General features: G+C 51.6%; 29 non-coding genes and 15 pseudogenes across 29 annotated transcripts; all 44 read left to right on the top strand.

Annotated features, from left to right (window-relative positions):
* Positions 1–462: 462 nt before the first annotated feature.
* Positions 463–581, top strand: LOC149246204 (5S ribosomal RNA). The gene has a single exon (XR_016267339.1). It is a non-coding gene; the product is annotated as a 5S ribosomal RNA (ribosomal RNA).
* Positions 582–1,190: 609 nt separating this feature from the next.
* On the top strand, positions 1,191–1,309 carry LOC149246203 (5S ribosomal RNA). Its single transcript, XR_016267338.1, has one exon. It is a non-coding gene; the product is annotated as a 5S ribosomal RNA (ribosomal RNA).
* A 609-nt stretch (positions 1,310–1,918) lies between these two features.
* On the top strand, positions 1,919–2,037 carry LOC149246202 (5S ribosomal RNA). The gene has a single exon (XR_016267337.1). It is a non-coding gene; the product is annotated as a 5S ribosomal RNA (ribosomal RNA).
* A 609-nt stretch (positions 2,038–2,646) lies between these two features.
* On the top strand, positions 2,647–2,765 carry LOC149246201 (5S ribosomal RNA). Its single transcript, XR_016267336.1, has one exon. It is a non-coding gene; the product is annotated as a 5S ribosomal RNA (ribosomal RNA).
* A 609-nt stretch (positions 2,766–3,374) lies between these two features.
* LOC149246200 (5S ribosomal RNA) lies at positions 3,375–3,493 on the top strand. Its single transcript, XR_016267335.1, has one exon. It is a non-coding gene; the product is annotated as a 5S ribosomal RNA (ribosomal RNA).
* A 609-nt stretch (positions 3,494–4,102) lies between these two features.
* Positions 4,103–4,221, top strand: LOC149246199 (5S ribosomal RNA). The gene has a single exon (XR_016267334.1). It is a non-coding gene; the product is annotated as a 5S ribosomal RNA (ribosomal RNA).
* A 604-nt stretch (positions 4,222–4,825) lies between these two features.
* LOC149246198 (5S ribosomal RNA) lies at positions 4,826–4,944 on the top strand. The gene has a single exon (XR_016267333.1). It is a non-coding gene; the product is annotated as a 5S ribosomal RNA (ribosomal RNA).
* Positions 4,945–5,553: 609 nt separating this feature from the next.
* LOC149246197 (5S ribosomal RNA) lies at positions 5,554–5,672 on the top strand. The gene has a single exon (XR_016267331.1). It is a non-coding gene; the product is annotated as a 5S ribosomal RNA (ribosomal RNA).
* A 609-nt stretch (positions 5,673–6,281) lies between these two features.
* LOC149246196 (5S ribosomal RNA) lies at positions 6,282–6,400 on the top strand. Its single transcript, XR_016267330.1, has one exon. It is a non-coding gene; the product is annotated as a 5S ribosomal RNA (ribosomal RNA).
* A 609-nt stretch (positions 6,401–7,009) lies between these two features.
* On the top strand, positions 7,010–7,128 carry LOC149246195 (5S ribosomal RNA). The gene has a single exon (XR_016267329.1). It is a non-coding gene; the product is annotated as a 5S ribosomal RNA (ribosomal RNA).
* Positions 7,129–7,737: 609 nt separating this feature from the next.
* LOC149246194 (5S ribosomal RNA) lies at positions 7,738–7,856 on the top strand. Its single transcript, XR_016267328.1, has one exon. It is a non-coding gene; the product is annotated as a 5S ribosomal RNA (ribosomal RNA).
* A 609-nt stretch (positions 7,857–8,465) lies between these two features.
* Positions 8,466–8,584, top strand: LOC149246193 (5S ribosomal RNA). Its single transcript, XR_016267327.1, has one exon. It is a non-coding gene; the product is annotated as a 5S ribosomal RNA (ribosomal RNA).
* Positions 8,585–9,188: 604 nt separating this feature from the next.
* On the top strand, positions 9,189–9,307 carry LOC149246192 (5S ribosomal RNA). Its single transcript, XR_016267326.1, has one exon. It is a non-coding gene; the product is annotated as a 5S ribosomal RNA (ribosomal RNA).
* A 609-nt stretch (positions 9,308–9,916) lies between these two features.
* LOC149246191 (5S ribosomal RNA) lies at positions 9,917–10,035 on the top strand. The gene has a single exon (XR_016267325.1). It is a non-coding gene; the product is annotated as a 5S ribosomal RNA (ribosomal RNA).
* A 609-nt stretch (positions 10,036–10,644) lies between these two features.
* LOC149246190 (5S ribosomal RNA) lies at positions 10,645–10,763 on the top strand. The gene has a single exon (XR_016267324.1). It is a non-coding gene; the product is annotated as a 5S ribosomal RNA (ribosomal RNA).
* Positions 10,764–11,372: 609 nt separating this feature from the next.
* On the top strand, positions 11,373–11,491 carry LOC149246189 (5S ribosomal RNA). The gene has a single exon (XR_016267323.1). It is a non-coding gene; the product is annotated as a 5S ribosomal RNA (ribosomal RNA).
* A 602-nt stretch (positions 11,492–12,093) lies between these two features.
* LOC149246188 (5S ribosomal RNA) lies at positions 12,094–12,212 on the top strand. Its single transcript, XR_016267322.1, has one exon. It is a non-coding gene; the product is annotated as a 5S ribosomal RNA (ribosomal RNA).
* Positions 12,213–12,816: 604 nt separating this feature from the next.
* On the top strand, positions 12,817–12,935 carry LOC149246187 (5S ribosomal RNA). The gene has a single exon (XR_016267320.1). It is a non-coding gene; the product is annotated as a 5S ribosomal RNA (ribosomal RNA).
* A 601-nt stretch (positions 12,936–13,536) lies between these two features.
* Positions 13,537–13,655, top strand: LOC149246186 (5S ribosomal RNA). Its single transcript, XR_016267319.1, has one exon. It is a non-coding gene; the product is annotated as a 5S ribosomal RNA (ribosomal RNA).
* A 602-nt stretch (positions 13,656–14,257) lies between these two features.
* LOC149246185 (5S ribosomal RNA) lies at positions 14,258–14,376 on the top strand. The gene has a single exon (XR_016267318.1). It is a non-coding gene; the product is annotated as a 5S ribosomal RNA (ribosomal RNA).
* A 602-nt stretch (positions 14,377–14,978) lies between these two features.
* Positions 14,979–15,097, top strand: LOC149246184 (5S ribosomal RNA). Its single transcript, XR_016267317.1, has one exon. It is a non-coding gene; the product is annotated as a 5S ribosomal RNA (ribosomal RNA).
* Positions 15,098–15,699: 602 nt separating this feature from the next.
* LOC149246183 (5S ribosomal RNA) lies at positions 15,700–15,818 on the top strand. Its single transcript, XR_016267316.1, has one exon. It is a non-coding gene; the product is annotated as a 5S ribosomal RNA (ribosomal RNA).
* Positions 15,819–16,420: 602 nt separating this feature from the next.
* Positions 16,421–16,539, top strand: LOC149246182 (5S ribosomal RNA). Its single transcript, XR_016267452.1, has one exon. It is a non-coding gene; the product is annotated as a 5S ribosomal RNA (ribosomal RNA).
* A 602-nt stretch (positions 16,540–17,141) lies between these two features.
* Positions 17,142–17,260, top strand: LOC149246181 (5S ribosomal RNA; annotated as a pseudogene).
* A 602-nt stretch (positions 17,261–17,862) lies between these two features.
* On the top strand, positions 17,863–17,981 carry LOC149246180 (5S ribosomal RNA). The gene has a single exon (XR_016267525.1). It is a non-coding gene; the product is annotated as a 5S ribosomal RNA (ribosomal RNA).
* A 601-nt stretch (positions 17,982–18,582) lies between these two features.
* On the top strand, positions 18,583–18,701 carry LOC149246179 (5S ribosomal RNA; annotated as a pseudogene).
* A 612-nt stretch (positions 18,702–19,313) lies between these two features.
* LOC149246178 (5S ribosomal RNA) lies at positions 19,314–19,431 on the top strand (annotated as a pseudogene).
* Positions 19,432–20,164: 733 nt separating this feature from the next.
* Positions 20,165–20,283, top strand: LOC149246177 (5S ribosomal RNA; annotated as a pseudogene).
* Positions 20,284–20,888: 605 nt separating this feature from the next.
* Positions 20,889–21,007, top strand: LOC149246176 (5S ribosomal RNA; annotated as a pseudogene).
* Positions 21,008–49,983: 28,976 nt separating this feature from the next.
* On the top strand, positions 49,984–50,102 carry LOC149246175 (5S ribosomal RNA). The gene has a single exon (XR_016267547.1). It is a non-coding gene; the product is annotated as a 5S ribosomal RNA (ribosomal RNA).
* Positions 50,103–50,706: 604 nt separating this feature from the next.
* LOC149246174 (5S ribosomal RNA) lies at positions 50,707–50,825 on the top strand (annotated as a pseudogene).
* Positions 50,826–51,430: 605 nt separating this feature from the next.
* On the top strand, positions 51,431–51,549 carry LOC149246173 (5S ribosomal RNA; annotated as a pseudogene).
* A 603-nt stretch (positions 51,550–52,152) lies between these two features.
* Positions 52,153–52,271, top strand: LOC149246172 (5S ribosomal RNA; annotated as a pseudogene).
* A 605-nt stretch (positions 52,272–52,876) lies between these two features.
* LOC149246171 (5S ribosomal RNA) lies at positions 52,877–52,995 on the top strand (annotated as a pseudogene).
* Positions 52,996–53,597: 602 nt separating this feature from the next.
* On the top strand, positions 53,598–53,716 carry LOC149246170 (5S ribosomal RNA; annotated as a pseudogene).
* A 604-nt stretch (positions 53,717–54,320) lies between these two features.
* Positions 54,321–54,439, top strand: LOC149246169 (5S ribosomal RNA; annotated as a pseudogene).
* A 605-nt stretch (positions 54,440–55,044) lies between these two features.
* On the top strand, positions 55,045–55,163 carry LOC149246168 (5S ribosomal RNA; annotated as a pseudogene).
* Positions 55,164–55,767: 604 nt separating this feature from the next.
* Positions 55,768–55,886, top strand: LOC149246167 (5S ribosomal RNA; annotated as a pseudogene).
* Positions 55,887–56,491: 605 nt separating this feature from the next.
* On the top strand, positions 56,492–56,610 carry LOC149246166 (5S ribosomal RNA; annotated as a pseudogene).
* Positions 56,611–57,906: 1,296 nt separating this feature from the next.
* Positions 57,907–58,025, top strand: LOC149246165 (5S ribosomal RNA). Its single transcript, XR_016267505.1, has one exon. It is a non-coding gene; the product is annotated as a 5S ribosomal RNA (ribosomal RNA).
* Positions 58,026–58,693: 668 nt separating this feature from the next.
* On the top strand, positions 58,694–58,812 carry LOC149246164 (5S ribosomal RNA). The gene has a single exon (XR_016267457.1). It is a non-coding gene; the product is annotated as a 5S ribosomal RNA (ribosomal RNA).
* A 603-nt stretch (positions 58,813–59,415) lies between these two features.
* Positions 59,416–59,534, top strand: LOC149246163 (5S ribosomal RNA). The gene has a single exon (XR_016267527.1). It is a non-coding gene; the product is annotated as a 5S ribosomal RNA (ribosomal RNA).
* Positions 59,535–60,139: 605 nt separating this feature from the next.
* On the top strand, positions 60,140–60,258 carry LOC149246162 (5S ribosomal RNA; annotated as a pseudogene).
* Positions 60,259–60,862: 604 nt separating this feature from the next.
* On the top strand, positions 60,863–60,981 carry LOC149246161 (5S ribosomal RNA). Its single transcript, XR_016267519.1, has one exon. It is a non-coding gene; the product is annotated as a 5S ribosomal RNA (ribosomal RNA).
* Positions 60,982–64,847: the final 3,866 nt, after the last annotated feature.

Below are 64,847 nucleotides of genomic sequence, written 5' to 3'. Positions count from 1 at the left end.
CGCCGAGGGAAATTCGAGAACAGGTTCTTTTCCCTGGTCGGAAGTCACGGGCGGGATCACAGTGCAACGGAGGCGACGTATTGCGGCAGTGGGCGATGAATCTAGGAGTCACCGTTCGCATCACCGCTGCGAATATGGCACGAGGAGAGTGGGTAAGAGGTGTAGATCGTATGTGCTTTTGTAGGAATTCGAATTCCGGAAGAACCGTGGAGGGTTCACGGAAAGGCCGCGCGAGCTCCACGCAGCGTCGTCGGTGGTCGCGGAACTTACGCCTTTTCCTTCTCTCTCTTCTTTTCATTTTCGCTCGTCCGTTCTTCCGCTGGCTCCCCGCGGGGCGGGAGGCGCCGCCAAGTCGGGGGAGAGGGCGAGCCCCTGCGCCGAACCGTTTCGGATCGAGGGCCGTGGATGGGGCCCGTGGCTCGGCGGTGTCCCTTGAAGAGGGGGAGGGGGCGAGATCTTTGCGGGTGCGATCATACCAGCGTTAATGCACCGGATCCCATCAGAACTCCGCAGTTAAGCGCGCTTGGGCTAGAGTAGTACTGGGATGGGTGACCTCCCGGGAAGTCCTAGTGTTGCACCCTCCCCCCTCTTTTTTGTGCGGCGTTTTGCGACGTGGGGCTACTTATATAGTGATTTTATAATGGAATCCCGCGAACGAAGAGATCGCTGGAGCATTAAGGGGGCGGGGGGAGCGTAGCCGAGGGAAACGGCGACTCGCTTTAAGACTGCGCCGAGGGAAATTCGAGAACAGGTTCTTTTCCCTGGTCGGAAGTCACGGGCGGGATCACAGTGCAACGGAGGCGACGTATTGCGGCAGTGGGCGATGAATCTAGGAGTCACCGTTCGCATCACCGCTGCGAATATGGCACGAGGAGAGTGGGTAAGAGGTGTAGATCGTATGTGCTTTTGTAGGAATTCGAATTCCGGAAGAACCGTGGAGGGTTCACGGAAAGGCCGCGCGAGCTCCACGCAGCGTCGTCGGTGGTCGCGGAACTTACGCCTTTTCCTTCTCTCTCTTCTTTTCATTTTCGCTCGTCCGTTCTTCCGCTGGCTCCCCGCGGGGCGGGAGGCGCCGCCAAGTCGGGGGAGAGGGCGAGCCCCTGCGCCGAACCGTTTCGGATCGAGGGCCGTGGATGGGGCCCGTGGCTCGGCGGTGTCCCTTGAAGAGGGGGAGGGGGCGAGATCTTTGCGGGTGCGATCATACCAGCGTTAATGCACCGGATCCCATCAGAACTCCGCAGTTAAGCGCGCTTGGGCTAGAGTAGTACTGGGATGGGTGACCTCCCGGGAAGTCCTAGTGTTGCACCCTCCCCCCTCTTTTTTGTGCGGCGTTTTGCGACGTGGGGCTACTTATATAGTGATTTTATAATGGAATCCCGCGAACGAAGAGATCGCTGGAGCATTAAGGGGGCGGGGGGAGCGTAGCCGAGGGAAACGGCGACTCGCTTTAAGACTGCGCCGAGGGAAATTCGAGAACAGGTTCTTTTCCCTGGTCGGAAGTCACGGGCGGGATCACAGTGCAACGGAGGCGACGTATTGCGGCAGTGGGCGATGAATCTAGGAGTCACCGTTCGCATCACCGCTGCGAATATGGCACGAGGAGAGTGGGTAAGAGGTGTAGATCGTATGTGCTTTTGTAGGAATTCGAATTCCGGAAGAACCGTGGAGGGTTCACGGAAAGGCCGCGCGAGCTCCACGCAGCGTCGTCGGTGGTCGCGGAACTTACGCCTTTTCCTTCTCTCTCTTCTTTTCATTTTCGCTCGTCCGTTCTTCCGCTGGCTCCCCGCGGGGCGGGAGGCGCCGCCAAGTCGGGGGAGAGGGCGAGCCCCTGCGCCGAACCGTTTCGGATCGAGGGCCGTGGATGGGGCCCGTGGCTCGGCGGTGTCCCTTGAAGAGGGGGAGGGGGCGAGATCTTTGCGGGTGCGATCATACCAGCGTTAATGCACCGGATCCCATCAGAACTCCGCAGTTAAGCGCGCTTGGGCTAGAGTAGTACTGGGATGGGTGACCTCCCGGGAAGTCCTAGTGTTGCACCCTCCCCCCTCTTTTTTGTGCGGCGTTTTGCGACGTGGGGCTACTTATATAGTGATTTTATAATGGAATCCCGCGAACGAAGAGATCGCTGGAGCATTAAGGGGGCGGGGGGAGCGTAGCCGAGGGAAACGGCGACTCGCTTTAAGACTGCGCCGAGGGAAATTCGAGAACAGGTTCTTTTCCCTGGTCGGAAGTCACGGGCGGGATCACAGTGCAACGGAGGCGACGTATTGCGGCAGTGGGCGATGAATCTAGGAGTCACCGTTCGCATCACCGCTGCGAATATGGCACGAGGAGAGTGGGTAAGAGGTGTAGATCGTATGTGCTTTTGTAGGAATTCGAATTCCGGAAGAACCGTGGAGGGTTCACGGAAAGGCCGCGCGAGCTCCACGCAGCGTCGTCGGTGGTCGCGGAACTTACGCCTTTTCCTTCTCTCTCTTCTTTTCATTTTCGCTCGTCCGTTCTTCCGCTGGCTCCCCGCGGGGCGGGAGGCGCCGCCAAGTCGGGGGAGAGGGCGAGCCCCTGCGCCGAACCGTTTCGGATCGAGGGCCGTGGATGGGGCCCGTGGCTCGGCGGTGTCCCTTGAAGAGGGGGAGGGGGCGAGATCTTTGCGGGTGCGATCATACCAGCGTTAATGCACCGGATCCCATCAGAACTCCGCAGTTAAGCGCGCTTGGGCTAGAGTAGTACTGGGATGGGTGACCTCCCGGGAAGTCCTAGTGTTGCACCCTCCCCCCTCTTTTTTGTGCGGCGTTTTGCGACGTGGGGCTACTTATATAGTGATTTTATAATGGAATCCCGCGAACGAAGAGATCGCTGGAGCATTAAGGGGGCGGGGGGAGCGTAGCCGAGGGAAACGGCGACTCGCTTTAAGACTGCGCCGAGGGAAATTCGAGAACAGGTTCTTTTCCCTGGTCGGAAGTCACGGGCGGGATCACAGTGCAACGGAGGCGACGTATTGCGGCAGTGGGCGATGAATCTAGGAGTCACCGTTCGCATCACCGCTGCGAATATGGCACGAGGAGAGTGGGTAAGAGGTGTAGATCGTATGTGCTTTTGTAGGAATTCGAATTCCGGAAGAACCGTGGAGGGTTCACGGAAAGGCCGCGCGAGCTCCACGCAGCGTCGTCGGTGGTCGCGGAACTTACGCCTTTTCCTTCTCTCTCTTCTTTTCATTTTCGCTCGTCCGTTCTTCCGCTGGCTCCCCGCGGGGCGGGAGGCGCCGCCAAGTCGGGGGAGAGGGCGAGCCCCTGCGCCGAACCGTTTCGGATCGAGGGCCGTGGATGGGGCCCGTGGCTCGGCGGTGTCCCTTGAAGAGGGGGAGGGGGCGAGATCTTTGCGGGTGCGATCATACCAGCGTTAATGCACCGGATCCCATCAGAACTCCGCAGTTAAGCGCGCTTGGGCTAGAGTAGTACTGGGATGGGTGACCTCCCGGGAAGTCCTAGTGTTGCACCCTCCCCCCTCTTTTTTGTGCGGCGTTTTGCGACGTGGGGCTACTTATATAGTGATTTTATAATGGAATCCCGCGAACGAAGAGATCGCTGGAGCATTAAGGGGGCGGGGGGAGCGTAGCCGAGGGAAACGGCGACTCGCTTTAAGACTGCGCCGAGGGAAATTCGAGAACAGGTTCTTTTCCCTGGTCGGAAGTCACGGGCGGGATCACAGTGCAACGGAGGCGACGTATTGCGGCAGTGGGCGATGAATCTAGGAGTCACCGTTCGCATCACCGCTGCGAATATGGCACGAGGAGAGTGGGTAAGAGGTGTAGATCGTATGTGCTTTTGTAGGAATTCGAATTCCGGAAGAACCGTGGAGGGTTCACGGAAAGGCCGCGCGAGCTCCACGCAGCGTCGTCGGTGGTCGCGGAACTTACGCCTTTTCCTTCTCTCTCTTCTTTTCATTTTCGCTCGTCCGTTCTTCCGCTGGCTCCCCGCGGGGCGGGAGGCGCCGCCAAGTCGGGGGAGAGGGCGAGCCCCTGCGCCGAACCGTTTCGGATCGAGGGCCGTGGATGGGGCCCGTGGCTCGGCGGTGTCCCTTGAAGAGGGGGAGGGGGCGAGATCTTTGCGGGTGCGATCATACCAGCGTTAATGCACCGGATCCCATCAGAACTCCGCAGTTAAGCGCGCTTGGGCTAGAGTAGTACTGGGATGGGTGACCTCCCGGGAAGTCCTAGTGTTGCACCCTCCCCCCTCTTTTTTGTGCGGCGTTTTGCGACGTGGGGCTACTTATATAGTGATTTTATAACGGAATCTCGCGAACGAAGAGATCGCTGGAGCATTAAGGAGGGGGGCCTAGCCGAGGGAAACGGCGACTCGCTTTAAGACTGCGCCGAGGGAAATTCGAGAACAGGTTCTTTTCCCTGGTCGGAAGTCACGGGCGGGATCACAGTGCAACGGAGGCGACGTATTGCGGCAGTGGGCGATGAATCTAGGAGTCACCGTTCGCATCACCGCTGCGAATATGGCACGAGGAGAGTGGGTAAGAGGTGTAGATCGTATGTGCTTTTGTAGGAATTCGAATTCCGGAAGAACCGTGGAGGGTTCACGGAAAGGCCGCGCGAGCTCCACGCAGCGTCGTCGGTGGTCGCGGAACTTACGCCTTTTCCTTCTCTCTCTTCTTTTCATTTTCGCTCGTCCGTTCTTCCGCTGGCTCCCCGCGGGGCGGGAGGCGCCGCCAAGTCGGGGGAGAGGGCGAGCCCCTGCGCCGAACCGTTTCGGATCGAGGGCCGTGGATGGGGCCCGTGGCTCGGCGGTGTCCCTTGAAGAGGGGGAGGGGGCGAGATCTTTGCGGGTGCGATCATACCAGCGTTAATGCACCGGATCCCATCAGAACTCCGCAGTTAAGCGCGCTTGGGCTAGAGTAGTACTGGGATGGGTGACCTCCCGGGAAGTCCTAGTGTTGCACCCTCCCCCCTCTTTTTTGTGCGGCGTTTTGCGACGTGGGGCTACTTATATAGTGATTTTATAATGGAATCCCGCGAACGAAGAGATCGCTGGAGCATTAAGGGGGCGGGGGGAGCGTAGCCGAGGGAAACGGCGACTCGCTTTAAGACTGCGCCGAGGGAAATTCGAGAACAGGTTCTTTTCCCTGGTCGGAAGTCACGGGCGGGATCACAGTGCAACGGAGGCGACGTATTGCGGCAGTGGGCGATGAATCTAGGAGTCACCGTTCGCATCACCGCTGCGAATATGGCACGAGGAGAGTGGGTAAGAGGTGTAGATCGTATGTGCTTTTGTAGGAATTCGAATTCCGGAAGAACCGTGGAGGGTTCACGGAAAGGCCGCGCGAGCTCCACGCAGCGTCGTCGGTGGTCGCGGAACTTACGCCTTTTCCTTCTCTCTCTTCTTTTCATTTTCGCTCGTCCGTTCTTCCGCTGGCTCCCCGCGGGGCGGGAGGCGCCGCCAAGTCGGGGGAGAGGGCGAGCCCCTGCGCCGAACCGTTTCGGATCGAGGGCCGTGGATGGGGCCCGTGGCTCGGCGGTGTCCCTTGAAGAGGGGGAGGGGGCGAGATCTTTGCGGGTGCGATCATACCAGCGTTAATGCACCGGATCCCATCAGAACTCCGCAGTTAAGCGCGCTTGGGCTAGAGTAGTACTGGGATGGGTGACCTCCCGGGAAGTCCTAGTGTTGCACCCTCCCCCCTCTTTTTTGTGCGGCGTTTTGCGACGTGGGGCTACTTATATAGTGATTTTATAATGGAATCCCGCGAACGAAGAGATCGCTGGAGCATTAAGGGGGCGGGGGGAGCGTAGCCGAGGGAAACGGCGACTCGCTTTAAGACTGCGCCGAGGGAAATTCGAGAACAGGTTCTTTTCCCTGGTCGGAAGTCACGGGCGGGATCACAGTGCAACGGAGGCGACGTATTGCGGCAGTGGGCGATGAATCTAGGAGTCACCGTTCGCATCACCGCTGCGAATATGGCACGAGGAGAGTGGGTAAGAGGTGTAGATCGTATGTGCTTTTGTAGGAATTCGAATTCCGGAAGAACCGTGGAGGGTTCACGGAAAGGCCGCGCGAGCTCCACGCAGCGTCGTCGGTGGTCGCGGAACTTACGCCTTTTCCTTCTCTCTCTTCTTTTCATTTTCGCTCGTCCGTTCTTCCGCTGGCTCCCCGCGGGGCGGGAGGCGCCGCCAAGTCGGGGGAGAGGGCGAGCCCCTGCGCCGAACCGTTTCGGATCGAGGGCCGTGGATGGGGCCCGTGGCTCGGCGGTGTCCCTTGAAGAGGGGGAGGGGGCGAGATCTTTGCGGGTGCGATCATACCAGCGTTAATGCACCGGATCCCATCAGAACTCCGCAGTTAAGCGCGCTTGGGCTAGAGTAGTACTGGGATGGGTGACCTCCCGGGAAGTCCTAGTGTTGCACCCTCCCCCCTCTTTTTTGTGCGGCGTTTTGCGACGTGGGGCTACTTATATAGTGATTTTATAATGGAATCCCGCGAACGAAGAGATCGCTGGAGCATTAAGGGGGCGGGGGGAGCGTAGCCGAGGGAAACGGCGACTCGCTTTAAGACTGCGCCGAGGGAAATTCGAGAACAGGTTCTTTTCCCTGGTCGGAAGTCACGGGCGGGATCACAGTGCAACGGAGGCGACGTATTGCGGCAGTGGGCGATGAATCTAGGAGTCACCGTTCGCATCACCGCTGCGAATATGGCACGAGGAGAGTGGGTAAGAGGTGTAGATCGTATGTGCTTTTGTAGGAATTCGAATTCCGGAAGAACCGTGGAGGGTTCACGGAAAGGCCGCGCGAGCTCCACGCAGCGTCGTCGGTGGTCGCGGAACTTACGCCTTTTCCTTCTCTCTCTTCTTTTCATTTTCGCTCGTCCGTTCTTCCGCTGGCTCCCCGCGGGGCGGGAGGCGCCGCCAAGTCGGGGGAGAGGGCGAGCCCCTGCGCCGAACCGTTTCGGATCGAGGGCCGTGGATGGGGCCCGTGGCTCGGCGGTGTCCCTTGAAGAGGGGGAGGGGGCGAGATCTTTGCGGGTGCGATCATACCAGCGTTAATGCACCGGATCCCATCAGAACTCCGCAGTTAAGCGCGCTTGGGCTAGAGTAGTACTGGGATGGGTGACCTCCCGGGAAGTCCTAGTGTTGCACCCTCCCCCCTCTTTTTTGTGCGGCGTTTTGCGACGTGGGGCTACTTATATAGTGATTTTATAATGGAATCCCGCGAACGAAGAGATCGCTGGAGCATTAAGGGGGCGGGGGGAGCGTAGCCGAGGGAAACGGCGACTCGCTTTAAGACTGCGCCGAGGGAAATTCGAGAACAGGTTCTTTTCCCTGGTCGGAAGTCACGGGCGGGATCACAGTGCAACGGAGGCGACGTATTGCGGCAGTGGGCGATGAATCTAGGAGTCACCGTTCGCATCACCGCTGCGAATATGGCACGAGGAGAGTGGGTAAGAGGTGTAGATCGTATGTGCTTTTGTAGGAATTCGAATTCCGGAAGAACCGTGGAGGGTTCACGGAAAGGCCGCGCGAGCTCCACGCAGCGTCGTCGGTGGTCGCGGAACTTACGCCTTTTCCTTCTCTCTCTTCTTTTCATTTTCGCTCGTCCGTTCTTCCGCTGGCTCCCCGCGGGGCGGGAGGCGCCGCCAAGTCGGGGGAGAGGGCGAGCCCCTGCGCCGAACCGTTTCGGATCGAGGGCCGTGGATGGGGCCCGTGGCTCGGCGGTGTCCCTTGAAGAGGGGGAGGGGGCGAGATCTTTGCGGGTGCGATCATACCAGCGTTAATGCACCGGATCCCATCAGAACTCCGCAGTTAAGCGCGCTTGGGCTAGAGTAGTACTGGGATGGGTGACCTCCCGGGAAGTCCTAGTGTTGCACCCTCCCCTCTCTTTTTTGTGCGGCGTTTTGCGACGTGGGGCTACTTATATAGTGATTTTATAATGGAATCCCGCGAACGAAGAGATCGCTGGAGCATTAAGGGGGCGGGGGGAGCGTAGCCGAGGGAAACGGCGACTCGCTTTAAGACTGCGCCGAGGGAAATTCGAGAACAGGTTCTTTTCCCTGGTCGGAAGTCACGGGCGGGATCACAGTGCAACGGAGGCGACGTATTGCGGCAGTGGGCGATGAATCTAGGAGTCACCGTTCGCATCACCGCTGCGAATATGGCACGAGGAGAGTGGGTAAGAGGTGTAGATCGTATGTGCTTTTGTAGGAATTCGAATTCCGGAAGAACCGTGGAGGGTTCACGGAAAGGCCGCGCGAGCTCCACGCAGCGTCGTCGGTGGTCGCGGAACTTACGCCTTTTCCTTCTCTCTCTTCTTTTCATTTTCGCTCGTCCGTTCTTCCGCTGGCTCCCCGCGGGGCGGGAGGCGCCGCCAAGTCGGGGGAGAGGGCGAGCCCCTGCGCCGAACCGTTTCGGATCGAGGGCCGTGGATGGGGCCCGTGGCTCGGCGGTGTCCCTTGAAGAGGGGGAGGGGGCGAGATCTTTGCGGGTGCGATCATACCAGCGTTAATGCACCGGATCCCATCAGAACTCCGCAGTTAAGCGCGCTTGGGCTAGAGTAGTACTGGGATGGGTGACCTCCCGGGAAGTCCTAGTGTTGCACCCTCCCCCCTCTTTTTTGTGCGGCGTTTTGCGACGTGGGGCTACTTATATAGTGATTTTATAACGGAATCTCGCGAACGAAGAGATCGCTGGAGCATTAAGGAGGGGGGCCTAGCCGAGGGAAACGGCGACTCGCTTTAAGACTGCGCCGAGGGAAATTCGAGAACAGGTTCTTTTCCCTGGTCGGAAGTCACGGGCGGGATCACAGTGCAACGGAGGCGACGTATTGCGGCAGTGGGCGATGAATCTAGGAGTCACCGTTCGCATCACCGCTGCGAATATGGCACGAGGAGAGTGGGTAAGAGGTGTAGATCGTATGTGCTTTTGTAGGAATTCGAATTCCGGAAGAACCGTGGAGGGTTCACGGAAAGGCCGCGCGAGCTCCACGCAGCGTCGTCGGTGGTCGCGGAACTTACGCCTTTTCCTTCTCTCTCTTCTTTTCATTTTCGCTCGTCCGTTCTTCCGCTGGCTCCCCGCGGGGCGGGAGGCGCCGCCAAGTCGGGGGAGAGGGCGAGCCCCTGCGCCGAACCGTTTCGGATCGAGGGCCGTGGATGGGGCCCGTGGCTCGGCGGTGTCCCTTGAAGAGGGGGAGGGGGCGAGATCTTTGCGGGTGCGATCATACCAGCGTTAATGCACCGGATCCCATCAGAACTCCGCAGTTAAGCGCGCTTGGGCTAGAGTAGTACTGGGATGGGTGACCTCCCGGGAAGTCCTAGTGTTGCACCCTCCCCCCTCTTTTTTGTGCGGCGTTTTGCGACGTGGGGCTACTTATATAGTGATTTTATAATGGAATCCCGCGAACGAAGAGATCGCTGGAGCATTAAGGGGGCGGGGGGAGCGTAGCCGAGGGAAACGGCGACTCGCTTTAAGACTGCGCCGAGGGAAATTCGAGAACAGGTTCTTTTCCCTGGTCGGAAGTCACGGGCGGGATCACAGTGCAACGGAGGCGACGTATTGCGGCAGTGGGCGATGAATCTAGGAGTCACCGTTCGCATCACCGCTGCGAATATGGCACGAGGAGAGTGGGTAAGAGGTGTAGATCGTATGTGCTTTTGTAGGAATTCGAATTCCGGAAGAACCGTGGAGGGTTCACGGAAAGGCCGCGCGAGCTCCACGCAGCGTCGTCGGTGGTCGCGGAACTTACGCCTTTTCCTTCTCTCTCTTCTTTTCATTTTCGCTCGTCCGTTCTTCCGCTGGCTCCCCGCGGGGCGGGAGGCGCCGCCAAGTCGGGGGAGAGGGCGAGCCCCTGCGCCGAACCGTTTCGGATCGAGGGCCGTGGATGGGGCCCGTGGCTCGGCGGTGTCCCTTGAAGAGGGGGAGGGGGCGAGATCTTTGCGGGTGCGATCATACCAGCGTTAATGCACCGGATCCCATCAGAACTCCGCAGTTAAGCGCGCTTGGGCTAGAGTAGTACTGGGATGGGTGACCTCCCGGGAAGTCCTAGTGTTGCACCCTCCCCCCTCTTTTTTGTGCGGCGTTTTGCGACGTGGGGCTACTTATATAGTGATTTTATAATGGAATCCCGCGAACGAAGAGATCGCTGGAGCATTAAGGGGGCGGGGGGAGCGTAGCCGAGGGAAACGGCGACTCGCTTTAAGACTGCGCCGAGGGAAATTCGAGAACAGGTTCTTTTCCCTGGTCGGAAGTCACGGGCGGGATCACAGTGCAACGGAGGCGACGTATTGCGGCAGTGGGCGATGAATCTAGGAGTCACCGTTCGCATCACCGCTGCGAATATGGCACGAGGAGAGTGGGTAAGAGGTGTAGATCGTATGTGCTTTTGTAGGAATTCGAATTCCGGAAGAACCGTGGAGGGTTCACGGAAAGGCCGCGCGAGCTCCACGCAGCGTCGTCGGTGGTCGCGGAACTTACGCCTTTTCCTTCTCTCTCTTCTTTTCATTTTCGCTCGTCCGTTCTTCCGCTGGCTCCCCGCGGGGCGGGAGGCGCCGCCAAGTCGGGGGAGAGGGCGAGCCCCTGCGCCGAACCGTTTCGGATCGAGGGCCGTGGATGGGGCCCGTGGCTCGGCGGTGTCCCTTGAAGAGGGGGAGGGGGCGAGATCTTTGCGGGTGCGATCATACCAGCGTTAATGCACCGGATCCCATCAGAACTCCGCAGTTAAGCGCGCTTGGGCTAGAGTAGTACTGGGATGGGTGACCTCCCGGGAAGTCCTAGTGTTGCACCCTCCCCCCTCTTTTTTGTGCGGCGTTTTGCGACGTGGGGCTACTTATATAGTGATTTTATAATGGAATCCCGCGAACGAAGAGATCGCTGGAGCATTAAGGGGGCGGGGGGAGCGTAGCCGAGGGAAACGGCGACTCGCTTTAAGACTGCGCCGAGGGAAATTCGAGAACAGGTTCTTTTCCCTGGTCGGAAGTCACGGGCGGGATCACAGTGCAACGGAGGCGACGTATTGCGGCAGTGGGCGATGAATCTAGGAGTCACCGTTCGCATCACCGCTGCGAATATGGCACGAGGAGAGTGGGTAAGAGGTGTAGATCGTATGTGCTTTTGTAGGAATTCGAATTCCGGAAGAACCGTGGAGGGTTCACGGAAAGGCCGCGCGAGCTCCACGCAGCGTCGTCGGTGGTCGCGGAACTTACGCCTTTTCCTTCTCTCTCTTCTTTTCATTTTCGCTCGTCCGTTCTTCCGCTGGCTCCCCGCGGGGCGGGAGGCGCCGCCAAGTCGGGGGAGAGGGCGAGCCCCTGCGCCGAACCGTTTCGGATCGAGGGCCGTGGATGGGGCCCGTGGCTCGGCGGTGTCCCTTGAAGAGGGGGAGGGGGCGAGATCTTTGCGGGTGCGATCATACCAGCGTTAATGCACCGGATCCCATCAGAACTCCGCAGTTAAGCGCGCTTGGGCTAGAGTAGTACTGGGATGGGTGACCTCCCGGGAAGTCCTAGTGTTGCACCCTCCCCCCTCTTTTTTGTGCGGCGTTTTGCGACGTGGGGCTACTTATATAGTGATTTTATAATGGAATCCCGCGAACGAAGAGATCGCTGGAGCATTAAGGGGGCGGGGGGAGCGTAGCCGAGGGAAACGGCGACTCGCTTTAAGACTGCGCCGAGGGAAATTCGAGAACAGGTTCTTTTCCCTGGTCGGAAGTCACGGGCGGGATCACAGTGCAACGGAGGCGACGTATTGCGGCAGTGGGCGATGAATCTAGGAGTCACCGTTCGCATCACCGCTGCGAATATGGCACGAGGAGAGTGGGTAAGAGGTGTAAATCATATGTACTTTTGTAGGAACTCGAATTTCGGAGGAACCGTTCACGGAAAGGCAGCGCGAGCTCCACGCAGCGTCGTCGGTGGCCGCGGAACTTACGCCTTTTCCTTCTCTCTCTTCTTTTCATTTTCGCTCGTCCGTTCTTCCGCTGGCTCCCCGCGGGGCGGGAGGCGCCGCCAAGTCGGGGGAGAGGGCGAGCCCCTGCGCCGAACCGTTTCGGATCGAGGGCCGTGGATGGGGCCCGTGGCTCGGCGGTGTCCCTTGAAGAGGGGGAGGGGGCGAGATCTTTGCGGGTGCGATCATACCAGCGTTAATGCACCGGATCCCATCAGAACTCCGCAGTTAAGCGCGCTTGGGCTAGAGTAGTACTGGGATGGGTGACCTCCCGGGAAGTCCTAGTGTTGCACCCTCCCCCCTCTTTTTTGTGCGGCGTTTTGCGACGTGGGGCTACTTATATAGTGATTTTATAACGGAATCTCGCGAACGAAGAGATCGCTCGAGCATTAAGGAGGGGGGCCTAACTGAGGGAAACGGCGACTCGCTTTAAGACTGCGCCGAGGGAAATTCGAGAACAGGTTCTTTTCCCTGGTCGGAAGTCACGGGCGGGATCACAGTGCAACGGAGGCGACGTATTGCGGCAGTGGGCGATGAATCTAGGAGTCACCGTTCGCATCACCGCTGCGAATATGGCACGAGGAGAGTGGGTAAGAGGTGTAGATCGTATGTGCTTTTGTAGGAATTCGAATTCCGGAAGAACCGTGGAGGGTTCACGGAAAGGCCGCGCGAGCTCCACGCAGCGTCGTCGGTGGTCGCGGAACTTACGCCTTTTCCTTCTCTCTCTTCTTTTCATTTTCGCTCGTCCGTTCTTCCGCTGGCTCCCCGCGGGGCGGGAGGCGCCGCCAAGTCGGGGGAGAGGGCGAGCCCCTGCGCCGAACCGTTTCGGATCGAGGGCCGTGGATGGGGCCCGTGGCTCGGCGGTGTCCCTTGAAGAGGGGGAGGGGGCGAGATCTTTGCGGGTGCGATCATACCAGCGTTAATGCACCGGATCCCATCAGAACTCCGCAGTTAAGCGCGCTTGGGCTAGAGTAGTACTGGGATGGGTGACCTCCCGGGAAGTCCTAGTGTTGCACCCTCCCCCCTCTTTTTTGTGCGGCGTTTTGCGACGTGGGGCTACTTATATAGTGATTTTATAATGGAATCCCGCGAACGAAGAGATCGCTGGAGCATTAAGGGGGCGGGGGGAGCGTAGCCGAGGGAAACGGCGACTCGCTTTAAGACTGCGCCGAGGGAAATTCGAGAACAGGTTCTTTTCCCTGGTCGGAAGTCACGGGCGGGATCACAGTGCAACGGAGGCGACGTATTGCGGCAGTGGGCGATGAATCTAGGAGTCACCGTTCGCATCACCGCTGCGAATATGGCACGAGGAGAGTGGGTAAGAGGTGTAGATCGTATGTATGTGCTTTTGTAGGAATTCGAATTCCGGAAGAACCGTGGAAAGGCCGCGCGAGCTCCACGCAGCGTCGTCGGTGGTCGCGGAACTTACGCCTTTCCTTCTCTCTCTTCTTTTCATTTTCGCTCGTCCGTTCTTCCGCTGGCTCCCCGCGGGGCGGGAGGCGCCGCCAAGTCGGGGGAGAGGGCGAGCCCCTGCGCCGAACCGTTTCGGATCGAGGGCCGTGGATGGGGCCCGTGGCTCGGCGGTGTCCCTTGAAGAGGGGGAGGGGGCGAGATCTTTGCGGGTGCGATCATACCAGCGTTAATGCACCGGATCCCATCAGAACTCCGCAGTTAAGCGCGCTTGGGCTAGAGTAGTACTGGGATGGGTGACCTCCCGGGAAGTCCTAGTGTTGCACCCTCCCCCCTCTTTTTTGTGCGGCGTTTTGCGACGTGGGGCTACTTATACAGTGATTTTGTAATGGAATCCCGCGAACGAAGAGATCGCTGGAGCATTAAGGGGGCGGGGGGAGCGTAGCCGAGGGAAACGGCGACTCGCTTTAAGACTGCGCCGAGGGAAATTCGAGAACAGGTTCTTTTCCCTGGTCGGAAGTCACGGGCGGGATCACAGTGCAACGGAGGCGACGTATTGCGGCAGTGGGCGATGAATCTAGGAGTCACCGTTCGCATCACCGCTGCGAATATGGCACGAGGAGAGTGGGTAAGAGGTGTAGATCGTATGTATGTGCTTTTGTAGGAATTCGAATTCCGGAAGAACCATGGAAAGGCCGCGCGAGCTCCACGCAGCGTCGTCGGTGGTCGCGGAACTTACGCCTTTTCCTTCTCTCTCTTCTTTTCATTTTCGCTCGTCCGTTCTTCCGCTGGCTCCCCGCGGGGCGGGAGGCGCCGCCAAGTCGGGGGAGAGGGCGAGCCCCTGCGCCGAACCGTTTCGGATCGAGGGCCGTGGATGGGGCCCGTGGCTCGGCGGTGTCCCTTGAAGAGGGGGAGGGGGCGAGATCTTTGCGGGTGCGATCATACCAGCGTTAATGCACCGGATCCCATCAGAACTCCGCAGTTAAGCGCGCTTGGGCTAGAGTAGTACTGGGATGGGTGACCTCCCGGGAAGTCCTAGTGTTGCACCCTCCCCCCTCTTTTTTGTGCGGCGTTTTGCGACGTGGGGCTACTTATACAGTGATTTTGTAATGGAATCCCGCGAACGAAGAGATCGCTGGAGCATTAAGGGGGCGGGGGGAGCGTAGCCGAGGGAAACGGCGACTCGCTTTAAGACTGCGCCGAGGGAAATTCGAGAACAGGTTCTTTTCCCTGGTCGGAAGTCACGGGCGGGATCACAGTGCAACGGAGGCGACGTATTGCGGCAGTGGGCGATGAATCTAGGAGTCACCGTTCGCATCACCGCTGCGAATATGGCACGAGGAGAGTGGGTAAGAGGTGTAGATCGTATGTATGTGCTTTTGTAGGAATTCGAATTCCGGAAGAACCGTGGAAAGGCCGCGCGAGCTCCACGCAGCGTCGTCGGTGGTCGCGGAACTTACGCCTTTTCCTTCTCTCTCTTCTTTTCATTTTCGCTCGTCCGTTCTTCCGCTGGCTCCCCGCGGGGCGGGAGGCGCCGCCAAGTCGGGGGAGAGGGCGAGCCCCTGCGCCGAACCGTTTCGGATCGAGGGCCGTGGATGGGGCCCGTGGCTCGGCGGTGTCCCTTGAAGAGGGGGAGGGGGCGAGATCTTTGCGGGTGCGATCATACCAGCGTTAATGCACCGGATCCCATCAGAACTCCGCAGTTAAGCGCGCTTGGGCTAGAGTAGTACTGGGATGGGTGACCTCCCGGGAAGTCCTAGTGTTGCACCCTCCCCCCTCTTTTTTGTGCGGCGTTTTGCGACGTGGGGCTACTTATACAGTGATTTTGTAATGGAATCCCGCGAACGAAGAGATCGCTGGAGCATTAAGGGGGCGGGGGGAGCGTAGCCGAGGGAAACGGCGACTCGCTTTAAGACTGCGCCGAGGGAAATTCGAGAACAGGTTCTTTTCCCTGGTCGGAAGTCACGGGCGGGATCACAGTGCAACGGAGGCGACGTATTGCGGCAGTGGGCGATGAATCTAGGAGTCACCGTTCGCATCACCGCTGCGAATATGGCACGAGGAGAGTGGGTAAGAGGTGTAGATCGTATGTATGTGCTTTTGTAGGAATTCGAATTCCGGAAGAACCGTGGAAAGGCCGCGCGAGCTCCACGCAGCGTCGTCGTTGGTCGCGGAACTTACGCCTTTTCCTTCTCTCTCTTCTTTTCATTTTCGCTCGTCCGTTCTTCCGCTGGCTCCCCGCGGGGCGGGAGGCGCCGCCAAGTCGGGGGAGAGGGCGAGCCCCTGCGCCGAACCGTTTCGGATCGAGGGCCGTGGATGGGGCCCGTGGCTCGGCGGTGTCCCTTGAAGAGGGGGAGGGGGCGAGATCTTTGCGGGTGCGATCATACCAGCGTTAATGCACCGGATCCCATCAGAACTCCGCAGTTAAGCGCGCTTGGGCTAGAGTAGTACTGGGATGGGTGACCTCCCGGGAAGTCCTAGTGTTGCACCCTCCCCCCTCTTTTTTGTGCGGCGTTTTGCGACGTGGGGCTACTTATACAGTGATTTTGTAATGGAATCCCGCGAACGAAGAGATCGCTGGAGCATTAAGGGGGCGGGGGGAGCGTAGCCGAGGGAAACGGCGACTCGCTTTAAGACTGCGCCGAGGGAAATTCGAGAACAGGTTCTTTTCCCTGGTCGGAAGTCACGGGCGGGATCACAGTGCAACGGAGGCGACGTATTGCGGCAGTGGGCGATGAATCTAGGAGTCACCGTTCGCATCACCGCTGCGAATATGGCACGAGGAGAGTGGGTAAGAGGTGTAGATCGTATGTATGTGCTTTTGTAAGAATTCGAATTCCGGAAGAACCGTGGAAAGGCCGCGCGAGCTCCACGCAGCGTCGTCGGTGGTCGCGGAACTTACGCCTTTTCCTTCTCTCTCTTCTTTTCATTTTCGCTCGTCCGTTCTTCCGCTGGCTCCCCGCAGGGCGGGAGGCGCCGCCAAGTCGGGGGAGAGGGCGAGCCCCTGCGCCGAACCGTTTCGGATCGAGGGCCGTGGATGGGGCCCGTGGCTCGGCGGTGTCCCTTGAAGAGGGGGAGGGGGCGAGATCTTTGCGGGTGCGATCATACCAGCGTTAATGCACCGGATCCCATCAGAACTCCGCAGTTGAGCGCGCTTGGGCTAGAGTAGTACTGGGATGGGTGACCTCCCGGGAAGTCCTAGTGTTGCACCCTCCCCCCTCTTTTTTGTGCGGCGTTTTGCGACGTGGGGCTACTTATACAGTGATTTTATAATGGAATCCCGCGAACGAAGAGATCGCTGGAGCATTAAGGGGGCGGGGGGAGCGTAGCCGAGGGAAACGGCGACTCGCTTTAAGACTGCGCCGAGGGAAATTCGAGAACAGGTTCTTTTCCCTGGTCGGAAGTCACGGGCTTGATCACAGTGCAACGGAGGCGACGTATTGCGGCAGTGGGCGATGAATCTAGGAGTCACCGTTCGCATCACCGCTGCGAATATGGCACGAGGAGAGTGGGTAAGAGGTGTAGATCGTATGTATGTGCTTTTGTAGGAATTCGAATTCCGGAAGAACCGTGGAAAGGTCGCGCGAGCTCCACGCAGCGTCGTCGGTGTTCGCGGAACTTACGCCTTTTCCTTCTCTCTCTTCTTTTCATTTTCGCTCGTCCGTTTTTCCGCTGGCTCCTCGCGGGGCTGGAGGCGCCGCCAAGTCGGGGGAGAGGGCGAGCCCCTGCGCCGAACCGTTTCGGATCGAGGGCCGTGGATGGGGCCCGTTGCTCGGCGGTGTCCCTTGAAGAGGGGGAGGGGGCGAGATCTTTGCGGGTGCGATCGTACCAGCGTTAATGCACCGGATCCCATCAAGACTCCGCAGTTAAGCGCGCTTGGGCTAGAGTAGTACTGGGATGGGTGACCTCCCGGGAAGTCCTAGTGTTGCACCCTCCCCCCTCTTTTTTGTGCGGCGTTTTGCGACGTGGGGCTACTTATACAGTGATTTTATAATGGAATCCCGCGAACGAAGAGATCGCTGGAGCATTAAGGGGGCGGGGGGAGCGTAGCCGAGGGAATCGGCGACTCGCTTTAAGACTGCGCCGAGGAAAATTCGAGAACAGGTTCTTTTACCTGGTCGGAAGTCACGGGCGGGATCACAGTGCAACGGAGGCGACGTATTGCGGCAGTGGGCGAGGAATCTAGGAGTCACCGTTCGCATCACCGCTGCGAATATGGCACGAGGAGAGTGGGTAAGAGGTGTAGATCGTATGTATGTGCTTTTGTAGGAATTCGAATCCCGGAAGAACCGTGGAAAGGCCGCGCGAGCTCCACGCAGCGTCGTCGGTGGTCGCAGAACTTACGCCTTTTCCTTCTCTCTCTTCTTTTCATTTTCGCTCGTCCGTTCTTCCGCTGGCTCCCCGCGGGGCGGGAGGCGCCGCCTAGTCGGGGGAGAGGGCGAGCCCCTGCGCCGAACCGTTTCGGATCGAGGGCCGTGGATGGGGCCCGTGGCTCGGCGGTGTCCCTTGAAGAGGGGGAGGGGGGGAGATCTTTGCGGGTGCGATCATACCAGCGTTAATGCATCGGATCCCATCAGAACTCCGCAGTTGAGCGCGCTTGGGCTAGAGTAGTACTGGGATGGGAGACCTCCCGGGAAGTCCTAGTGTTGCACCCTCCCCCCTCTTTTTTGTGCGGCGTTTCGCGACGTGGGGCTACTTATACAGTGATTTTATAATGGAATCCCGCGAACGAAGAGATCGCTGGAGCATTAAGGGGGCGGGGGGAGCGTAGCCGAGGGAAACGGCGACTCGCTTTAAGACTGCGCCGAGGGAAATTCGAGAACAGGTTCTTTTCCCTGGTCGGAAGTCACGGGCTTGATCACAGTGCAATGGAGGCGACGTATTGCGGCAGTGGGCGATGAATCTAGGAGTCACCGTTCGCATCACCGCTGCGAATATGGCACGAGGAGAGTGGGTAAGAGGTGTAGATCGTATGTATGTGCTTTTGTAGGAATTCGAATCCCGGAAGAACCGTGGAAAGGCCGCGCGAGCTCCATGCAGCATCGTCGGTGGTCGCGGAACTTACGCCTTTTCCTTCTCTCTCTTCTTTTCATTTTCGCTCGTCCGTTCTTCCGCTGGCTCCCCGCGGGGCGGGGGCGCCGCCAAGTCGAGGGAGAGGGCGAGCCCCTGCACCGAACCGTTTCGGATCGAGGGCCGTGGATGGGTCCCGTGGCTCGGTGGTGTCCCTTGAAGAGGGGGAGGGGACGAGATCTTTGCGGGTGCGATCATACCAGCGTTAATGCATCGGATCCCATCAGAACTCCGCAGTTCAGCGCGCTTGGGCTAAAGTAGGACTGGGATGGGTGACCTCCCCGGAAGTCCTAGTGTTGCACCCTCCCCCCTCTTTTTTGTGCGGCGTTTTGCGACGTGGGGCTACTTATACAGTGATTTTATAATGGAATCCCGCGAACGAAGAGATCGCTGGAGCATTAAGGGGGCGGGGGGAGCGTAGCCGAGGGAAACAACGACTCGCTTTAAGACTGCGCCGAGGGAAATTTGAGAACAGGTCCTTTTCCCTGGTCGGAAGTCACGGGCGGGATCACAGTGCAACGGAGGCGACGTATTGCGGCAGTGGGCGATGAATCTAGGAGTCACCGTTCGCATCACCGCTGCGAATATGGCACGAGGAGAGTGGGTAAGAGGTGTAGATCGTATGTATGTGCTTTTGTAGGAATTCGAATTCCAGAAGAACCGTGGAGGGTTCACGAAAAGGCCGCGCGAGCTCCATGCAGTGTCGTCGGTGGTCGCGGAACTTACGCCTTTTCCTTCTCTCTCTTCTTTTCATTTTCGCTCGTCTGTTCTTCCGCTCGCTCCCCGCGGGGCGGGAGGCGCCGCCAAGTCGTGGGAGAGGGCGAGCCCCTGTGCCGAACCGTTTCGGATCGAGGGCCGTGGATGGGGCCCGTGGCTCGGCGGTGTCCCTTGAAGAGGGGGAGGGGCGAGATCTTTGCGGGTGTGATCATACCAGCGTTAATGCACGGATCCCATCAGAACTCCGCAGTTGAGCGCGCTTGGGCTAGAGTAGTACTGGGATGGGTGACCTCCCGGGAAGTCCTAGTGTTGCACCCTCCCCCCTCTTTTTTGTGCGGCGTTTTGCAATGTGGGGCTACTTATATAGTGATTTTATAATGGAATCCCGCGAACGAAGAGATCGCAGGAGCATTAAGGGGGCGGGGGGAGCATATCCAAGGGAAACGGCGACTCGCTTTAAGACTGCGCCAAGGGAAATTCGAGAACAGGTTCTTTTCCCTGGTCGGAAGTCACGGGCGGGATCACAGTGCAACGGAGGCGACGTATTGCGGCAGTGGGCGATGAATCTAGGAGTCACCGTTCGCATCACCGATGCGAATATGGCACGAGGAGAGTGGGTAAGAGGTGTAGATCGTATGTGCTTTTGTATGAATTCGAATTTTGGAAGAACCGTGGAGGGTTCATGGAAAGGCCGCGCGAGCTCCACGCAGCGTCGTCGGTGGTCGCGGAACTTACGCCTTTTCCTTCTCTCTCTTCTTTTCATTCTCGCTCGTCCGTTCTTCCGCTGGCTCCCCGCGGGGCGGGAGGCGCCGCCAAGTCGGGGAAGAGGGCGAGCCCCTGCGCCGAACCGTTTCGGATCGAGGGCCGTGGATGGGGCCGGTGGCTCGGCGGTGTCCCTTGAAGAGGGGGAGGGGGCGAGATCTTTGCGGGTGCGATCATACCATCGTTAATGCACCGTATCCCATCAGAACTCTATTGCGGCAGAGGGCCGTGGATGGGGCTCGTGGCTCGGCGGTGTCCCTTGAAGAGGGGGAGGGGGCGAGATCTTTGCGGGTGCGATCATACCAGCGTTAATGCACCGTATCCCATCAGAACTCCGCAGTTGAGCGCTCTTGGGCTAGAGTAGTACTGGGATGGGTGACCTCCCGGGAAGTCCTAGTGTTGCACCCTCCCCCCTCTTTTTTGTGCGGTGTTTTGCGACGTGGGGCTACGTATATAGTGATTTTATAATGGAATCCCACGAACGAAGAGATTGCTGGAGCATTAAGGGGGCAGGGGGAGCGTAGCCGAGGGAAACGGCGACTCGCTTTAATACTGCTCCGAGGGAAATTCGAGAACAGGTTCTTTTCCCTGGTCGGAAGTCACTGGCGGGATGACAGTGCAACAAAGGCGATATATTGCGGCAGTGGTCGATGAATCTAGGACCGTTCGCATCACCGTTGCGAATATGACACGAGGAGAGTGGGTAAGAGGTGTAGATCGTATGTGCTTTTGTAGGAATTCGAATTTTGGAAGAACCGTGGAGGGTTCACGGAAAGGTCGCGCGAGCTCCACGCAGCGTCGTCGGTGGTCGCGGAACTTACGCCTTTTCCTTCTCTCTCTTCTTTTCATTTTCGCTCGTCCGTTCTTCCGCTGGCACCCCACGGGGCAGGAGGCGCCGCCAAGTCGGGGAAGAGGGCGAGCCCCTGCGCCGAACCGTTTCGGATCGAGGGCCGTGGATGGGGCCCGTGGCTCGGCGGTGTCCCTTGAAGAGGGGGAGGGGGCGAGATCTTTGCGGGTGCGATCATACCAGCGTTAATGCACCATATCCCATCAGAACTCCGCAGTTGAGCACGCTTGGGCTAGAGTAGTACTGGGATGGGTGACCTCCCGGGAAGTCCCAGTGTTGCACCCTCCCCCCTCTTTTATAATGGAATCCCGCGAACGAAGAGATCGTTGGAGCATTAAGGGGGCGGGGGGAGCGTAGCTGAGGGAAACGACGACTCGCTTTAAGACTGCTCCGAGGGAAATTCGAGAACAGGTTCTTTTCCCTGGTCGGAAGTCACGGGCGGGATCACAGTGCAACGGAGGCGAGGTATTGCGGCAATGGGCGATGAATCTAGGACCCTTCGCATCACCGCTGCAAATATGACACGAGGAGAGTGGGTAACAGGTGTAGATCGTATGTGCTTTTGTTGGAATTCGAATTTTGGAAGAACTGTGGAGGGTTCACGGAAAGGCCGCGCGAGCTCCACGCAGCGTCGTCGATGGTCGCGGAACTTACGCCTTTTCCTTCTCTCTACTCATTTCATTTTCGCTCGTTCGTTCTTCCGCTGGCTCCCCGCGGGGCGGGAGGCGCCGCCAAGTCAGGGAAGAGGGCGAGCCCCTGCGCCGAACCGTTTCGGATCGAGGGCCGTGGATGGGGCCTATGTTTCGGTTGTGTCCCTTGAAGAGGGGGAGGGGGCGAGATCTTTGCGGGTGCGATCATACCAGCGTTAATGCGCGCTTGGGCTAGAGTAGTACTAGGATGGGTGACCTCCCGGGAAGTCCTTGTGTTGCACACTCCCCCTCTTTTTTGTGCAGCGTTTTGCGACGTGGGGCTACTTATATAGTGATTTTATAATGGAATCCCGCGAACGAAGAGATCGCTGGAGCATTAAGGGGGCGGTGGGAGCGTAGCTGAGGGAAACGGCGACTCGCTTTAAGACTGCTCTGAGGGAAATTCGAGAACAGGTTCTTTTCCCTGGTCGGAAGTCACGGGCGGGATCACAGTGTAACGGAGGCGACGTATTGCAGCAGTGGGCGGTGAATCTAGGACCGTTCGCATCACCGCTGCGAATATGGCACGAGGAGAGTGGGTAAGAGGTGTAGATTGTATGTGCTTTTGTAGGAATTCGAATTTTCGAAGAACCGTGGAGGTTTCACGGAAAGGCCGCGCGAGCTCCATGTCGCGTCGTCGGTGGTCGCGGAACTTACGCCTTTTCCTTCTCTCTCTTCTTTTCATTTTTGCTCGTCCGTTCTTCCGCTGGCTCCCCACGGGGCGGGAGGTGCCGCCAAGTCGGGGAAGAGGGCGAGCCCCTGCGCCGAACCGTTTCGGATCGAGGGCCGTGGATGGGGCCCGTGGCTCGGCGGTGTCCCTTGAAGAGGGGGAGGGGGCGAGATCTTTGCGGTTGCAATCATACCATCGTTAATGCACCGGATCCCATCAGAAATCCGCAGTTGAGCGCGCTTGGGCTAGAGTAGTACTAGGATGGGTGATGTCACGCCCCTACACCTGCGGTAGTCTTCCAACCGCTTGTAGTGAGGTGCGGCACCACCGAACGCTTTCTTTTTAACAATACTAACATTCGTGGACTACGCCTACTCCAACATTAACATACTTAGTTTGTGTTTCGCAACCAAGTAAAAGCATTATCCTTTATACTTTAATGAAGCCCATACTCATTCATTATCCATATGTGATTAACCGAGAACATCAATAATTGCAAACAAGTATAAAGGGAGAGGCAACTCCCTGTTGGAGAGGTAAATCCCCTCTACGGATAGAGGCGATCCCTACTAGCCCAGAATGGGACTAGCAACAATCAATCAATGCTACTGTGCAAGTTCCTAATTGCAATTAAAAGAGAGGCAATGAACACCTACTTGGATTCCAACGCTGTTGTTTGATGAAGAGATGCCGCTCTCGCTCCTTCGCTCCGGCCGGTCACAATCTTCCACGATCTTCGTGAATAGATACCTGCACACACGAAGAGAAAGACAAACACAAGCGTGAAATCTAATAAAAGCAATTATACATCAGTCAGAAAGGATGTAATTCACATTAACCATTGCAAAGACAAACGAGAATGGAACCATAACAGTAGTCATCTATTATTAAATCAATAACAGAGAAAGGTACAACCAAAGTTCTGACGCTGAGTCCTTCTCTTGAGGGTCCAGCCAGCAAGTCTCTTAAGCATTCACCCTTGGAGGTAGATTCTCCCAACACAAAAGCTCTCTCTCACACAAGCAATACTCACAACCTTCCTTAAGCTTTCTCTAGCAAAACCACACTTGTCACACCCACTACCTACTAGCAGCAGTAATCCAAGCACTATGAATTCCACACTATCCAAACTAGCTGCTCATGGTAATGGTGGAGGTTTAAATAGGAGAAGGAGTCTCCTTGAATGGTGGGAGGACAAGCTTATCTTCAAGGAAGGTGGTTCCAAATGACGAACAGACATGCCATAGAAGGGAGGGCGATACTCACAAGGCCAACAACCAAGTCTGGAACCATCTGGAAGGCTGGCTGTTGGAACAAATTCGCCCAAACTGGATCAGCGTGGGTGTAACACTGAACTAACGCGCTGACAGCGCATCACAGTAACAGAGAAGGCTGTGTCAACGCGGCTTAATACTTTCATAGGATGCGCTGGCGCATAAAATTCGACCAGCGCGGGAAACCCGTGTGCTTCCGTGCTGGCAGTGCATCAGTTACACTATCAGCCGCCTGTCAGCGCGGTTATTTTAAAAAAAGACGCGCTGATGCAATAAACTTTGGCAAAGTGGGTCATTTGGCCAGTTTAGAGAGCATGAGCATGGTGTTTTTGATTTCATGATACAGTAGGGAGACTGACAGGGAGACAGTGACAAATTACTACGTAACAGATGCCCCTAAAGCATGAAGCCCGAGAGAGTGGGAGGGGTGAAATGCTTTACAAAACTGCCGAACTGGAACACCACCAGGAAGGACCTGCATGAATGTACAACTGATATCTCGATCACATGTAGTCCAGGCATGGGCGCAGCCATCCAAAAGACATACGAAGAAGGTCTGTGGTATGGACGCAACCACCCAGCTGAAGAGACCATAAATATGAGAGGGTATGGTTGCAGCTGTTGTAGGGAAAAGTATCCGATTCGGATGACCCTATCCCACTCTAAGGGTGATAGTACCTCAACAACAACTGTAAATAAAACTACTTAAGGTTTACTTCTTTATGAAAGCAAGAGAGAATGAAGAAATGCACTAACCGTTGCCTTGCGCTTAATATTTGCTCCAATCTCTTCTCTTCGCTGCTTGCTCCTAACTCTTTGCTCTTTTGCTGGCCCAACTACAATGAGATCCTGCAAAATAACAAAGAAGGAAACTACAAGAAGCATGCAATCATAACTGATTCAAGGATTAGCATAAATCAAATATACAATTATCACAATACATCATTGAAACAAGTGCATATAGAAGAACCTCAATAGCTTTTATTAATGGAAGAAGTAAAGTTCTGAGAGTGTTACAACCATTGAAGGCCCCAATCCAGCAATACCTCCCAGCAGAAAGAATTTCTCCTCTTCACCTTCTTCAAGCAATCACCCAATAGTTCTATAGTGAAACCAACAGCATATCATTACTTTGCACAAAATTCCAGCCTCCTGAGCTCATAGGAGAGAGCTCAATATATAGATGAATTGAGAAAGGATGAGTCAGCTTGCAACTGATGTGTAGCTGCCTTGTGTCCTCTCTCTCTTCAGTTGATCTTCAGTTCTTGAGTCCACTTGGAGAACCTTGCTTCCACTTGGAGAAACAGAGCCTCTGACTCATCACAAGGCGAAATCCCTGATCCAAGTGTCATTTTTGGAAGATTCCAGAGAAATGACTCAGTGTGCCACTTGTCCCATCTCGCTCAGCGCAGGTGGTCTTTGTTCTACCTGCTTTGCAACGCAGGTACACCATGGAGGAGTTGAGTTTCAGCGCAGAAGCCTAGTGGAGCACCTGCTTTGATTTCAGGATTGCTTGTTTTTGAGTGTTTTCAGGTGGAGAACTGATCTGAGAGCTGTTGGTTTGCTGATCTTGTTCCTCTAGGGGTAGGAACATCATGTTTAGGGACTTTGGATCCCTTGGATTATTGACAATTCATGCCTGATGCTGCAAGGCACAAAATTGTCTATAACAGATGCCCCCTAAAGTATGAGGTCGTTTATCGGGTGAAATGCTTTATTAGGAGGATCCGAAGTTCATTCAATCTCCTGAGAAGTGTCCTGTAATAAGATACAATACAATACATTATTTTTCATACTTTTTCATGATCTAGCTGAGGCGGGCATTCCCATGCTCAGCTTTATAAATTCATTTTGGTACATAGCACAGACGATCGTCTGATGATAGACTGATAATTCTCTACTGAAATTATCATCCTTTGAGAAGGATGATCATCTGCTGCAATGATGTACATATCAAATGTCTTTATATCCTGAATATATATCGCAGCCCGGACGGATGAAACTAGATCCGGGGTCTTTAATCTCTTCCGATCTTCACTCGATGTACAAGTCGATCCATGTGAGAATTTCTTGAAGTCGAACATGGAAAGACATCGCTTGATTACCGGTCAATGATGTAAACCGTTAACAAGCGCGAGAGGAATCACCGATAAGGATGATGACCCTCAAGGTACGGCAGTACAATTCACATGGTGGGAATAAAGGACTTGGCGTCGACCACCATGCAAAATCTTCTGATCGAAGGTCATTGATGTATACCTGTCGCCGAAAGTGAGAAACTTTCCATTGAGGCATGCAAGCTTCAAAGTACTGAAGGGGGTGTTCCTAGATCAACTCCTTGGATAATGAGCTGATGTTGACAATGAGCGATCCGTCAAAGGAGGGCCTTAATGAATCCCACATCAGTGACACGGAACGGAGCTAGTGATTGTGATGAGGTGAAAACAAACTGTGATGTATGATTCAGGGTGGCGGTCATGAAATGGATGAAGGACAATGTATGGCAGTGGATGGGACATGGTTGACTCTTTGCAGAACAACATCTCTTGAACATATAACGACACTGATGTGATGGATTGGTAGCATTACCCCAAATGTGGATGGTGTGGCGAGGACCATGGTGATGAGACCGGTGAATGAAACAACCCAACCCGATGTGATACGAAGGACAAAGTGTCATGTTCAAGAGCGACTTGCTACCATTAAAGCTGTGAGGTTCTCCCAATTTTTCCCCAGTCATTGCTGACCAGTACCTCTTTATTTTTATCAAGCTTGAGGAGGATAACATATGCTTGTTCTATAACCTGCCCTTCGGGCAAGCCCATCGCTATGTTTTAACGAGCCTAGCGATAGGGAAACTCGTTCTCGTCTAAAGACAAGTTTGTCGCTATTTAATGAATTTAACGAGTCTAACGACAAGGATAACTCGGTCCTTTTCATTTTTAGAGAGTCTGAAAAGGTACATAAAGTCAACTCCAGAATTCCTTTTTCGTCATCTAATCCCTTAAGTCCGAAAAAGTATAAAACAATACAGAAGGGATGAATTTTCGATTGCTTTAACGAGCCAAACAAAACAAGCGCTCGATCTTTTTGTGCAATAATCCCTCGGGTCCAAAAAGATTAAAATCTAGAGGAGGGATAGCTCTTCCGGTCGTTTAACGAGCTGGAAGGCCAAAACTCGACAAACTTTTCATATTTTACGAGTCAGGAGAAAAGAGCTCAAAGAAGACTCGTCTTTTGAGGAACGAGTGATAAACAGGGATAGCAGCAAATTCCAGGTACAGGTTGGAATTTTCCAATCACGGCAGTGTCACAAGGATGGCTAAGTGAAATCACTCTTCGCAGCTGTTCCTCAAAATGGGTAAACAAACATATGGAGATGAACGATTGGCCAAATGAACGGATGGAGGTGAGACTGCAAGAACACGACCAAGGGCTTTAATATGGCTGTCAAAGGTTACATTTACCAAGGTTATTTACCGGTTCATTTTTTCTGGGTGAGCTTGAACTCTAGGGGAAGATTGCTCACAACTTATGTTTATTTTTTAACGAGCATGAACTATGTGCTAAAACTGCTCGGATCTTGCGTTTATTTTTTAACGAGCATGAACTGTGTGCTAAAACTGCTCGAATCTTGCGTTTATTTTTTAACGAGCATGAACATTGCTAAAACTGCTCGATTATACCAGTCTTAATACAAGGAACGCCTCAGGTGAGGTAGTCATATTTAAGGAGCTATACCTCACTAGTTACTCCAATTTGGCAAGTTTTAACTTTTGCCCCACATCCTTTCTTTATGCAAGCTGGAAACGGCTAATCCTACGAGTTTAACGGGTTAGACCTACAGGTTTAAAGGGAGGACCTAAAAATTTAAAAAATAAATAGTCGTCCCATGCTTGCACTCCAAAAGGTTCGCATGCCCCCAGGTATAAAGTATAATTTCAAGGCTACCCCTCCTCTGTCCCACCTCTGTTTTTCTACTTGTCGTCTTGCTATATTTTTAACGATACTTGTCTTTTCGTTATTTTTCGGTGCCGACGGTACTTGTCTTCCCATCAGTTCACTTTTTTATTTTTGCAAGATCGCAACAGATAAAACATTGGCGTTACGGAGGGAGGTTTGCCTCTTACTTATTATCCGAAAAATGGTTTTGTTCGCTGCCGCAAACTAAACTATTTTTTTCCGGCGATGTCTATTACTAGGTTACTGAAGATGGTGACCACTTGTTGCAGCAATTTCATCTCTTTCTTTGGAGGCTGCCCCTACTTATCCTTCAAAACATATGTTTTAATGGGTGAGGCTTGCCTTCAAAGATGGTGGCTACTTGCCGCCACAAATGGATCTCCTCCCTCGGCATCCTACTTACCTAGACAAGGGGAGCGAGAAGCTGATTATCTCACTCACATAACTTTGACAAAAGAATTTTATCCTAGAACAACCCTCTCTTCCATGCCGGACGGGGTACGGACTAGTCATATTCTTCTGCGGAAATTAACTTTATACCCAAGGTTTTCTCTGCCCAAGGCAGGCCAGGGTGCATGCCCCCTGGGTCCCAGTTCTTTCTTCCGAATCACTCGCATTCATCGGGAAGTAGAACCGGGGGTGGAGGCATTCCTTGAGTGAATAAACCGTTAAGGGATGGTATTTGACTATTTGCGATGCGTGATCCTGGAAATGAAAGTTGGTCTACGAGCTTGACCATTCTTCCTTCGTGCGGAAAACACATAACTCTGAAGAGTGAGGACACTATCGCCTCCATGCAATATATATAGTCTCGTCCAAGGAGTAAGTTATACACCAAGGGTCCCTGGACGACCATGACATTCATATGAACTGTCTTCCCCTTCAATGTAACGGGAATATTGGGGAGAATCCCTAACGGGCGACTGGTTCCTTTATCAAAACCTGATAGATTTCTCATCTCAGGTAAAAGCGCCAGGGAACCCAGTGCTTTCCAAGCAATAGAGGAAAGGATACTCACAGATGCCCCTTCATCAATGATAGTTCCAGCCATCACCACTCTGTAGATTTGGACGATGATTCTGAATGGGATACTGGCTGGTAACCGGGGTCTGCCTAGTTGATTCCAATCAAAGGACACAACCAGGTTGCTTGGTGGTGGGACCGAATACACGGCCGGATACGACCCTGACGATGTTCCTTCCTGCGATAAAGGAATGGGCGCGTTGCCCTGATGCTCATCAGAGTCTGTGTTGATGAAAAGAATCTGGATGGTGTCATCCTTGTTCTCTTCAGTGAGGGTGTCATTTGAAGATGAATCTTCAACGACGGTGTCATTTGAGGATGAAACCTCTGAAGGAAGAACCGGGTCAACTGCCGTTTCGACCTTTAGAATTTCGTCTGATCTGGATTCAGTAGGTTCATTCTCAATGACCGACACTTCAGCTGACCACTTGATCGAGCCAGCTGGATTTTCAACTATCGAGGGACTTGGCACGAGTTTTTGGTATCCAGGAGGAAGTCGTAACGGTGAAACCGGACGATCTTCCAAAACTCTCTTCGCCTCATCTAAGAATGGACAACGGTGGATGGCGTGATCGCCTTCACACAGTCTGCAGGGTGATCTTGGTCTCCCTTTTTGTCCTTCACTCTCGCTAGTTGACGGAATGCAATCAACATGTCTATCAGAGGTTGATGCTACCGGATTGTGCAACCTGGGGGACCAGTCCCTTAGTATCCGGGGAATACAAGGACAGTCACGGTGGAAGTGGGTCCCTTTGCAAATGACACATGGCGATTTAGGCCCGGTCGGTGCAGTGTGTGGATTTTTGTCAGATGTCTTTTGCTTGCCCCAGTCGCCTTCGCCTTAGATTCCTTCTGCTTCTTTTCTTTCTTCTTCTTCTCCTTCTTCTCCATGGGAGGCTGACTTTTGTTGGCTCTACCTTGCGAAGATGAAGGATCAGAGGAAGAAGTGGAAGAAGTGGAAGGCTGGTGGGTAGCTCTAGACTGGTCTGACTGTTGATTCGACTGCTCGGGATTAGTGGTGATCTGAACTACATTAGTTGAAAAGAGCCATACAGGTAGGCCAATTGTCAATCCTGGAAGTGACAATGTGGCCATATGAGGCGCACCAACATCTCCCCAAGAGGAGAAGGGATTGGGACTTCCACCAAGGTGACTTCCTTGGTTGGTGGGCTCCATACTTTTCAACTGAAAGATCAACGTGGGAATAACAGGTGATTATGTTCCGATTAAAATAAATTTTATTAACGACGCTTTAGACACAACTTTGCTTTTTCATGTTTTAAGAGTCGAGAAAAAGCTAAAGATGACTCTAGTCTCCTTCGATGTTTTAACGAGCCCGAAGTGACAAATGCTCGGATGGACTTTTTCAGTTATAGAGTTTGAAAAAGGCCAAAAGAAACTTCTCTGGAGTTCTAGGCAGAGGGTGTGCCAAACTTTTCGCGAAACCACAGAATACGTTTTACGGTACGGGTGGTCGATCTTCGTGAATGCTGTGTTCACTGCATCGCGATCAGTAGGGCGGCCGACACGGCTTCCTATGGATAAAGGCTTTGTTCCTATAGGGGTCTCCCAATATATACGCGACGGTACGTGGGAGCACAAGTCCGTATTAGTGCCACCGACTCTCAGGAGGAATCACCCACCTTCGTAGAGATCGACAGTCACTATGTTTAACGACGCCGGAACATGTCTCTACCTAGACCTCTATGTGTTTGCGTTATGTTACAAAGCATTGTTATGTAAATTGAATTTATTTTAATGTTGATCTTGTTTAGCAGTTTGCCTTTAAGGATCACCACGAGATGTATGTAACAAATTCCTGAATGCAGTCTAAGATGAGAAGCAAACTTTTCAATCTTTCAACTTTGAAAATCTTAACTACTGAGGGAAAAGAAAGACAAATCTTTTCACACAGATCATAGAGCACACACTAATGCAATTTTTCCTAAATCAGTATGCAAACAGTCAAATGCAAAATGCACAATGCATGTATTTTCTTTTCCCTTTCTTAATGTTGATGTATTACAAAAAGAAAGTTGTTATATAACTTTGATTTCGATTTCAAGCGAAAGTAAACAAGCTAGTCCAAAATCAAAAGACACCTTAAGATTTACTCGTTTAAACACTGGAAATGCATGAAATCAAACCATAATGACGAAAGTAAAAAGACTAATCAGCTATGGACAGCAAACAAGCTAACTCTTTAGACCAGCAAAATGCCTAACACAGGTTCAGATCTAAGAGGCCAAAGCAAGACTAGTTCACTTTCGTTATGGGAAATTGTAAATGATGTAAGAAATACAAAAGAACAAGTACAATTTCGTTATATAACAGAGGCGGAATGATGGCAAGTAAGGTTGGTTTCAGAACAGGTACAAGACTGGTAACTGGCTGCAAAATCTATAGTGAAAACAGGCAAGAAAAAGGGAGGAAACCCCAAATGCACAAGGCAAAATTGGGCCAACGCAGGTGCTGCACAGCCAGTCTGGCTCTCAGCGCAGGTAGCCCCTTCGGGACCTGCGTTGCAAAGCAGGTAGCCTGTGTACTACCTACTTTGGAAAACGAAAGTTACGTTTCCTCAGTTTCCGGGTCACAATTTTCTCAAAAATTCACAGTTTTTGCTCAAATCAGAAGCTATCAGTCAAGCACACACTAAGGGATGACAAGGAAGATGAAAAGCTATCACTAAGAGCTTACAAGGATCCTTGTAGATCAGCTCTTCAAATCATGAACATGCTCAGAAATGAGCTAGAGTAGCTGCCCTCTACTTCGCTTTTGATATAGTCAAAAGCTTTTCAATTTGGTACTCTTTTGTTCAGGAAATGAATAGCAAAATACTACAAACAATCAAACAGATACAATTCCCCAGTGGAGTCGCCAGTTTGTTGTAGGGAAAAGTATCCGATTCGGATGACCCTATCCCACTCTAAGGGTGATAGTACCTCAGCAACAACTGTAAATAAAACTACTTAAGGTTTACTTCTTTATGAAAGCAAGAGAGAATGAAGAAATGCATTAACCGTTGCCTTGCGCTTAATATTTGCTCCAATCTCTTCTCTTCGCTGCTTGCTCCTAACTCTTTGCTCTTTTGCTGGCCCAACTACAATGAGATCCTGCAAAATAACAAAGAAGGAAACTACAAGAAGCATGCAATCATAACTGATTCAAGGATTAGCATAAATCAAATATACAATTATCACAATACATCATTGAAACAAGTGCATATAGAATAACCTCAATAGCTTTTATTAATGGAAGAAGTAAAGTTCTGAGAGTGTTACAACCATTGAAGGCCCCAATCCAGCAATACCTCCCAGCAGAAAGAATTTCTCCTCTTCACCTTCTTCAAGCAATCACCCAATAGTTCTATAGTGAAACCAACAGCATATCATTACTTTGCACAAAATTCCAGCCTCCTGAGCTCATAGGAGAGAGCTCAATATATAGATGAATTGAGAAAGGATGAGTCAGCTTGCAACTGATGTGTAGCTGCCTTGTGTCCTCTCTCTCTTCAGTTGATCTTCAGTTCTTGAGTCCACTTGGAGAACCTTGCTTCCACTTGGAGAAACAGAGCCTCTGACTCATCACAAGGCGAAATCCCTGATCCAAGTGTCATTTTTGGAAGATTCTGTTATCACTGAAAATGATGTTGTCAAAATTTTTCTAGATTAGCTTAAAGATCGAGCAGTTTCGCAGCGCCTGAATTCTTTTAGCAGTTTCGCAGCGTCATCTGTTTTAGTGATTTCGTAGCGAAAACACTGATCTTGTATTGGCTGCGCTACTAAATTGGGAATTTGTCTGAAATCATTGCCATTTTCACCCAGTTGTCATGTTTATTAAAATCTATTGGGTTATGCATGAGTGCAGGCTTGAAGTAAACAGACATTCCGGTGATGTTCTTAACTATAGGCAGGATACATATGGTTCTTTTACTGGGCTATTTCTCCCAGCCTGTTGCAGATGGTCTTGACCCAAGATTACTTGTGATCCCTGGAGTAAAGGCAGTTAGCGAAACAAGGAACACCTTTACAAGCACACATGAGCAATCACCAAACAAAGTAATGCAAACTGTTGTGAATCTATGAAGTATTTCAAAGAACAGTCAAAAACCTGCAATCTCAATTGTTGAGGCATATAAATTAGTCACGAGACATGTGAAGCATGAAGGGCCTATAAGGTAGTTTGCTGTCCATAGGAGCTGGAGTATTGGCTCGAGTGCTTACAGATGGGAAGCTCGCATTCAGTGTCTCAAAAAATGGTTGCCATAATGTTTGCGCGGGGGACTGTCCACTTCTTAGAGAATTGAAGGTTTTAATGGAACATGCTCAAAGTGGAAGAGAGAATTGTTTTCCCTGCTCTGGAAAGGGCCGAGAGAGGTATTACTAAAGTTGTAAATGATGAACAATTCCTCACTCCGCAGGCGCAATTCAAGTAACTCAAAGCATTATATATCTATCTGCAATGACTCAGCAAGTTTGGCATGAAACTAAGGGAAGGATTATGCACCCTTAAATACAGCGCAAACAATGTTTACATTATAAACCAGAAACCAGAGTTATGAAGGGGTTTATATTGAGGTTCTGCTCTTAGATGGAAACATTGATCCTTTTGAGTTGATATCTTCTCTCCAGGAAAATGATCAAAATGCGTATCAATTCTGTTTTCAGCTTCCCAAATTATCGGCTTTTATTGGAAGCACGCCAGAGAAGCTATTTTATAGGAATGATAACCTTGTTTCAAGTAAAGCAGTTGCTGGAACCCGCGCTCGAGGACATAATAGCATGGAGGATTTACAGATTGGACTATTGATTTCTTTGTGCACCTGTAACAAAAAGGTTAAATCAATATGCTAAATATGTAATACAAAAGTCAGAAGCATAGCAATTTGGGTAGCCTGTAATGTAAACCGCTCTACATAATAGGTGGTCGATTCCCTAAATGTCAGTTGAATACCAGAGAGTTGTTGATGGATTGAGGTCGATTTGATTACTCTGTGTTTACTGTCGGTTGTTGGTATAATCGTTGTGGACCTGTGGTTGTTATATGCATTGAATGGAGCATATCATGGTACCGGTGAATGAGGGAGGTCGAGAGCGCCTGATGAATTAATGTGTTGTTGTGTATGAAGGAATGCAATCCGACGTAGTGGCAGATTGTTTGTTGAGCGATGACGTGTTTATCTTGTTGATTGCATGGGCAAAATGATAATCCAAGGGTCCTAATTGTGGAATGAAATTATTATATTGATCTGGTCATGAAATCAAATTGATGCAGATGCTCCCGCGTGTTGATCTGGACCAGGATGTGGGAATAAACAAATGTTCATTGATCTGGGTCATGCTTTGAAGGTTTAATCATTGTTTATTGTCAGGTGTGAATGATTAACCACGGCCAAGTGATTCTCTGTCCTGTGGCAATTTCGAATGCTTTAATTAATGATGTATTGTCGGTGACATGGCGGCACATCTGTCTTGTTTTAAGATAGTATTCGGAGATTGTAAATATGTTGCGCAGATCAGAGAGGCACGTGCAGAGCATCTAATGCCAAATGTAACTCATACAGATGCGGCTTCAAATATTCTTACAATGAAAGAGTACTGTAATGTATATATGCCGATAAAGAAACCAAATTGTCATAGAATTGCTACAACCAAGTGCAGAGTATTCGGGCGCCTTGCTGGGAATCGAGCAGTAATGCAAAAATATTCAAGTTTGTGTCTTATCAGTTAAGGGTCCATAGACCAGAAGCAGATGTAGATACTTTGTGTGTTGGCCCGGGTTATACATTTCATTGTTTTAAGGACACACAAGAAGTTTCAGAGGTTCAATATGTGAAGAATGCAAATGTTCCCTTGATGTTGCAATCGGAGGCTACCCAGTGCCACTCCTGTTGTTTGAAGTTGTTGTGACTTAACAGAGAACTAACTATTCTAGTTTTGCCTAGCTGGTCGGAGCAGCCAAGTGCCCGTCGCTCTTCAAGCTCAAAATGCCTCATAAGCTTCCTCTGACTTCAGAGATCAAAATAGAATAATTGAAAGCAAAGTAACCATTTAGATGGTGAAGAAATGCTATAAGATACAGAGCGAAGTGTTATAGAAAATAATCTGATGATTGCATCAGGCTTTTTAGTGAGAAACACTATTACAGAGCATTGGAAAGGAGTTGTAAGCAGTTTATGGAGGATTTGCAGCGCTTCAAGTGTTACAGACAGTTTGGGGTGTTTATATGGTTGATTGTCATGTGGTTGTTTGAACAGAGTGTCTACAAGCTGAATTTCTTATACCTGAAGGATGATGGATGGATCAGCTTTGATCCCATGGTTGGGTTCTGGGTCGTCACTCCTAGCGATGAATTTCATAATGGAGGTCCAATAAAACAAAACTCGACATCCCATGTTGGGCCAACATCGCTTGCAATGTTTCATAGTGCTCATTATGCGGGTGAAAAGCTATGTCCTAAGTTTCGTTCTGGAGAAGCGTGGCAAAAGGTTTTTGGTCCAGTCTCCATTTATCTTAATTCTTCATCAAGAGAGGCTCACCCATTCTCCTTGTGGCAAGATGCAAAGTACCGAGTTTCAGTGTGAACTTCAGCTATTTGTTGTCTTATTCACGAGATAAAATGAGTGAATTTTCGCAGCGCCTGCTAATAACCATAACTAATAACCACCTTTGGCTGCCAACTTTGGTTATTAGTTATTAGTTCACAGGATCTGTATTGATTATTTCACTGTATGGAACTTTCAAAGAGAGTTACCGAGATTTGAAAAGTAGAACTACACAGAGGATTAACTAATTAGTGATTTTATGAATTAATAACCCTCTGTTTTATGTCTTGTATCACAAGTCTGCAGTTTTGGTTGCATGGCGAGTTGTTATATGCTGTGGTTCGTGTAATCAATACTGAGCGCAATCATAGAGAACAATTTTGGAGAAAGGGTGTTGTGCTTCTGACTGTCTACAACATGCAAAGAAGACTTGTTTGGCAATCCAGATTAGCAGTGTTTTCTGTATCGTTATACCATGGCAGAGCTAGAAGACTTGTTTTGTGTGGAAGGTTCCAAGAGTCCTTTAACAGAGGAGACAAGTTTTTCCTCAGGAGAAATATTTGTTGCAAGCAAACCTTTTCAAAACAATCAAGTGCTTAAGCCATGAACACTGATGATTATTTAGAAAACCAGAGAGGAAGAGTGTGTTTTCTTTAAATCACACAGCAGTTTCGTAGCGCGCTACGAAACTGCTGTAGGTGATGATTTTAAAAGCACAGAGCCGCTAGTGTAATACTGTGAGCAGGAGTTGTGGAAGAGAGACATCTGTCTATGCCACCTACAGTACATTCAAAAACATGGTAGTACTTCATACTTGGGGTTGTTAAATGATTTGGGAACATGTTGCTACACTTTCGGAGAAGGTTGGGAGACATAGACCATTATAATAGGAGCACACCTTCTGATCATTAAATGAGCCATCAGAGCTTTCAAAGCATCCCAAGTCAGCATTCATTGCATCCCTAACTCAGCCATATCAGATTAATTGAAGGAGGACAGCTGTCAAAGCATTCAAGGAAGCATCAAGCATACGAGGAGAGTGAAATTAGTATTTTAGTTTGATTAGGACTTTATGTAATTACAGCCCAGCATGATTGTAATTAATGCATTAGTTAGTAGCATGTAGGAATAGTTAATAGCCACCTTCGAGGCTCCCCTCATGCTGGAGGAGGAAGCTCGAGGTGTTTTAGTTTGCTTGCCTATATATGGGCCAAGGTGAGATGTAGAAGGGGTTGGATACTTTATAGAAAAACAGTGTTGTTTTGGGCCATTGTAAGACCTTTTTGACAGTAATAGTAAAACAGAGTTATTCTCTTCTCAAGATTCTCGAAGGATTGTCATGATCAAATGTAGTGATGATGTGTTGTACTTTATGTTATTTTATGGTTTTGTTGTATGCAATCACTCAGAATTCATAAATATATGCTCTGACTTCCTGTGTATACAGCAAGCTATGTTTTGGTGAAATATGTTTGACATGTAATGCTAAGAGCCTTGATTTCTATGAGGTCACTGTGTTTTCCTTGTTTACTTGATATTATAGACTCCATAGCCCAATGAGAGCCAGTTTGATGTGTTTCCAACCAGTTATGCTTTCATAAGTGAATAAAGAGTTAGCCATCTAGTGTTTGAAGGATTTTATCAAGAGTTGTGAGAGAGCCCTCTCTGATTAGGAAGGCTAATTCCTAATCTAAAGTATGGTCTGAAACAGTTACATGAAACTTGGCTTGGTTGCAGCCCCTAGTACTGGTTTTGTGATAACAGATTCCAAAGCAATGACTCAGTGTACCACTTGTCCCATCTCGCTCAGCGCAGGTGGTCTTTGTTCTACCTGCTTTGCAACGTAGGTACACCATGGAGGAGTTGAGTTTCAGCGCAGAAGCCTAGTGGAGCACCTGCTTTGATTTCAGAATTGCTTGTTTTTGAGTGTTTTCAGGTGGAGAACTGATCTGAGAGCTGTTGGTTTGTTGATCTTGTTCCTCTAGGGGTAGGAACATCATGTTTAGGGACTTTGGATCCCTTGGATTATTGACAATTCATGCCTGATGCTGCAAGGCACAAAATTGTCTATAACAGCAGCGATCCCAAAGACTCAGGTATGGGTGCAGCCATCCATCAATGAGTCATGTAATAACAATCCACAAAATCGCAGCCTGGTTTGCAACAGACAAAAACCAGGGTCTTGCGTTCCATCCCAATCCGAACAAAGTACAAGTTCAAGCATGTGAATACATGAGCTGAAGTCGAACATGCATGAACATCGTCTGATTACCAGTCAATGATGGAAACTGTTAACAGACGCGAGAGGTACCACCAATAACGACAATGGTCCTCAAGGTACTTAGAGGTACAATCCGCGGCGTGTGAATCAATGAGCTGGTGTCGAACACCCGCAGAATAATCCGATCGGAGGCCAATGATGAAAAACCTCACGTCGAACACGAAGAACCTGCCATTGAGGCGTGCAGGCTCTAAGGCACCTGAAGGGAGTCCCTAGGTCACTTTCCTGGATAATGAGCTGAAGTCGACAGGAAGTAACCTTGATCGAAGGTGGGCCATGATGTTTCCCACATCATCGACACGAGACAGAGAAGGATAAAATATTTTGTGTGAGACATCAGAGGGAGGTGGTAATCTTGCAGAGGTCAACTTCTCTTGAACATATCGGCGGCACAACAGCGGATTTGGCAGTATCTGACATCAAAGGAGCAGAGGTCATGGTGACAATGGCAATGAGCAGATGAGAGGTCAAATAGGATAACCCAAACCCATGGAGGCTAGTGTAAAACAAGATGAGAAATCCCCACCCAGACACGAATGCAGACGAGTGCCATGTTCAAGAGCGACATACTGCCGACACGACCATTATTACAGTTTCATTTTCCCCACCATTTCTGGCAGGTACCCCGGTTATTTTTGGATGACAAGCTTGACGGGGATAGCATATGCTTGGAGAGGCATCATTTTGACGATGTCCGATGTCATTGAGTTTTAACGAGCCTGACAAAGGAGGGGCTCGGCGTCTTTTCCTATTTAGAGAGTCTGAAAAGACAACGAAAAAGGAAACTCCAGGGGGGTCCTTTTTCGTAAAGTTGTGTCTCTCGAGCCCGAAAAAGTATAAAACAATGCTCGAAAGAACCGCCCGACCATTACGATCGAGGAGTACTTTTCGTGAATAGTAGCTTCGACCCAAAAAAGTAAAAAAGCGGTCGGAAGCATGTCGTTTTAGAGCCAATAACGAGCGCGAAACGACAAACACCCGACAATCTTTTTAAGTTAAATAGTCGGAAAAAGAGCTTAAAACGACTGCCTCTTGTTCCTTTTAACGAGCCGAAAGGAAGCTCGGCCATCTTTTCTTGATTCATGTTGGAAAAGAGCTTAAAGACGACATTTTTTGGGACCAAGTGTACGAAGAATCGTTACGACCACGCTGGTTACTAGAACCTGCACAAGAACACCACCCGCATAAACCTGTTCGATATGTATAAAAACATAGTAAAACATGCATAAAGGCGTAATACAACGACATTAGTGCTAAATCCATGGTAAAAATACGACAAAAACCCACATTGATAAGAAATTATAGCGAATTATGAATTTTTTACCATAAATAGGGGGGTAAAAGTCATTTTTTACCATTGTTACCATTTTGAGTTGTGAAGAACGTTGAGGAGCTGCAAGGTTGACGGAGCGATTTCCAGCCCGTACAGACGCCATTCATCCGGCAGCTTGTTCCAGGTAGGTTCTCCTCCCCCTGCGCTTTAATTTAAGTCTTTTTGGGAGCAATTCCACGGTGGGAAGTGGCCCTTTGGGCAAATTTTTTGAGCGTTGGTGCGCTCTCGGTCAGCGCGGATTTCCCGCTCGGGTCCGCGCTGATCGATTTACATTTACACACACCACCTCATGGGTCAGCGCAGAAAACACGTGTGCTTCCACGCTGACCCAAGGAAAAAACAACGGTGCGCCATTATCAGCGCGACTGTTTTAAAAACAGTCGCGCTGGCGCCGTAAAGATTTGTTTTTAAGAAAATGAACGTACAAATCTCAACGGTTAGCATCCTAATATTTTTTCATGGTCTTGCAGGGAAAAATGTCTTTTGTTTGGCAAGAGAGAGCTCACGATGATGAGGATATAGCCGCTTATGCAATTGCCGAATGCCAAAATGCAATGCGGGCATGCGGGTTCTTGAAATTCTTCCTTACTCCGCGCCTGAGGGCGCAACCTGACTTGCTTGAGCTCTTAATCAGAGCTTGGAACCTAGTGGATGGAAAATTCACGATCCGTGGCCAGGACATTGAGTTTGATTCCACGGATATTTACTTTTTGACTGGATTGTCACGTCGGGGCCAGATGCCCATCCTGGAGGGGCAACGACCCAGCGGTGAGACTCTTGATCAGCTCATGGCTCGAGTGTGCCCACGGGCTGTGAAGACACGGAGCGGGAAAGTTGGTATTCCGACAGTGGATGACATGCCTCTTCACACCATACTCTTTCTGGTGACACGGGCAGCGGGCTCTTTGGCCAATCATGAGGCCTCAAAGACCCAACTACTACTAGCTCTGGAGTGCTTACAGCCCACCATTTTCAACTGGGCAGCAGCTGTGACAACTAGCATGAAGAGGCAACTGAGCAACTGCCGACGCGGAGAGTCGAAGCAGTTTGCATATGGGTCGCTTCTACTTCCGCTCATGCTGGAGCGGGTGCCGGCCCTACAGCTACAGACCATGGCCGTGGATCCACCTAGAGGCCCCCGGGAGACGAAGGCCAGCCAATGGGCCCGCGTCATGCCACGTGGAGGTGGAGGCCGCCCAGTTGCTTGGGGAGTGTATTTCCGAGAGTGGCTGGATCGGCAGGTTATTATCGTAGAGGACTGGCCATATGCCGGTATGGACTTCCGCAACGATCCTGACATGCCACTGCCCGCGGGAGAGCATTGGGACGATGGAGGTATGACACTTGATCTCTTTTTAATATTTTTTGATGTTTTTGATTTTTCATGTACATGTCTTGATAAATATCACGGTGTGCAGATGTGGGACCCGTGAGACCCATTGGCCTAGCCCCAACGGCACGGAGAGAGGGGCAAGGAGCTGGAGCCCTGGCCCTAGTTCCTCCAGGAGTTGACACGACGGAGACTGTAGCTCGCAACCTTGAAGGTTTGCTGGAGGGGGTGCCAGATTACCAGGGGGTCGAGGAGGTCCCTATAGCTCATCAGATTCACACAGTGGGGGTGGCACCCAGGGTGCACCGCCTTTTGAGGCGGGTGGCACGGGCAGCAGTATGTTATAGAGAGCATAACCTAGCACAGTAGTCACCTAGGTTTTACTTCCACTGATGTTTTGAGAGACATATGTCTTGGATGTACCGAGGACACTGGCTTTATTTTTTGGACATATACACTTATTTTTGAGCGCCTTAGTGCGCCACACGATATATATATATATATATATGCTTCTTTTTGGATGGATCGTTTCACATGTGATGATGTGTTTTTAATATGCTACGCAAATGTCTAATACAAATGTGATCCAATGTATCAGTTGCACAACACACGACCCATGTATTTTAATTTTTATGCAAGATTAAAAACACACATGCAGGCACACATGCAAACTATGCTTGGAAAAGAAATTATTTACACATACATATGCTTATTCCTAGATGGATCTTTTCTTCATGTGATGATGTGTTTTATATGCTATGCGACTGTTTGACACACATGTGATCTGATGTATCTACTGCATAACAAACGACCCATCGTGGAATGTATTTACGCACACGCATATATTTTATTTTTACGAAAGCTTGAAAAACACACATGATAATCATGTATGCAAACTATGCTTTGAAAATGGATTTTATTTTTGATGCAAGCTTAAAGGCACGTATATACATGCAAACTATGCTTGATGGAAAATTTTATTTTTACGCAAGCTTAAAAGCACATGGTACATATGCAAACTATGCTTGATGGTAAAGGAAACGGGCATGCCCCCCAGCATCGTGTCTCAATTCGAGGTACATGCCCCCCAAGCTTCAGTCCATTGAAAATGGGTTGAAGGTTGACATAACGGTTATTGCGCTCGAATTGCACGAGCTCATGTTTCATTGTTTTAACGAGGTTGACACAGGTAAAAGAACTATCCTCGGACATAAGTTGTTTCATTATTTTAACGAGGTTGGTACATCAGCAAAACTATCCTCGACTCAGACCCAATTTCATTTTTTAGGGAGCTTGACATAGGAAAGTGAACTATGCTCCGACCAGACTGCTTCATAATGAATAGGAAGTCGGTGCTTCCCAGAGCGTGATTCCCGATGGAAGGACCACATCGTGGAAGTCAGGACCTAATGCCCCCAGGACACTATGCACAACGGTGTCATCACTGGATATAGGCACAGGGTAGGTAGCCACGTAGTTGATCTGCGGTGGGGCAGATACAACTGGTGGATAAAAACTAGGAGGGGGCAACAACTGCGCAGGAGGCATCGGGGGACTAGTGAACGACAATTGATCGATAGTCACGATTCTTCCATCGTGTGGAAAGAAAACCACACGGAAAAGTGAAGAAATAAGGGCCCCCATGGTGTAAACATAGTTGCGACCAAGGAGAAGACTAAAGTCTAAAACACCTTGGGTAACCAAGATGTCTATATAGACGGTTTTTCCTCCCAAAGTAATGGGGAACTTCGGGAGAACTCCTAGAGATGGACAGGCTCCTCCGTCGAAGGCCAACAGATTCTGTGTGACTGGCCCGAGCTGCGGAGAACCTAAAGCTTGCCAAGTAGTGTACGGCATAAGACTGACCGACGCACCTTCATCCAGAAGAGTGCCAGGTACTGCCTTATCACAGGCAAGTACTGTAACCTGGAAGGGCACATGGGATGGGAGGCGACCGGCGATCAGGCGATTCCAATCAAAGGAAGCGACCAGACTACTTGGTGGGGGAATCGCATGATTGCCCCCAGGCGCTAAAGGGAACGAAGGAGAACCTTCGGGAGCAGCTGGGTTAGGAGAGTCATTTCGGGACTCCGGAGAATCTGAAGAGACGAGAAGAACATGAGCATGATTCTCTTCCGAAACAGAGTGAGCGAGCGGCGGACTCGAGTCGTCACTCTTTCCGACCAATGGTTGGTCTGGAACAGGCTGGACACGGCCGGGTTCAGGAAGAGGGGCCTGGACAAGAGAAGAATGTGAACCAATCTTTTTGTCGGGAGGCGGATAATCTGTAACTGCAGAAAGACGTTGATATCCAACGGGGAGTTGGGGTGAGGGAGCTGGGAGACTTTCCAAGACATTGGAGGCTTTATCCATGAGTGGACAAAGGTGAAGGGGATGATTGCCTTCACAAAGTCTACAAGGGATTCGAATCTTCCCTTTTCCCTTACCATTTCCAACTAATAAGGTAGCATCGCCGTGAGCTTCAGAGGACGATGAGGGGTGGGCCGGATCGTGAGACCATATTTCTAATACCCTGGAAATGCCAGGACAATCGCGAAGAAGATGGTCCTCCTTGCATAATCGACAAGGAAACTTAACCTTCCGCGGGGGGGCAGAAGATGGCCCGACTTCAGGTGTACTCGGTGGAGCAAGAGTTATACTTGTAGCCTCTCCTTTAGGAGATTTCTTCTTCTTGGTCTTCTTCTTCTTCTTCTTAGCCACCTGGTTACTCGAAACGAGGCCTTCACCAGGCGAAGTAGAAGATGAGGACGTAGAAGTAGGCGTCGAAGGGGAGAGGTCCACCTTCGGATCAACATGATGTTGTTCAGGTGGAGGGACTGATGGACTAACAGCCGACACGACAGGGACCAGAGAGGTTGAAAACAACCATACAGGCAACCCGACAGTTAACCCTGGAAGGGATAACGTTGCCATATAAGGGGCACCAACATTCCCAAGAGGAGGGAAATGACCAGGGTTCCCGTCAGGAGGGGAACTCGGGTTGGTGAACCCCGGAAAAGTTGCCATGGCAAACGAAAAGAAACCTACTCAAGCTAACGCACACAAGATCTAACCAGGTAATGTTATCGTGGCCGAATAAATTTTTAAGACGCAGGAACCAAACTTGACCTTTTCATGTTTCAAGAGTCGAGAAAAGGACGAAAAGATGACTCTAGTCTCCTTTGAATGTTTAATGAGCGCGAAGTGACAAGAATCTCACTGGCACCTTTTCATTTAGGGAGTTCGAAAAGGATCAAAAGTGACTGCTCTGGAGATTCTAGGCAAAGGGTTTACCAAGCAATCCGTAAAACTGCTTACACACCTTGGCAATCGTACGAGAACCAAGGACTTTCCGTACTGCAGTCAATCTTCCCGAATGTTGTGTTCGGTGCGTTAGGGTTCGCAAGGCGGCAGACTCAGCTTCCTATGGATCAAGGATAAAAGCCTAGTGGGGTCTCCCTATATACGCGACGGTACGTGGGAGCACAGTCCGTGTTAGACCACTATCAAGTCACAGAAGGAGGAATCACCCAACCGTAATGTGAAACAATAGTGACTATGTTTAAAGACGCCGGAACACGTCTCTATCCTAGACCTCCAGATGTTTGCGTTAAGTTCCAATGCGTTTTTAGGTTTATTCAGTTTATTTTATGGTTGATCTTGAATTAAATTTCGGTTTCAGGCCTTATCGTGTGATCTCTCACAATTTCCTAGATGCAAACTACATGCCAAAGAATACCATTTCGTTCGATGAATTCTAACTATGAGAGGGTTAAGAGCTTTCAATCAAACAAAATGAACTCAAACAATCAAACGATCTAATGTAGCTAATGACAAAGAAAAGAAATTTTCATTTAAGAACACAAATCAATAAAATGCTCTTCTTTTCATTAACTATTGAATGTAAAAGATGCTAGTTTGATTTCTTTTTCAATGGCACTATGCACTTTAAAATGAATTTTGAGAGACAGCAACACCGAGCAAAAAGAAGTAAAATCACTCAATGAAAAGCACAACAAGCGCGAAAAGCGCTGATTGAACCCTAGCAACTATGATCTGGGCCTGGGTAGTGAAACAATCCAAGGATTGGTTCAACAACAATCACCTCAATCAAACAAGCAAAGAAAGCAAAAAGAGGAAGGTTTCCGCAATAGCAAAGGCAAGCAGCAACGAACTTTTGTGAACAAGTGAATAAAACAAGGTCAGTCCAGTGGAAACTGGATGATGGCACTAGGTCACGGGGCACAAAAACGAAATTCGTCCGACAAGACTTTGCAAGCAAGTGTGTAACAATTCAAACAATAAAATCAAGTCATAAACCAAGTAAAAAAGTTGGAGATAGTCAAACCAACGGGCTTAGGAGGTAAAATTGAAACAAATTCAATTTTACAGGATCAGCGTGGGTAGCGCTCAGCAACTATGCGCTGACAAGAGGTCACGCGTAGCAACTTGGCGCTGCCAGCGTGGAAGGACACGGCTTAAGCGCGCTGGTTCGATTTCAGAACCGTCGCGACTGTTTCACGTACAAGCGCGATGACAACAGGTTTAAAGAAACAGCTAAGCGCTGTCAGCGCAACTGTTTTGATATAAACCGCGCTGAGGCTAAAAAAGAGGCAAAATCAAGCCAAAAACTCCCAAACCAAGGCCATAACCCTTTAAACAATTTATACACCTCCCAGACTGAACTAGGAAGTCTAAAAGCAGAGAACTAATCTCCAATTTTGAAAAGAGATAACGATCAAACTCAAACACAAAAATGGACACAAGAGACAAAAGTCAGCTCCCCAGCGGAGTCGCCAAATTGTTGGAGAGGTAAATCCCCTCTACGGATAGAGGCGATCCCTACTAGCCCAGAATGGGACTAGCAACAATCAATCAATGCTACTGTGCAAGTTCCTAATTGCAATTAAAAGAGATGCAATGAACACCTACTTGGATTCCAACGCTGTTGTTTGATGAATAGATGCCGCTCTCGCTCCTTCGCTCCGGCCGGTCACAATCTTCCACGATCTTCGTGAATAGATACCTGCACACACGAAGAGAAAGACAAACACAAGCGTGAAATCTAATAAAATCAATTATACATCAGTCAGAAAGGATGTAATTCACATTAACCATTGCAAAGACAAATGAGAATGGAACCATAACAGTAGTCATCTATTATTAAATCAATAACAGAGAAAGGTACAACCAAAGTTCTGACGCTGAGTCCTTCTCTTGAGGGTCCAGCCAGCAAGTCTCTTAAGCATTCACCCTTGGAGGTAGATTCTCCCAACACAAAAGCTCTCTCTCACACAAGCAATACTCAAAAACCTTCCTTAAGCTTTCTCTAGCAAAACCACACTTGTCACACCCACTACCTACTAGCAGCAGTAATCCAAGCACTATGAATTCCACACTATCCAAACTAGCTGCTCATGGTAATGGTGGAGGTTTAAATAGGAGAAGGAGTCTCCTTGAATGGTGGGAGGACAAGCTTATCTTCAAGGAAGGTGATTCCAAATGATGAACAAACATGCCATAGAAGGGAGGGCGATACTCACAAGGCCAACAACCAAGTTTGGAACCATCTGAAAGGCTGGCTGTTGGAACAAATTCGCCCAAACTGGATCAGCGCGGGTGTAACACTGAACTAACGCGCTGACAGCGCATCACAGTAACAGAGAAGGCTGTGTCAGTGCGGCTTAATACTTTTATAGGATGCTCTAGCGCATAAAATTCGACCAGCGCAGGAAACCCGTGTGCTTCCGCCCTGGCAGCGCATCGGTTAGACTATCAGCTGCCTGTCAGCGCGGTTATTTTAATAACAGACGTGCTGATGCAATAAACTTTGGCAAAGTGGGTCATTTGGCCAGCTTAGAGAGCATGAGCATGGTGCATTTGATTTCATGACACAGTAGGGAGACTGACAGGGAGACAGTGACAAATTACTGCGTAACACTCCCTAAAATTCTGCCCAACAATTTTATTAAGAATATCAGATTTTTACAACAAGTGTGTCTTGGTTGAACCAAGTCTCACACTTAACCAATTTTTACAAAAGACAGGCCACCTGCCTTTTACAACATGTTCTGCACCCTTGCACGAAGGGAGGTGCTCACCCGAGCCACCCAAGATCCCTTAGCCAAGTCCTGCATAAAACCGTGTACAAGAATCCACTCACACATGGCACTCTTTGCCAACCATTACATAAGACAAAACCTGCACAACTTCCCAAGTCTAATGCGCATGAGGTATGCGCATTTCCTTAACCAAACTGCGCACTCCTCTTTGCCTTACGAAGGTATATGAGCGAAAGACTTATGTTCAAATGAGCCTCCTCACATGTCATATATATATGCAATGTACATGGGTTTTACATGGGGTGTGCAGCCCCATGGCCGACCCCATAAACCCATCATACATGCCCATATGCACCATTAAACAAGTCGGCTTTCATCCTTTAATCCGTCGCATATAAGTTCGCCCAACACTTAGTCGAATTTCTAAGTGTTGCACTTATCGTCGCATTGTCGTGCACGGTTTCGTCGCATTTCCGTGTGCGCTCACCCGCCCGTGTGCGCTCACCCGCCCGTCGTGCAGACCCGCCCGCCGTGCAGCCTCGCCCGCCCGCCTGTCGTGCAGACCCGCCCGCCGGTCGTGCAGCCCGCGCTCGCCCGTGCGCCCGCGCCTGCCCGTGCGCCCGTGCACGGTGACTTCGCCCAGCGCCCGAACGCGCCCGTATCCAAGGTTCTTACATCCTCCTCCACCTGAAATCGTTGTCGTCCTCGACAACATACCATCTCGGTAGCCATCCATCAAGATCATCATCATCCACGATGTCGACCTTTCCACACAAGGCAAACATCCCTGCAACATATGTAGAGACTCTTCTCCACTATGTCTCGGCCTAGTGACCATTGCCACGAAGCTCCTCATACCAAAGTATGTATCTCCATAATCCATGCTCAGGTCCATGGAAACTCCATCCATCTCATCTGCAACATGTTGTCCATATGTGTGTCTCCTCCATGTGAAGAGACCATCTCCTCAAACCAACTCTCGATGTGCCCCATTCAGGTCCATGAAGCCTCTTCATCATCTGCAATGTGCCATCCTCAAGTTTCCAATCTTATCAACTCTTGATGTGCCCCATTCAGGTCCATGAAGTCCTCTTCATCATCTGCAATGTGTCATCCTCAAGTCTCCAATCTTATCAACTCTTGATGTGCCCCATTCAGGTCCATGAAGTCCTCTTCATCATCTGCAATGTGCCATCCTCAAGTCTCCATGTCACACTAGCAAGTCCTCCTGCATAACGTTCTTGCCCTAGCACTCCTCTTTGGATGTCCCTTGACATCTCTACAAGTGCTTCCACACAATGTCCTTGCATAGGTCTGCCATGCTCCATATCTTCAAGTCTCCAACCTGATGTCCATGACTAAGTTTCCCATGTAGTCCAACCAAGTAGACACATCACAACATCTGGCCATCCCATCCAAGTCTTCAACTTCCGGTCTAGTGAACTCGGTCACCCAACCATCTCATCATCATCATGTCATGAGTTCCTTCACCATAGCTCCTCCACCAAAGTGTCCACCAAGACTTGCCCTTGGTCTCGGCCATGAGAAGTCCACCCAAAACATCACAAGTGTGTGCCCTCCTCAACCTGTCCATGAGTCATGCCAGGCACTTAGCCAATTCTTCATGTGGCTAAAGCATGACCCAATCCTCCATAATGATCATCAAGTTCCACCCTTGTCCCGGGTCCTTGCACCTTTCATCATAAGATCACAAGTAACCCCAACAAGCTTTCCAACAACTGACAATCCGTGCTCTTCCATACAAGGTTCCATCATAGTCATCCATGGTGAGATGTCCTCTTGCCTTGGCAAACTAGCTTTGCCCTTCCCTGCACACGGTCCATCTTCCAAATGCCCAAATGAAACACAAGTATCAATACTTACTTCATCATCATGAGGCTCCTCCCTGTGAGTGACCTCATCCATCCATGTTGACAAACTGCACGACCCTGGTTCAACTTGATCAACCTCAAGTTCATTCTCCATCATAGTCGTGTTTGCAACATCTTCATCACAGAAGGGGACAACAATAGCCTTGTTGCCCTTCAAGAATTCTTGTCCAAGTATCACATCGAAGTCATTCATCTCCATCACTATGAAGTCCAACTGACCCTTCCATTCTTTCATCTGCACAGGTACATCGTGTACCAAACCTGCCACCTTAGCTCTAGAGTTCACTGCCTTGACCTCCAACCCAGTCTCTTTTGCTAACCGTGTTGTCATAAAGTTATGTGTAGCACATGTGTCTACCAGAGCTTGAATGGCCTTGCCATAAACCATCAAGTCTATGAAACCCAGACTGTTCTCCATAACCTTATCTGCACCTGCTTCACTTGTCACCCGCTCCGACCGAGCTCTGATACCAACTGTCACACCCCTACACCTGCGGTACTCTTCCAACCGCTTGTAGCGAGGTGCGCACCACCGAACGCTTTCTTTTTAACAATACTAACATTCGTGGACTACGCCTACTCCAACATTAACATACTTAGTTTGTGTTTCGCAACCAAGTAAAAGCATTATCCTTTATACTTTAATGAAGCCCATACTCATTCATTATCCATATGCAATTAACCGAGAACATCAACAATTGCAAACAAGTATAAAGGGAGGGGCAACTCCCTAAAAGTCTGCCCAACAATTTTATTAAGAATATCAGATTTTTACAACAAGTGTGTTTTCGCTGAACCAAGTCTCACACTTAACCAATTTTTACAAAAGACAGGCCACCTGCCTTTTACAACATGTTCTGCACCCTTGCATGAAGGGAGGTGCTCACCCGAGCCACCCAAGACCCTTTGCCAACTCCTGCATAAAACCGTGTACAAGAATCCACTCACACATGGCACTCTTTGCCAACCATTACATAAGACAAAACCTGCACAACTTCCCAAGTCTAATGCACATGAGGTATGCGCATTTCCTTAACCAAACTGTGCACTCCTCTTTGCCTTACGAAGGTATATGAGCGAAAGACTTATGTTCAAATGAGCCTCCTCACATGTCATATATATATGCAATGTACATGGGTTTTACATGGGGTGTGCAGCCCCATGGCCAACCCCATAAACCCATCATACATGCCCATATGCACAATTAAACAAGTCAGCTTTCATCCTTTAATCCGTCGCATATAAGTTCGCCCAACACCTAGTCGAATTTCTAAGTGTTGCACTTATCGTCGCATTGTCGTGCACGGTTTCCTCGCATTTCCGTATGCGCTCACTCGCCCGTGTGCGCTCACCCGCCCGTCGTGCAGACCCGCCCGCCTGTCGTGCAGACCCGCCCACCGTGCAGCCTTGCCCGCCCGCCGTGTAGCCTCGCCTGCCTGTCGTGCAGACCCGCCCGCCGGTCGTGCAGCCTGCGCCCGCCCGTGCGTTCACGCCTGCCCGTGCGCCTGTGCACGGTGACTTCGCCCGGCGCCTGAACGCGCCCGTATCCAAGTTCCTCACAGGTGACCTCCCGAGAAGTCCTACTGTTGCACCCTCCCCCCTCTTTTGTGTGTGGCGTTTTGCGACGTGGGGTTACTTATATAGTGATTTTATAATGGAATCCCGCGAACGAAGAGATCACAGGAGCATTAAGGGGGCGGGGGGAGCGTAGCTGAGGGAAACGGCGACTCGCTTTAAGACTGCTCCGAGGGAAATTCGAGACCAGGTTCTTTTCCCTAGGTGGAAGTCACGGGCGGGATCACAGCGCAACGGAGGCAACGTATTGCGGCAGTGGGCGATGAATCTAGGACCGTTCGCATCACCACTGCGAATATGACACGAGGAGAGTGGGTAAGAGGTGTAGATCGTATGTGCTTTTGTAGGAATTCGAATTTTTGAAGAACCATGGAGGGATCACGTAAAGGCCGCGCGAGCTCCACACAGCGTCCTCGGTGGTCGCGGAACTTACGCCTTTTCCTTCTCTCTCTTCTTTTCATTTTTGCTCGTCCGTTCTTCCGATGGCTCCCCGCGGGGCGGGAGGCGCCGCCGAGTCGAGGAAGAGGGCGAGCCCCTGCGCCGAACCGTTTCGGATCGAGGGCCGTGGATGGGGCCCGTGGCTCGGCGGCGTCCCTTGAAGAGGGGGAGGGGGCGAGATCTTTGCAGGTGCGATCATACCAACGTTAACGCACCGGATCCCATCAGAACTCCGCAGTTAAGCGTGCTTGGGCTAGAGTAGTACTGGGATGGGTGACCTTCCGGGAAGTCCTAGTGTTGCACCCTCCCCCCTTTTTTTGTGCGGCGTTTTGCGACGTGGGGCTACTTATATAGTGATTTTATAATGGAATCCCGCGAACGAAGAAATCGCTGGAGCATTAAGGGGGCAGGGGGAGCGTCGCTGAGGGAAACAGCGACTCGCTTTAAGACTGCTCCGAGGGAAATTCGATAACAGGTTCTTTTCCCTGGTCGGAAGTCACGGGTGGGATCAGAGTGCAACGGAGGCGATGTATTTTGACAGTGGGCGATGAATCTAGGACCATTCGCATCACCGCTGTGGATATGACACGAGGAGAGTGGGTAAGAGGTGTAGATCGTATGTGCTTTTGTAGGAATTCGAATTTTGGAAGAACTGTGGAGGGTTCACGGAAAGGTTACGGGAGCTCCACGCAGCGTCGTCGGTGGTCGCGGAACTTACGCCTTTTCCTTCTCTCTCTTCTTTTCATTTTCGCTCGTCCGTTCTTCCGCTGGCTCCCCGCGGGGCGGGAGGCGCCGCCGAGTCGGGGAAGAGGGTGAGCCCCTGTGGCGAACCATTTCGGATCGAGGGCCGTGGATGGGGCCCGTGGCTCGGCGGTGTCCCTTGAAGAGGGGGAGGGGACAAGATCATTGCGGGTGTGATCATACCAGCGTTAATGCACCGGATCCCATTAGAACTGCGCAGTTAAGCGCACTTGCTCTAGAGTAGTACTGGGATGGGTGACCTCCCGGGAAGTCCTAGTATTGCACCCTCCCCCCTTTTTTTGTGCGGCGTTTTGCGACGTCGGGCTACTTATATAGTGATTTTATAATGGAATCTCGCGAACGAAGAGATCGCTGGAGCATTAAGGGGGCGGGGGGAGCGTAGCCAAGGGAAACGACGACTCGCTTTAAGACTTCTCCGAGGGAAATTCGAGAACAGGTTCTTTTCCCTGGTCGAAAGTCACGGGCGGGATCACAGTGCAACGGAGGCGATGTATTGCGGCAGTGGTCGATGAATCTAGGACCGTTCGCATCACCGCAGCGAAGATGACACGGGGAGAGTGGGTAGGAGGTTTAAATCATATGTACTTTTGTAGGAACTCGAATTTCGGAGGAACCCGTGGGTCGTTCACGGAAAGGCAGCGCGAGCTCCACGCAGCGTCGTCGGTGGCCGCGGAGCTTACGCCTTTTCCTTCTCTCTCTTCTTTTCATTTTCGCTCGTCCGTTCTTCCGCTGGCTCCCCGCGGGGCGGGAGGCGCCGCCGAGTCAGGGAAGAGGGTGATCCCCTGCGCTGAACCGTTTCGGATCGAGGGCCGTGGATGGGGCCCGTGGCTCGGCGGTCTCCCTTGAAGAGGGGGAGGGGGCGAGATCTTTGTGGGTGCGATCATACCAGCGTTAATGCACCGGATCCCATCAGAACTGCGCAGTTAAGCGCGCTTGGTCTAGAGTAGTACTGGGATGGGTGACCTCCTAAGAATTCCTAGTGTTGCACCCTCCCCCCTTTTTTGTGCGGCGTTTTGCGACGTCGGGCTACTTATATAGTGATTTTATAATGGAATCTCGCGAACGAAAAGATCGCTGGAGCATTAAGGGGGTGGGGGGAGCGTAGCCGAGGGAAACGGAGACTTGCTTTAAGATTGGTCCGAGGAAAATCCGAGAACAGGTTCTTTTCCCTGGTCGGAAGTCACGGGTGGGATCACAGTGCAACGGAGGCGATGTATTGCGGCAGTGGTCGATGAATCTAGGATCGTTCGCATCACCGCTGCGAATATGACACGAGGAGAGTGGGTAAGAGGTGTAGATCGTATGTGCTTTTGTAGGAATTCGAATTTTGGAAGAACCGTGGAGGGTTCACGGAAAGGCCGCGCGAGCTCCACGCAGCGTCGTCGGTGGTCGCGGAACTTACGCCTTTTCCTTCTCTCTCTTCTTTTCATTTTCGCTCGTCCGTTCTTCCACTGGCTCCCCGCAGGGCGGGAGGCGCCGCCAAGTCGGGGAAGAGGGCGAGCCCCTGCGCTGAACCGTTTCGGATCGAGGGCCGTGGATGGGGCCCGTGGCTCGGCGGTGTCCCTTGAAGAGGGGGAGGGGACAAGATCTTTGCGGGTGCGATCATACCAGCGTTAATGCACCGGATCACATCAAAACTCCGCAGTTAAGCGTGCTTGGGCTTGAGTAGAACTGGGATGGGTGACCTCTCGGAAAGTCCTAGTGTTGCACCCTCCCCCCTCTTTTTTGTGCGGCGTTTTGCGACGTGGGGCTACTTATATAGTGATTTTATAATGGAATCCCGCGAACGAAGAGATCGCTGGAGCATTAAGGGGGCGGGGGGAGCGTAGCCGAGGGAAACGACGACTCGCTTTAAGACTGCTCCGAGGGAAATTCGAGAACAGGTTCTTTTCCCTGGTCGGAAGTCACGGGCGGGATCAGAATGCAACGGAGGCGACGTATTGCGGCAGTGGGCGATGAATCTAGGACCGTTCGCATCACCGCTGCGAATATGACACGAGGAGAGTGGGTAAGAGGAGTAGATCGTATGTGCTTTTGTAGGAATTCGAATTTTGGAAGAACCGTGGAGGGTTCACGTAAAGGCCGCGCGAGCTCCACGCAGTGTCGTCGGTGGTCGCGGAACTTACGCCTTTTCCTTCTCTCTCTTCTTTTCATTTTCGCTCGTCCGTTCTTCCACTGGCTCCCCACGGGGCGGGCGGCGCCACCAAGTCGGGGAAGAGGGCGAGCCCCTGCGCCGAACCGTTTCGGATCGAGGGTCGTGGATGGGGCCCGTGGCTCGGTGGTGTCCCTTGAAGAGGGGGAGGGGGCGAGATATTTGCGGGTGCGATCATACCAGCGTTAATGCACCGGATCCCATCAGAACTCTGCAGTTAAGCGCGCTTGGGTTAGAGTAGCACTGGGATGGGTGACCTCCCAGGAAGTCCTAGTGTTGCACCCTCCCCCCTCTTTTTTGTGCGGCGTTTTGCGACGTCGGGCTACTTATATAGTGATTTTATAATGGAATCCCGCGAACGAAGAGATCGCTGGAGCATTAAGTGGGCGGGGGGAGCGTAGCCGAGGGAAACGACGACTCGCTTTAAGACTGCTCCGAGGGAAATTCGAGAACAGGTTCTTTTCCCTGGTCGGAAGTCACGGGCGGGATCACAGTGCAACGGAGGCGACGTATCGCGGCAGTGGGCGAAGAATCTAGGACCGTTCGCATCACCGTTGCGAATATGACACGAGTGTGGGTAAGAGGTGTAGATCGTATGTGCTTTTGTAGGAATTCGAATTTTGGGAGAACCGTGGAGGGTTCACGGAAAGGCTGCGCGAGCTCCACGCAGCGTCGTCGGTGGTCTCGGAGCTTACGCCTTTTCCATCTCTCTCTTCTTTTCATTTTCGCTCGTCCGTTCCTCCGCTGGCTCCCCGTGGAGCGGGAGGCGTCGCCAAGTCGGGGAAGAGGGCGAGCCTCTTCGCCAAACCGTTTCGGATCGAGGGCCGTGGATGGGGCCCGTGGCTCGGCGGTGTCCCTTGAAGAGGGGGAGGGGGCGAGATCTTTGCCTGTGCGATCATACCAGCGTTAATGCATCGGATCCCATCAGAACTCCGCTGTTAAGCGCACTTGGGCTAGAGTAGTACTGGGATGGGTGACCTCCCGGGAAGTCCTAGTGTTGCACCCTCGCCCCTCTTTTTTGTGCGGTGTTTTGCGGCGTGGGGCCACTTATATATCGATTTATAACGGAATCTCGCGAACGAAGAGATCGCTGGAGCATTAAGGGGGCGAGGGGAGCATAGCCGAGGGAAACGAAGACTCGCTTTAAGACTGCTCCCAGGGAAATTCTAGAACAGGTTCTTTTCCCTGGTCGGAAGTCGCGAGCGGGATCACAGCGCAACGGAGGCGACGTATTGCGGCAGCGGGCGATGAATCTAGGACCGTTCGCATCACCGCAGCGAAGATGACACGGGGAGAGTGGGTAGGAGGTTTAAATCATATGTGCTTTTGTAGGAATTCGAATTTTGGAAGAACCGTGGAGGGTTCACGGAAAGGCCGCGCAAGCTCCACGCAGCGTCGTCGGTGGTCACGAAACTTACACCTGTTCCTTCTCTCTCTTCTTTTCATTTTCGCCCGTCCGTTCTTCTGCTGGCTCCCCGCAGGGCGAGAGGCGCCGCCAAGTCGGGGAAGAGGGCGAGCCCCTGCACCGAACCGTTTCGGATCGAGGGTCGTGGATGGGGCCCGTGGCTCGGCGGTGTCCCTTGAAGAGGGGGAGGGGACGAGATCTTTGCGGGTGCGATCATACCAGTGTTAATGCATCGGATCCCATCAGAATTCCGCAGTTAAGCGCGCTTGGGCTAGAGTAGTACTGGGATGGGTGACCTCCCAGGAAGTCCTAGTGTTGCACACTCCCCCCTCTTTTTTGTGCGGCGTTTTGCGACGTGGGGCTACTTATATAGTGATTTTATAATGGAATCCCGCGAACGAAGAGATCGGTGGAGCATTAAGGGGGCGGGGGGAGCGTCCCTGAGGGAAACAGCGACTCGCTTTAAGACTGCTCCGAGCGAAATTCGAGAACAGGTTCTTTTCCCTGGTCGGAAGTCACGGGCGGGATCACAATGCAACGGAGGCGATGTATTGCGGCAGTGGGCGATGAATATAGGACCGTTTGCATCACAGCTGTGAATATGACACGAAGAGAGTGGGTAAGAGGTGTAGATCGTATGTGCTTTTCTAGGAATTCAAATTTTGGAAGAACCGTGGAGGTTTCATGGAAAGGCCACGCGAGCTCCACGCAGCGTCGTCGGTGGTCGCGGAACTTACGTATGTTCCTTCTCTCTCTTCTTTTCATTTTAGCCCGTCTGTTCTTCCGCTGGCTCCCCGCGGGGCGGGAGGCGCCGCCAAGTCGGGGAAGAGGGCGAGCCCCTGCGCCGAACCGTTTCGGATCGAGGTCCGTGGATGGGGCCCGTGGCTCGGCGGTGTCCCTTGAAGAGGGGGAGGGGGCGAGATCTTTGCGGGTGCGATCTTACCAGCGTTAACGCACCGGATCCCATTAGAACTACGTAGTTAAGCGCGCTTGAGCTAGAGTAGTACTGGGATGGGTGACCTCCCGGGAAGTCCTAGTGTTGCACCCTCGCCCCTCTTTTTTGTGCGGGGTTTTGCGACGTGGGGCTACTTATATAGTGATTTTATAATGGAATCCCATAAACGAAGAGATCGTTGGAGCATTAAGGGGGCGGGGGGAGCGTAGTAGAGGGAAACGACGACTCGCTTTAAGACTGCTCCGAGGGAAATTCGAGAACAGGTTCTTTTCCCTGGTCGGAAGTCACGGGCGGGATCATAATGCAACGGAGGCGACGTATTGCGGCAGTGGGCGATGAATCTAGGACTGTTCGCATCACCGCTGCGAATATGACATAAGGAGAGTGGGTAAGAGGTGTAGATCATACGTGCTTTTGTAGGAATTCGAATTTTGGAAGAACCGTGGAGGGTTCACGGAAAGGCCGCGCGAGCTCCACGCAGCGTCGTCGGTGGTCGCAGAACTTACGCCTTTTCCTTCTCTCTCTTCTTTTCATTTTCACCCGTTCGTTCTTCCGCTGGCTCCCCGCGGGGCGGGAGGCGCCGCCAAGTCGGGGAAGAGGGCGAGCCCCTGCGCCGAACCGTTTCGGATCGAGGGCCGTGGATGGGGCCCGTGGCTCGGAGTGTCCCTTGAAGAGGGGGAGGGGGCGAGATCTTTGTGGGTGCTATCATACTAGTGTTAATTCACCGGATCCCATCAGAACTTCGCGGTTAAGCGCATTTGGGCTAGAGTAGCACTGGGATGGGTGACCTCACGGGAAGTCCTAGTGTTTCACCCTCCCCCCTCTTCTTTGTGCGGCGTTTTGCGACGTGGGGCTACTTATATAGTGATTTTATAATGGAATCCCGTGAACAAAGAGATCGTTGGAGCATTAAGGGGGCGGGGGGAGCGTAGCCGAGGGAAACAACGACTCGCTTTAAGACTGCTCCGAGGGAAATTCGAGAATAGGTTCTTTTCCCTGGTCGGAAGTCACGGGCGGGATCGCAGTGCAACGGAGGCGACGTATTGCGGCAGTGGGCGATGAATCTAGGACCGTTCGCATCACCGCTGCGAATATGACACGAAGAGAGTGGGTAAGAGGTGTAGATCGTATGTGCTTTTGTAGGAATTCGAATTTTGGAAGAACTGTGGAGGGTTCACGGAAAGGCCGCGCGAGCTCCACACAGCGTCGTCGGTGGTCGCGGAACTTACGCCTTTTCCTTTTCTCTTTTCATTTCATTTTCGCTCGTCGGTTCTTCCGCTGGCTCCCCGCGGGGCGGGAGGCGTCGCCAAGTCGGGGAAGAGGGCGAGCCCCTGCGCCGAACCGTTTCTGATCAAGGGCCGTGGATGGGGCCCGTGGCTCGGCGGTGTCCCTTGAAGAGGGGGAGGGGGCGAGATCTTTGCGGGTGCGATCATACCAGCGTTAATGCACCGGATCCCATAAGAACTACGCAGTTAAGCACGCTTGGGCTAGAGTAGCACTCGGATGGGTGACCTCCTGGGAAGTCCTAGTGTTGCACACTCCCCCCTCTTTTTTGTGCAGCGTTTTGCGACTTGGGGCTACTTATATAGTAATTTTATAATGGAATCCCATGAACGAAGAGATCGTTGGAGCATTAAGGGGGCGGGGGGAGCATAGCTGAGGGAAACGATGACTCGCTTTAAGACTGCTCCGAGGGAAATTCGAGAACAGGTTCTTTTCCCTGGTCGGAAGTCACGGGTGGGATCACAGTGCAACAGAGGCGACGTATTGCGGCAGTGGGCGATGAATCTAGGACCGTTCGCATCACCGCTGCGAATATGACACGAGGAGAGTGGGTAAGAAGTGTAGATCGTATGTGCTTTTGTAGGAATTCGAATTTTGGAAGAACCGTGGAGGGTTCACAGAAAGGCCGCGCGACCTCCACGCAGCGTCGTCGGTGGTCGCAGAACTTACGCGTTTTCCTTCTCTCTCTTCTTTTCATTTTCGCTCGTCCGTTCTTCCGCTGGCTCGCTGCGGGGCGGGAGGTGCCGCCAAGTTGGGGAAGAGGGCGAGCCCCTGCGCCGAACCGTGTCAGATCGAGGGCCCGTGGCTCGGCGGTGTCCCATGAAGAGGGGGAGGGGGCAAGATTTTTGCGGGTGCGATCATACTAGCGTTAATGCACCGGATCCCATCAGAACTTCGTAGTTAAGCGCGCTTGGGCTACTGATGGGTGACCTCCCGGGAAGTCTTAGTGTTGCACCCTCCCCCCTCTTCTTTGTGCGGCATTTTGCAACATGGGGCTACTTATATAGTGATTTTATAATGGAATCCCGTGAATGAAGAGATCGTTGGAGCATTAAGGGGGCGAGGGGAGCGTAGCTGAGGGAAACGGCGACTCGCTTTAAGACTGCTCCGAGGGAAATTCGAGAACAGGTTCTTTTCCCTGGTCGGAAGTCGCGAGCGGGATCACAGCGCAACGGAGGCGACGTATTGCGGCAGCGGGCGATGAATCTAGGACCGTTCGCATCACCGCAGCGAAGATGACACGGGGAGAGTGGGTAGGAGGTTTAAATCATATGTACTTTTGTAGGAACTCGAATTTCGGAGGAACCCGTGGGTCGTTCACGGAAAGGCAGCGCGAGCTCCACGCAGCGTCGTCGGTGGCCGCGGAGCTTACGCCTTTTTCTTCTCTCTCTTCTTTTCATTCTCGCTCGTCCGTTCTTCCGCTGGCTCCCCGCGGGGCGGGAGGCGCCGCCAAGTCGGGGAAGAGGGCGAGCCCCTGCGCCGAACCGTTTCGGATCGAGGGCCCGTGGCTCGGCGGTGTCCCTTGAAGAGGGGGAGGGGGCGAGATCCTTGCGGGTGCGATCATACCAGCGTTAATGCACCGGATCCCATCAGAACTTCGCAGTTAAGCACGCTTGGGCTAGAGTAGCACTGGGATGGGTGACCTCCCGGGAAGTCCTAGTGTTGCACCCTCCCCCCTCTTCTTTGTGCGGCGTTTTGCGACGTGGGGCTCCTTATATAGTGTTTTTATAATGGAATCCCGCGAACGAAGAGATCGCTGGAGCATTAAGGGGGCGGGGGGAGCGTAGCTGAGGGAAACGGCGACTCGCTTTAAGACTGCTACGAGGGAAATTCGAGAGGGGGGAGCGTAGCTGAGGGAAACGGCGACTCACTTTAAGACTGCTACGAAGGAAATTCGAGAACAAGTTCTTTTCCCTGGTCGGAAGTCACGGGTGGGATCACAGTGCAACAGAGGCGACGTATTGCGGCAGTGGGTGATGAATCTAGGACCGTTCGCATCACCGCTACGAATATGACACGAGGAGAGTGGGTAAGAGGTGTAGATCGTATGTGCTTTTGGAGGAATTCGAATTTTCGAAGAACCGTGGAGGTTTCACGGAAAGGCCGTGCGAGCTCCATGCCGCGTTGTCGGTGGTCGCGGAACTTACGCCTTTTCCTTCTCTCTCTTCTTTTTATTTTCGCTCGTCCGTTCTTCCGCTGGCTCCCCGCGGGGCGGGAGGCGCCGCCAAGTCGGGGAAGAGGGCGAGCCCCTGCGCCGAACCGTTTCAGATCGAGGGTCGTGGATTGGGCCCGTGGCTCGGCGGTGTCCCTTGAAGAGGGGGAGGGGGCGAGATCTTTGCGGGTGCGATCATACCAGCGTTAACGCACCGGATCCCATCAGAACACCGCAGTTAAGCGCGCTTGGGCTAGGGTAGTACTGGGATGGGTGACCTTTCGGGAAGTCCTAGTGTTGCACCCTCCCCCGTTTTTTTGTGCGGCGTTTTGCGACGTGGGGCTACTTATATAGTGATTTTATAATGGAATCCCGCGAACGAAGAGATCGCTGGAGCATTAAAGGGGCGGGGGGAGCGTCGCAGAGGGAAACGGTGACTCGCTTTAAGACTGCTCCGAGGGAAATTCGATAACAGGTTATTTTCCCTGGTCGGAAGTCACGGGCGGGATCACAGTGCAACGGAGGCGACGTATTGCGGCAGTGGGCAATGAATCTAGGACCGTTCGCATCACCGCTGTGAATATGACACGAGGGGAGTGGGTAAGAGGTGTAGATCGTATGTGCTTTTGTAGGAATTCGAATTTTGGAAGAACCGTGGAGGGTTCACGGAAAGGCCGCGCGAGCTCCACGCAGCGTTGTCGGTGGTCCCGCAACTTATCCTTTTCCTTCTCTCTCTTCTTTTCATTTTCGCTCGTCCGTTCTTCCGCTGGCTCCCCGCGGGCCGGGAGGCGCCGCCGAGTTGGGGAAGAGGGCGAGCCCCTGCGCCGAACCATTTCGGATCGAGGGCCGTGGATGGGGCTCGTGGCTCGACGGTGTCCCTTGAAGAGGGGGAGGGGGCAAGATCTTTGCGGGTGCGATCATACCAGCGTTAACGCACCGGATCCCATTAGAACTCCACAGTTAAGCACGCTTGGGCTAGAGTAGTACTAGGATGGGTGACCTCCCGGGAAGTCCTAGTGTTACACCCTCCCCCTTCTTTTTTGTGCGGCGTTTTGAGACGTGGGGCTACTTATATAGTGATTTTATAATGGAATCCCGCGAACGAAGAGATCGCTAGATCATTAAGGGGGCGGGGGGAGCGTAGCTGAGGGAAACAGCGACTCGCTTTAAGACTGCTCCGAGGAAAATTCGAGACCAGGTTATTTTCCTTGGTCGGTAGTCACGGGCGGGATCACAGCACAACTGAGGCGACGTATTGCGGCAGTGGGCGATGAATCTAGGACCGTTCGCATCACCGCTGCGAATATGACAAGAGGAGAGTGAGTAAGAGGTGTAGATCGTATGTGCTTTTGTAGGAATTCGAATTTTCGAAGAACCGTGGAGGGTTCACGGAAAGGCCACGCGAGCTCCACGTAGCGTCGTCAGTGGTCGCGAAACTTACGCCTTTTCCTTGTCTCTCTTCTTTTCATTTTCGCTCGTTCGTTCTTCCGCTGGCTCCCCGCGGGGCGGGAGGCACCACCGAGTCGGGGAAGAGGGCGAGCCCCTGCCCCGAACCGTTTCGGATCGAGGGCCGTGGATGGGGCCCGTGGCTCGGCAGTGTCCCTTGAAGAGGGGGAGGGGGCAAGATCTTTGTGGGTGCGATCATACCAGCGTTAACGCACCAGATCCCATCAAAACTCCATAGTTAAGCGCGCATGTGCTAGAGTAGTATTGGGATGGGTGACCTTCCGGGAAGTCCTAGTGTTGCACTGTCCCCCTTTTTTTTGTGCGGCGTTTTGCGACGTGGGGCTACTTATATAGTGATTTTATAATGGAATCCCGCGAATGAAGAGATCGTTGGAGCATTAAGGGGGCGAGGAGAGCGTAGCTGAGGGAAACGGCGACTCGCTTTAAGACTGCTCCGAGGGAAATTCGATAACAGGTTCTTTTCCTTAGTCGGAAGTCACGGTCGGGATCACAGTGCAACGGAGGCAACGTATTGCGGCAGTGGGTGATGAGTCTAGGACCGTTCGCATCACCACTGCGAATATGACACGAGGAGAGTGGGTAAGAGGTGTAGATCGTATGTGCTTTTGTAGGAATTCGAATTTTGGAAGAACCGTGGAGGGTTCACGGAAAGGCCGCGCGAGCTCCACGCAGCGTCATCGGTGGTCACGAAACTTACGCCTTTTCCTTCTCTCTCTTCTTTTCATTTTCGCCCGTCCGTTCTTCCGCTGGCTCCCCGCGGGGCGGGAGGCGCCGCCGAGTCGGGGAAGAGGGCGGGCCCCTGCACCGAACCGTTTCAGATCGAGGGCCGTGGATGGGGCCCGTGGCTCAGCGGTGTCCCTTGAAGAGGGGGAGGGGGCGAGATCTTTGCGGTTGCGATCATACCAGCGTTAACGCACCGGATCCCATCAGAACTCCGCAGTTAAGCGTGCTTGGGCTAGAGTAGTATTGGGATGGGTGACCTCTCGGGAAGTCCTAGTGTTGCACCCTCTCCCCTCTTCTTTGTGTGGCGTTTTGCGACGTGGGGCTACTTATATAGTGATTTTATAATGGAATCCCACGAACGAAGAGATCGTTGGAGCATTAAAGGGGCGGGGGGAGCGTAGCTGAGGGAAACGGCGACTCACTTTAAGACTGCTCCGAGGGAAATTCGATAACAGGTTCTTTTCCCTGGTCGGAAGTCACGGGCGGGATCACAGCGCAACGGAGGCGACGTATTGCGGCAGTGGGTGATGAATCTAAGACCGTTCGCATCACTGCTGCGAATATGACACAAGGAGAGTGGGTAAGAGGTGTAGATCTAATGTGCTTTTGTAGGAATTCGAATTTTGGAAGAACTGTTGGAGAGGTAAATCCCCTCTACGGATAGAGGTGATCCCTACTAGCCTAGAATGGATCTAGCAACAATCAATCAATGCTACTGTGCAAGTTCCTAATTGCAATTAAAAGAGAGGCAATGAACACCTACTTGGATTCCAACACTATTGTTTTATGAAGAGATGCTTCTCTCGCTCCTTCGCTTTGGCCAGTCACGATCCTCCGCGATCTTCGCGAATAGATACCTCCACATACGAAGAGAAAGACAAACAGAAGCGTGAAATCTAATAAAAACAATTATACATCAGTCAGAAAGGATGTAATTCACATTAACCATTACAAAGACAAACGAGAATGGAACCATAACAGTAGTCATCTATTATTAAATCAATAACAGAGAAAGGTACAACCAAAGTTCTGACGCTGAGTCCTTCTCTAGAGGGTCTAGCCAGCAAGTCTCTTAAGCATTCACCCTTGGAGGTAGATTCTCCCAACACAAAAGCTCTCTCTCACACAAGCAATACTCACAACCTTCCTTAAGCTTCCTCTAGCAAAACCACACTTGTCACACCAACTACCTACTAGCAGCAGCAATCCAAGCACTATGAATTCCACACTATCCAAACTAGCTGCTCATGGTAATGGTGGAGGTTTAAATAGGAGAAGGAGTCTCCATGAATGGTGGGAGGACAAGCTTATCTTCAAGGAAGGTGGTTCCAAATGACGAACAGACATGCCATAGAAGGGAGGGCGATACTCACAAGGCCAACAACCAAGTCTGGAACCATCTGGAAGGCTGGCTGTTGGAACAAATTCGCCCAAACTGGATCAGCGCGGGTGTAACACTGAACTGACGCGCTGACAGCGCATCACAGTAACAGAGAAGGCTGTGTCAGCGCGGCTTAATACTTTCATAGGATGCGCTGGCGCATAAAATTCGACCAGCGCGGGAAACCCGTGTGCTTCCGCGCTGGCAGCGCATCAGTTACACTATCAGCCGCCTGTCAGCGCGGTTATTTTAATAACAGACGCGCTGATGCAATAAACTTTGGCAAAGTGGGTCATTTGGCCAGTTTAGAGAGCATGAGCATGGTGTATTTGATTTCATGAGACAGTAGGGAGACTGACAGGGAGACAGTGACAAATTACTACGTAACAGATGCCCCCTAAAGCATGAAGCCCGAGAGAGTAGGAGGGGTGAAATGCTTTACAAAACTACCGAACTGGAACACCACCAGGAAGGACCTGCATGAATGTACAACTGATATCTCGATCACATGTAGTCCAGGCATGGGCGCAGCCATCCAAAAGACATACGAAGAAGGTCTGTGGTATGGACGCAGCCACCCAGCTGAAGAGACCATAAAGATGAGAGGGTATGGTCGCAGCCATCCCAAAGACTCAGGTATGGGCGCAGCCATCCATCAATGAGTCATGTAATAACAATCCACAAAATCGCAGCCTGGTTTGCAACAGACAAAAACCAGGGTCTTGCGCTCCATCCCAACCCGAACAAAGTACAAGTTTAAGCATGTGAGTACATGAGCTGAAGTCGAACATGCATGAACATCGTCTGATTACCAGTCAATGATGAAAATTGTTAACAGACGCGAGAGGTACCACCAATGATGACAATGGCCCTCAAGGTACTTATAGGTACAATTCGCGGCGTGTGAATCAATGAGCTGGTGTCGAACACCCGCAGAATCATCCGATCAGAGGCCAATGATGAAAACCTCACGTCGAACACGAAGAACCTGCCATTGAGGCATGCAGGCTCTAAGGCACCTGAAGGGAGTCTCTAGGTCACTTTCCTGGATAATGAGCTGAAGTCGACAGGAAGTAACCTTGATCGAAGGTGGGCCATAATGTTTCCCACATCATCGACACGAGACAGAGAAGGATAAAATATTTTTTGTGAGACATCAGAGGGAGGTGGTAATCTTGCAGAGGCCAACTTCTCTTGAACATTTCGGCGGCACAATAGCGGATTCGGCAGTATCTGACATCAAATGAGCAGAGGTCATGGTGACAAGGCAAATGAGCAGATGAGAGGTCAAATAGGATAACCCAAATCCATGGAGGCTAGTGTAAAACAAGATGAGAAATCCCCACCCAGACACGAATGCAGACGAGTGCCATGTTCAAGAGCGCCATACTGCCGACACGACCATTATTACAGTTTCATTTTCCCCACCATTTCTGGCAGGTACCCCGGTTATTTTTGGATGACAAGCTTGACGGGGATAGCATATGCTTGGGAAGCGTCATTTCGACGATGTCCGATGCGATTGAGTTTTAACGAGCCTGACAAAGGAAGAACTCGGCGTCTTTCCCTGTTTAGAGAGTCTGAAAAGACAACGGAAAAGGAGACTCCAGGGGGGTCCTTTTTCGTAAATTTGTGTCTCTTGAGCCCGAAAAAGTATAAAACAATGCTCGAAAGAACCGCCCGACTAGTATGATAGAGGAGTACTTTTCGTGAATGGTGACTGCGACCCGAAAAAGTAAAAAAAGCGGTCGGAAGCACGTCGTTTTAGAGCCAATAACGAGTGTGAAACGACAAACACCCGGCAATCTTTTTAAGTTAAACGGTCGAAAAAAAGAGCTTTAAAATGACCGCCTCTCGTTCCTTTTAACGAGATGAAAGGAAGCTCGGCCATCTTTTCTTGGTTCATGTCGGAAAAGAGCTTAAAGACGACATTTTTTGGGACCAAGTGTACGAAGAATCGTTATGACCACGCCGGTTACTGAAACCTGCACAAGAACACCACCCGCATAAACCTGTTCGATATGTGTAAAAATATAGCAAAACATGCATAAAAGCATAATACAGTGACATTAGTGCTAAATCCATGGTGAAAATATGACAAAAACCCACATTGATGAGAAACTATGGTGAATTATGAATTTTTTACCATAAATAGGGGGGTAAAAGTCATTTTTTACCATTGTTACCATTTTGAGTTGTGAAGAACGTTGAGGAGCTGCAAGGTTGACGGAGCGATTTCCAGCCCGTGCAGACACCATTCATCCGGCAGCTTGTTCCAGGTAGGTTCTCCTCTCCCTGCGTTTCATTTTGAGCCTTTTTGAGAGCAATTCCACGGTGGGATTTGGCCGTTTGGGCAAATTCTTTGAGCGTTGGTGCGCTCTCGGTCAGCGCGGATTTCCCGCTCGGGTCCGCGCTGATCGAATTAACTTTACACACACCACCTCATGGGTCAGCGCGGAAAACACGTGTGCTTCCGCGCTGACCCAAGGAAAAAACAACGGTGCGCCATTATCAGCGCGACTGTTTTAAAAACAGTCGCGCTGGCGCCGTAAAGATTTGTTTTTAAGAAAATGGACGTACAAATTTCAACGATTAGCGCTCTAATGTTTTTTCATGGTCTTGCAGGGCAAAATGTCTTTTGTTTGGCAAGAGAGAGCTCACGATGATGAGGATATAGCTGCTTATGCCATTGCCGAATGCCGAAATGCAATGCGGGCATGCGGGTTCTTGAAATTCTTTCTCACTCCGCGCCTGAGGGCGCAACCTGATC

Source organism: Pinus tabuliformis, chromosome 7, assembly GCF_031772625.1.
Source record: "Pinus tabuliformis cultivar Carrire ecotype Pingquan chromosome 7, CPIR1, whole genome shotgun sequence".
In the NCBI taxonomy this organism is placed as follows: domain Eukaryota; kingdom Viridiplantae; phylum Streptophyta; class Pinopsida; order Pinales; family Pinaceae; genus Pinus; species Pinus tabuliformis.
The sequence above is the reverse complement of the archived record's forward strand: the minus strand, read 5'-3'. Positions and strand labels throughout refer to the sequence as shown.